Source organism: Sciurus carolinensis, chromosome 14 (assembly GCF_902686445.1).
Source record: "Sciurus carolinensis chromosome 14, mSciCar1.2, whole genome shotgun sequence".
In the NCBI taxonomy this organism is placed as follows: domain Eukaryota; kingdom Metazoa; phylum Chordata; class Mammalia; order Rodentia; family Sciuridae; genus Sciurus; species Sciurus carolinensis.
This window is the reverse complement of record NC_062226.1, coordinates 3,100,647-3,169,680: the sequence shown is the minus strand read 5'-3', so window position 1 is coordinate 3,169,680 and position 69,034 is coordinate 3,100,647. Positions and strand designations below refer to the sequence as shown.

At 58.8% G+C, this 69,034-nt stretch overlaps 1 protein-coding gene across 2 annotated transcripts; it reads right to left on the bottom strand.

The window, feature by feature from the left end:
* Positions 1–19,169: 19,169 nt before the first annotated feature.
* On the bottom strand, positions 19,170–55,990 carry Olfm1 (olfactomedin 1). Of its 2 annotated transcripts, none has more exons than XM_047525350.1 (6): positions 55,575–55,990; positions 42,386–42,535; positions 37,842–37,997; positions 35,765–35,984; positions 29,281–29,387; positions 19,170–20,828 (listed from the first exon to the last, which is right to left on the bottom strand). In XM_047525350.1, the coding sequence occupies exons 1-6, from the start codon at positions 55,638–55,640 to the stop codon at positions 20,154–20,156; spliced, it is 1,374 nt and encodes a 457-aa protein (XP_047381306.1). In that variant the 5' UTR covers positions 55,641–55,990; the 3' UTR covers positions 19,170–20,153. The 2 variants fall into 2 exon arrangements, with proteins under 2 accessions (XP_047381306.1, XP_047381305.1); XM_047525349.1 differs by lacking the exon at positions 55,575–55,990 and adding an exon at positions 44,402–44,890.
* Between the last annotated feature and the right edge of the window lie 13,044 nt (positions 55,991–69,034).

Here is a 69,034-nt window from a genome sequence, read left to right as displayed (position 1 = left end):
GGGCCCGGTGGCCCCGAGGGCCTGCGCTCTGCTGCCGGCCAGCCCATCCTAGAGCTCTGGGAGAGTCAGGGCTGGGCCTGGGACCTGGCAGTCCCAGAGATGGCGACTGCAGCCAGGAAAACAAACTCCCCGGGACCGGCTGAGCGAGGAGAGGCAGCTGGCAGAGCCCCGGGGACAGCAGCACTGAGGGACGGGCAGCGAGGGACCTCAAAGCCGGTCCTGGACCAGAAACCTGGCTCGCGCCAGGCCCTGGGTTCAACTCCAAGCACTGAAATCGGAAAGCAGAAGTGGGTCCCACCTTCCCAAGGTGGACGCCCCAGTGTCCCCAGAGGTTTAGCGGGGACTGGCCACTCAGCCCTGGCATTCACCCGTGGCACAGTGCAGGCAGCCCTGGGGGCTGGCTCTCCTGGGAGCAGCCCAGGCCCTGCTGTTCTCCCGACGTCTGCTCGGGGCGCCCTGGCCAGCTCCCCAAGCAGCCCGGCCCCTCCCAGTGAGACCCCAAGGACTCGATGCAGGCCGGCAAAGACCTGGCACTGCGCGACCCGAGAGCCTCGTCCTCCCGCTCCCCTCCTCCCTCCTCCCCCTTCTCCCCCTCCTCCCCCTCCCCCTCCTCCCCTCCCCCCTCCTCCTTGTCCCCTCCCCCTCCTCCCCTCCCCCCTCCTCCTTGTCCCCTCCCCCTCCTCCCCCTCCCTCCTCCCCCTCCTCCCTCCCCCCTCCTCCCTCCTCCTTGTCCCCTCCCCTCCTCCCCCTCCCTTCTCCCCCTCCTCCCCCTCCCCCCTCCCCCCTCCTCCTCCTCTGTCCCCTCCCCCTCCCTCCTCCCAGGTGCCTCAGAGTGCTTGATATGCCAGGACCACCAGGGCCACGCCCACCCTGGAGCCACCACCAGCCTGGTCCCTGGCCTTGAGCTTCACTGTCCCCCTCTTGGAGAAGCCCCCCAGAGTCCCCACTGTCCTCTCTTTGGTGCCTGCCTGCCTCGGTGTTCATTCGCCAGCCTGTGGCATGCACCCACGAGTGTCCCGGCTGGACACTCTGCTCCAGGAGCAGGAGGAGTCGGCTGCATCTCCAGCACTGCCTGTAGGTCCGGCTGGGGCTCAGCTGCTGCTTCTCACCTGTGGCGAACAGCGCACGACCCCACAGGGCGTGTCCTGGCCCTGGAGCCGTGTGGACTTGCTGGGTCGTATGACAGTGGCTGCAGTCGGAACTCGGGCAGCTCCCCGGTTGGCCTTGCAGAGAGGCCAGTGCGGGTCATCTGCTGGGGCAGTGAGGCCGCGCTGAGGAGCAGGGCAGCTGGAGGGCGTGACCCTGGCAGGTGCAGTCTCTGGCTTCCAGGACGGAGCAAGCCCAGGGCCAAGGAGCGCCTGGGTCCCTGGCTGCCGGGACCTGCCCAGACCTGGAGTTTGTCCTGTGAGGCCCACTGCGTGGGACTTCTGTCAGATGAGAAGGGGGTGCTGTTTTGAGCCACTACCTTTGTGGCCACTTGTTACAGCAGCTGCAGAGACTCAGGCACCCCCTTCCTCTCTGGTCACTGAAGGATGGGTTCAGTGCTTGGGTGCAGGCCTGGGCCCCGTCTGCCCTCTATCTGGGCTTGGCCTCTCAGTGGAGGGTCCCCTCCCAGGTGACTTCTCCCCCCTCCCCCGCCCCCGTCAGAGGCTGCTCCACTCAGACAGAGGCTCAGGGCCGCCATCCCTGCATTGTGAGAGACAGGAAGTCCAGTGGTCCCTTTCGGAATACGGTGTTAGCCTTCCGTGCAAGGTTGGGAAGTAAGAAAGGTGTCCCGAGGGTTCGAGGAGCAGAGTGGAAAGGTGCCGGCAGTGGAGGCTCCCAGGCACACGGGGCAGATCTGAGTCCCTGCGCCGAACAGCCCTGGCCACGCAGGAGCGGGAAGGGGTGGCCGGAGCCACCGAGGTGGAGACCTCTGCTGAGAAACAGCAACTCAGGAGTCAGGGCTGCAAAGGCACTTGATCCAAGGGCAGCGCCCGCTACAGGACAAAGGGAGGCGGCCAGCCGCAGGCCCATTTCTTTAGATACCCAACGGCAGACAGACCCTGGCTGCACCCACGGGACCCAGCCAGGGAGCACAGGGCAGGCTGCGCTCTGGGGACAAAATGCCAGCGAGACCTCTGTACGCCTGCCCCGGACACCCCACCTTGCAGCGCAGTCAGCGGAGCCGGCTTCTTGCTGTGTCATGAGTCCATTCCTGGGGTGGGGACAGGTGAGTGTGCTGTTCAGACATCCCGCCCTCCGTGGTCAAAGCCCACCCCCTGGTGCCCCTCCAGTCCTCCCAGTTCCTGGGGCAACCCTGCTGTGCAAGACCAGCCGGCTGGGATCCCCCGTGGCCGGAGCCCAGCCGCTGCCCCTCCTCCCTCACAGCCTCCCCAGGGCCCACACTGCCTGAGTCCACTACTGCCGCAGCCACCTCACCACGGGCCTGTCCGCCCCGGGATCCGTGTGACCCTAGAAGTCTCAGGTCAGGCCACGGCTGCCTCGCCCTCTCCAAGCCCTGGCCCTTTCCTGGCTGCTCTCCTCCCCTGCCCCTCTGCCCCTGCCCCACCCTGGCCTTCCTGCTCGCCCCTGCCTTTGGTGTGCACTGGACCCAGCCCTCTCTCCCTGCAGGTCAGGCTTCACTGCCGCCCTCCAGGACCCTGCCGTGGAGGTGGCTCCTGTCTTCCCCACCTCCTCCTGGTCCTAGGACTCCCGCACAAGAGCCACAAGAGCCACAAGAGCCGTGAACCCAACCACCAGGGTGAGCCGCCTCTGCTGACTGACCCTGGGAAAACTGGTGACCATGCTCCCGTGAGCGAGCTGGGATCCCAACGCCTGTCCTGTGGCATCTCGGGCAAAGAGCCACACCCAGAGTGGGTGAGGCGGCTGGGGCAGAGTGGCTTTCCTCCCTCCTAGGCTCCTGTCTGTGCAGCTGAGGCAGCTGAGCCGGGACAGCCCCTCGGATCCACAGCCAGCCCACTGGGGCTCTGTGCTTCTTCCCACCTGGCCACACCAGACCACAGCCACCTGGCCAGAGGGCCTTTGGCCCTGGACCTCGGGAGCCCGAGGAACTCAGGCCCCGCCTGTCACCCAGCCTCCTCAGGTGGCTGGCGCACCTGGCAGGGAGGGCGGTGTGGACAGGTGCGCCCTCCCTGCCTGCAGAGGCCAGTGCCCGTCCCGCTGACCGTCGTGGGAGGCGCCCAGGGCTGCCGTGACTGAGCCCGCCTCCGGTTGCCAAGGCGTTCCTGCAGCACGCTGCCCACCAGCCTGCAGAAGTGGGTCGCGCGTTCGCCGCCTCCTCATTTGGGAACGTCTGTGAGATAATGATGAATCAGATCCAAGGGCAGGCCGGGCCCGCCGCTGTCAGCTGGCCCCCTTGACCACTGAGCAGCCTGTTGCCGTAACGAGCCACTAGAGGAAGAGATGGCTCGTCACCTCTGGGTGCCAATTACCTCTGTGCTCCAAGGCCAGCTGGCAGCTTCTGCGGTCGGAGGTGGGCCTCTGCACAGGCACGGGAAGTCTTCCCTTAAGTCTGACCCTTTGCTTCCCTTTGTTGTCTGGTGGGGACCAAGCTGTGTCACAGGATGAGTGACATCTCTGGACCGCACCTCAGGGAGGTCCCGCCAGTCCATAAACATCCCCCTGCATGTCTGGGGCTGCGGGCCAGTGTGGACTCCTGTCCACCCACACCCTGCCTGGAGGGCATGGAGTGGACTGAGTCTGTTTACTGAGTATCTGCCTGCACCGGGCACAGGGACACTGAGGAACAGATTCGGGGGTGCTGCCTCGTGAGAGAGGTGGGTGGGGTGACTGGGGCTCCGGAGAGGCTGGAGAGTGGGAAGACGAATGGGGACACGGTGGTGGACTGAATGGAGCCCCAGCAGACACCCACCCACGGTCCCAATGTGCTCCTACTTGGAAATCGTCTTGGCAGAGGTCGTTGAGTTAAGGACCTAGAGAGGAGATGGTCCTCCATCACCGACAAGCGCCCTTGAAGAGAGGGGAGGAGAGGTGGAGACCCGGTGCTGGGGCCTCAGCTGAGGAGCTGGAAGAGGCAGGAAGGACCCTCCCCCAGGGCCTGCCAGGGAGCCCTGCCCGGCAACACCTGGAGTGTGGCCTCTGGCCTCCGGGACCCTGAGAACCGCGCCTGGACGTTAGCCCACAGGTTGGTGGCCCCTGGCCTTGGAAGCCCGGAAATTAACACTTACGTGCCCAAGACTCGAGCGCCTCACAGGGGCTCGCCTGAGTCCCGCAGGTCGCTGGCAGTGGCAAGGGGCAGGGGGCAGCCAGAGTGAAGGAGAGCCTGGGGTTCACCTTGGAGTTCTGTGCACTTCCCAGAACCTGCAGCTCTTAGGTTGAAATTACTGGGCAGAGAGTAACAAGAAAGAATCAGAGCTCAGGAGGACTCCGGGAAGCAGGGGAAAGAGGCTCCGGAGGACAGGAGGGCCGGGGCCCACGGCCCTGCCGTCTCCCGGCTGCACCGTCTTGGTGACACTAGGGACAGCATCGTTCTGCATCAGCCTAGGGCAGCACCAGCAGAATCCCCACCTGATGCTCGCTGTGCAATGGGGTCGGGCAGGACGATGGGCAGCACGTGGGGAGGCCAGGTCGGTTCTGCCGTGCTCCCTGACGGGAGGTCAACTAAGAGCCGCCAGCAGGAAGGCGCTCTGGTGGGCAGCAAGCCTGGCGCAGGGGCCGGGTGTGCTGGGGAAGGCGGCTGGGCCACAGGCCTTGAGGGGCGTCCAGGGAAGCAGGAAAGGGCAGCACGCAGCATCTGGTAGGGGGCTGCAGGGAGGAGTGCAGGGCAGGAGGCTGGGGCCACGTGGGGCACTGGCTCTGTCCAGGTGGGTGAAGGCAGGAGTGGAGTTCTCGCTGGCCATGCTGGGGCTGGAGGCACCGAGGGAGAGGGAGTTGGCAGCGTCCCCTGGAACCTGTAGCTGGACGTGGCAGCGTGCAGTGTGAGGCCTCGGGGCTCCTGCCCAGGCACGCCGAGGGGACGTTCCTGAGATGTCCATGTGCAGACCACGGGAGGGCAGCGGAGGTGTGAGGAGGAAGGGCTGGGGTGGGTGGGCTCGGCACCCAGAAGGGTCCAGCCCAGGCAGCCTCCAGTGGAGGCGGGCCAGAGGGCTGGAGGCGGGCACAGGGATGGCTCAGCAGGACTGTCCCCAGGTGAGACCTCACACAGCAGCCGTGGCTTGGAGACAAGCCAGCAGGTCACAGGAAGGGAGGCCCAGGATGAGGCACTGGTGGCCTCCCCAGGGTGACACCTGCTCTGCTCTTGGAGGCTGGGGGCTGGACATGGTTTTTCCATCCAGGCAGCAGGCAACATGGGCCTTGGCCACCCTCCGCCCTCAGGGGACCGCCGCGGCCCAGCCAGCGCCTTCCGCCTGTGATTCTGGAACCAGGGCCTTGAGTGCCCCGTCTCCTGCAGGTGTGCTTTGGCCCCCATCGTGCCTCAGTCCTTGAGAGCCAGAAGCCAGCCTCTGGAAATGAGAGACTGCGGGCTTTAAATACAGCCAGCACAAGGGCCCAACGGCTCTTCTCCCTCTCCAGCACCGGGTTCTGGCAGGGCCACCAGCATCAAGAGGACGGCTCCCAGCTTCCCTTGCAGTCATGGGGGGTACTGACCAAGAGGACAAGCAGAAGAGTCACATGGCAGCATTGGGATCCATGCCTAAAAGGCAGCTGGTGTGTACCCTGTGCCCCCTTTCTTCTTTGCCCCATCCCCTGCCCTGCTTCTTGGAATAAGCATATGATGGCTGGAGCTCCAGCCACCATGCTGAGCCATAGAGGATGGGGGAGTGGAAGCTAAAGAGCTCTGGGTCCTAATGGCTGAGCTGCCAGATCACGCTGGGCTGCCCACACCAGGTCTGCTCCTCCTGGAGTCTGCCTGAGGATGACATTGCTTCTGAGACTCGAGGACAGGAGGTGGGCAGTGGAGGAGGCTGCCCAGTGGAGGGAATGGCCTGAGAGAAGGCAGCACTCAGAGCAGGCCCGGGGCACAGGAGGGGAGTGTGGAAGGCGTGGGGCCTGTCACTCTTGTCCTTGGAACCCACTGGCCTCTGCCTTGCATACCGTCCTCAGGACAGCGTCCCACGCCGGCCTCTGCCAACGTGCTTTGCCAGCGTGGGTCCCGGAACGGCCCCCCACCCCAGTCCCATGAGTTCTGTGCCTTGGGAGACAGGCCAAGGGGAAGTTTGAGAGGCGGGTCTTCCTGCCCCACCCCACACCTGCCCAGGACCTGGGGTTCTGGGCTCCAGGCCCAGCTGGGCCCCTCAAGGGCTCTCAGAGTTGGCCAGGCCCTACGCCCCTGCGCCGGGACGTGGAGATGCCCCAGGGAGAAAGTCAGACGCCACCACCTGCCCAGGGGGCTGTGGAGGGTCAGCTTCGCGGACTCCCTCCCTCTTCCAAACACCACTCCAGTACCCTGGACCTGGCTCCTGGGGAGCCCAGACCACCCGCTGCCAACGAAGGCAGTATGCTGGGCTACGTGCTCAAGGTCAGACGCCTGGCCCTGCTCAGATCCGGCTCTGCCCATCCTGCCGGCCGCCCTGGCCACCTCGGGCTCACCCACCGCTCCAGCCCTGCCTCGGTGCCTGCGTGACAGCCCAGCCCGGCCCCAGGGCGCCCATCCCGAAGGGCGGGTGGTGGCCTCTTCCCCTTCCTCCCCGGGTGGCCCACCCTCATCGTGGCGGGCGGGAGGCGGGAGAGGTGGACGCGGGGGCAGGGTCACCCTGGGCGGCACCGCGGGCTTGTCCCTCCCGGAGCTCGCGAGGGTTTTCCACCGACTCCATCTCCGCCGCGGCCTCGGCCTCCCCGCAGCAATTAGCTCTCTGTTTTGCAAACAGGCAAAGCGTGACTCAGCACCTTGCCACTCAGGCTAAATCTGTCGCTAACCCCAGGTATCTTTTAGTCCGCGCCTGGGGAGATGAGATCACGGCGGAGGGAGGCTCGGGCCAGCTCCCTGCCTGCGCCCTGCAGGGTGGGGCGGGCCGCCGCGGTCTCGCATGGCCTGAGGCCCCGTCCTTGTCCCTCCAGGCCTCCCGCCGGGAAGTTAAAGGAGGCCATCAGCAGGCTGTCCATCCCTGAGGAGCTGCGCTGGGCTGCCGGGGTCTCAAGGGCAATGTCCCCCGTCCTTGCTGGGGCTTCACCAAGGACCGCGCCTCCTGGGCTGGTCTGTGGGTGGCAGAGGCCTTGGCGGGGTCAGAGCCTGCTCCTGTCCGCCCTCCTCCTCCCGCCCTCCCCTGGCTCCCCCTTCCTCCTCCCTCCTCTGCAGGGCTGGGGCTGGGGCTGGGGCACTCAGCGCCCCCACATGGACCTTAGCAGGACGCCAGGCACCGATGAGATGACTCCAAGACCCGAGGCGAGGGGCTTAGGGTGCGCTGCTCAGGGTGACTGGCACCAGGGATTTAGGAGAGTGAGGGGTCCAAACGGGGCGGCTCCCCAGCACAACCCTTGCTCTGCGCCCTGGAAGCCCCTGGCAGACGGGTGTGGCTCCAGGTGGGACAGCCAGGCTTCCTGCTTTGAGGAGGTGCCCACAGCAGGTGTGTGAGCTGGAGGAGGGGTCCTGCCTCCCGCCCCACAGTGCGCCCAGGCAGCCTCTTGGGCTGTCTACCCACCTAGGCAGCCCGTGGGCCAGCGCGGCCCTGCGTTCTGCAGGCGGAGGCTCTGGAGGCAGGCTGGCTCCTGTAGGCCTGGATGGCCGCCGGTTCCCCTCCTCCCTCCTCAAGGCCCTGGCCCCAGTCTCCTGCTCTCTGACCTCTGCTTCTGCCCCACTTCTTCTGTCTGATCCGTCTCCAACTCCTCTTAGCAGGACCCTTGATTGCAGGGGCCCACCTCCATAATCCAGGATAATCACCCCACTCCCAATCTTTAATTTAATCACATCTGCAAAGCCCCCTTGGCACGGAAGGTAAGCGTCCGCAGATGGGGGGTGCGGCATCACTGGGGGGCTGTCTTCTGACCGGGCTCTGACCATCCCTGCCTGTACCAGAATCCTCCTCCTCCGTCCACGATGGCCTGTGGGTTCATGCTCTTTGCTCAGCCAGCTTTGGAGCCACTGTCTGCCGGCGACTGTCAACTCTGAAGGACTGGACTCTCTGGTAGCTTTCCTGTCTGCCCCACCTCGGCCCGAGAACAGCCCGAGAGTGTGGCCCACCTGGGTGAGGCCAGGGGCTCCACAGAAAGGCTGAGTCACGAAGGTGACCTGCAGCTGCTTTGCAGAGGCAGGGCACCTGCCGTGAGTAGGCCCAGTGCAGCGCTCTCTCATCACTGGCTGCAAAATGTAATTATGGGTGTCAAATGAATTACACGCGAACATGGATGATTATTCCCTGCTTCTCCTGCTTTTATGAGGCAACTCAGCAATACGGCCAGATGTTCTGAATCAGGCCCCTGATTTCACTGTGGGCACAGCCAAAGCCGTGAGGAAGGACGTGTCCACTGGCAAGCCTGTCCTGGCTCTCCAGCGCCTTCACCAAGCTGGCTGGTCACCGGCCACAGCCCCCTGCTCACCTCAGTCGCTCCAGCCCAGAGGAAGATGGCTTCTCCATCTTAGATTTAACAAGCCACTGAATTTTGGTTTTCTGAGTAGAAATTGAGTCAGCCCTGGCCTGTCGTCTAAAGACACAAGCAGGGCCTCTGCCCCACTCAGAGCCCAGCAGATGTCCTCTGCTCTCTGGATCTTCCAGAATGCTGGCAGCCCAAGCTCCTGGGGCCAGGGACCCCCCAGCATCCACAATGCATGTGTGTGCTCAGCCCTGGAGGTGGTGGGGCTGTGGGGACAGCAGGTTGGAACACGGGTACCACGGCTCCTCTCCGGAAGAAAGTTCCTTCTCTGAACAGACGTGGTCTACCTGTTTACCACCTTGTGGCTGCTGATTGGAAATGGCTGCCCAGCTGGCGCCTCTGTTTAGGAGTTAAGACGGATGCCCAGCAAAGCTATGCTTTTTCTCCTGTTTCTGGTGCTGGGGATTGGGCCCAGGGGCACTTTACCACTGAGCTACACCCCAGTAGGGGGACTGTGGTGTGTGTTCACGCTCAGCAAAGGCACACGTTTTCTACACACGTTGTGAGCTCGGTGCTGTCTGGGTAGCCCAGCACTGCATCTTTTAATAATGGTGGCAGGGACTGATCCCCTCACTTCCACCTTCCTCCTTCCCCAGGATCCAGGAAGCCCCGTCACCCAGCCTCCCTGGTGAAATCTGGTGGAACCTTCCCTCTCCGGGAAGTCTCTGGAGGCTCCAAGATGAAGCTGCCTGGATCCCTGAGGCACTGTGTGGAAGAGAGAGATGAGGAGACCTGGGCCAGTAGCTCACTGCTGCTTATTGTAAAGTGTCAGCAAAAGTAGAGCCTGTTCATCAAACCCTTGGGTTGGGGGTACTGCCGCTAAAACAAGGCCACTAAATGGGGTGGGTGGGTGCTCTATTTTGTACTGGAGATTAACCCAGGGGTGCGCTCTCACTGAACGACATCCCATCCCTTTTTACCTTTTCTTTTGAGATGGGATCTTGCTAAGTGGCTGAGGCTGGCCTCGACCTTGGGATCCTCCTGCCTCCACCTCCCAAGTCGTTGGGATTACAGGTGTGTGCCACCACACCTGGACGTGGGGGCTGACTTCTCTCAACTTTAAAGTGAACCCTTTTACATCCAGAAAGGGAGAAGGAGGCTTCTCTGAAACTCACCGCCCTGATTTATAAAGTCAGCGATTCCGGGAAGCTTGCTGTGGCCAGTGTTTTATGTCGCCCTTTTACACGCACAATCCATTTTACGAGTTGTTTAAGGGCGAGACAGGAAAATGCATGCTTTCTCCCGTGTAGGAAATCCACGAGCCCAGCGTCTCCAATCCATAAAATCATATCTGCTGACCTGCAGGAGGAGGTGAAACGGCATCTTGGGGGTGTGCTCCTGCCGTGGGGAGCTGGGCAGGGCGGCCTGCAGAGATTTCTGGCGGTTCTGCTGATGTATTGAAAAATGATCTGGCGCTGTGCACAAGCAGATGGCCCAGGGGTGAGGCCCGATGCTGGGGAAATCACCCCAGTCTGCCTCTGCTGAGCCCAGCCGCTAATGAAAGCCTGTGGGCAGAGGCTGCTGGGGATGCAGATTTACGCCCTGCAGGGGGCGGGAGGCAGGGCGGGGGATGCGGTCCAGCCCCTCTTCTCAGCACCCTGCTGAGTGATTTCTACTCTCCTTGCACACAGCCAGCAAACGGAAGCTCACCACTGCCACAAGGCTCTTCCTTCATGGAGCAAAACCCCTTCCCGTACCTCTAGCCTGGGTTCTCACAGCTGAGGAGTAAATGAATCAGAGATGCCAGCCCGACCCCTCCAGGGAGCACCATCAGCCCCGCCCTGAGCCCTGGTCTCTTTTGTCACACCAAACGTGGACCATTCTCCAGGCCAGATTCTCACCCTCTGAGTGTGCCTGGCCCAGAGCATCCTCTGGCCTTTGTCTCCCCAGGCCCAAAGGCTGCTGAGCCCCTGAGCTTAGGGCCTGACTGAGCAGCCCTGTCCTCCAGGAAGCCCCCGGCTGGGTCTCCTCTGGGGCTGGGCTGCTCTTCTCTCTGGCTCTCATACTCCCGAGAGGCCAGGACATCTCACACTGCTTGTGATCAGGCATGTGTGTGCACAGGTGTGCAGGCGTGTGGTGTGTGTACAAGACCAAATCACATTCCTGGTCACAGGTCCAGCACAGCAAGCCTGAGTCCCTGTGGGTGCAGAAGGGAGTGAAGGATGGACAAGTGAGGTGACCGTGGCTCTGACTTGGACTCTGCCCCCCTGGGCTGGCCCATCTGTTCCGGGGCACGTGGCCATGGTCCAGGGGCCGCTGGTCTGCTCTGCCCTCACCTCCCCTGTCCGCAGACCAAGCAGGCTGCCCCGTCCGTGATGCTGGAGTTCATCTTGCTTCCCCATCCTCCTGCTCCCCCCAGGGCTCCAGGGGACTCCATCCCAAGCACACAGCTCCCCTCTCCGAACTCACTGCCCTCCCCAGCCTGCATGGAGCCCGCAACCCAGGCCAGGCTGCCCTAGACGACTCCCTCCCCAGTGCCCTCCACCCTCCTGCCCCAGGGCCAGGTGTCCAGCGGGCTGGGCCTTGCTCCCACGTTCTCTTGGGTAGGCTGAATGTCCCAGCCCTGACAGGTGGGTCTCCTCCGAGGTCACCTCCTCCCAGCACGCTGCCTGGTACCTGCTGGTCAGCTCCTTCCCTCACCTGTCAGGGCCCCATCCCACTGAGGCCTCAGCAATTCCATGCTACCTGAGCCACCTCCTGTGGGTCATGCCCTTGTCCCTGTGACCCTGGTGGCCTCTGCCCCTCCTGAGTTCTGGTTCCAGATCTGATTCTCCAGCTGCACAACTGAGCTTCCAGGCCTTTGACGAGCCGACCTCCAGCCCTGGTGGGCTCTCCCTGTGCACCCGCTTCCACTCTCCCCTGGATTCCGTGACCCCGCTGGCTCAGCACCCTCTCTCTGACCTCACGTCCTTCCTGTGGACTACCTGGACCCTATCCCCAGCTAAGATCTGCCTGGTGTTCCTGGAGAAGGCACGCAAAGGTGGGCGGGTCTCCTTTTAATGCAGCCACAGATCTCACTCGGGCACCCAGAGCTGCCCGTCAGACTGCGCTGGGGGTGGGGGCAGGTCCCCACCCTTCATATCAAGGTGCTTATGCTGCCTTCCCCCCAAATCCCCCAGTCCCCTGCTCCTGCCCCCTCACCTGATCTTGACCTGGACTCACTTCATTGAGAAAATCAGCAGATGCCAGAGCACTGTCCTCTGCCCCAGAGGGCCACCCACATCCGCTTTCCCTCTGGCTGATCCCAGCCAGGTCCCCGCTCCTGTCTGAGGCCAGCTTTCCCTTCATTCACCCCTCTGCACCCTGGGGCTTCTCTCTTCTCACCCTTGCACGGCCTCCCATGTACAGCTGTGAGAACAGGTCCCAGGGGCCTCTGCCACGGGCAAGGCTGGGTTACGGGAGGTGGGCATCATCAGCTCCTGGAAAGCCCCCAGTACAGCTCCGAGAAGCCGTTTGCCGAAAACAATTCACGTGTCTTGTTCCTGAAACAACTGGTTGTGTTGAATCCAATTGTGTTTTCTGGAACTCTCCGCTCGTTTGTTTTCAGGATCAACTTTATGAATTTTTTGCAGCTGGGATCTGTCTCCTGATTCCCGGCATCCACACACTCTGTCTCAATTCTTCACTGCCTTCCGGCTGCTCCGAACAATTCACACACCGCGTCCGTCTTGCGCCCACTGCCCAGGCCTCTGCAGGGAGCCCATACCCTGGGACCAGGTGGGGCTGGGGACCTGGTTTCCCTCCCACCTTTTCCAAGGACAGGGATTCTGGTGATTTAGAGATGAAAGCAAAAGACAAGTGGGTGGTGGGACCAGGCCCCTCTCCGGGACTCGGGCTCCATGGGCTTCCCTTCCCCCTGCCAGGGCCAGTGCTCCATTATGAGGCAGAAAGGACACACAAAGAGGGGCCAGTCTGTGCCTCGTGGAATCTCAGCTGGACACACTGAGGACCCTGGACAGCCCCATGTCATCAAGGGCTGGCCACAGGCAGCATCTGCTGGAAAGAGGCCAGCCACTTCCCCTGGTTCCCACCAGCTCAGCACTCAGCAGACACCCCCATGGGGCTCTGGGGATATTTATTAAATTGCACTGAAGAGTGGAAGGTTCTAGAAGCTAAGCATTGACGGCTGCCAGGTTCAGATCTGCGTCTGAGGACCCACTCCCAGGGTGCCCCAGTTCTCCTCTCTGCTCTTGGGGTGCGGGGCACATGCCCATGGCCCGTTCATCCAGCACGGGCTCACAGCTCCCGCCCCAAGGTCTCAGTTTTCATGGTTCCACTCACCATGGTCCAAAGTTATCAAGTGGAAGATGCCAGAAATAAGCAGTGCATACGTTCTGAATTGCTTGCCATGCTGAGAGTGATGAGAGCTCATGTCCCCCAGCCTGCCCTGCCTGGGTGGGAATCAGTCCAGTGCCCTGCTTGGCACACGCTGCTCACCCGTCAGTCACTGAGCAGCCGCCTGGGCCACAGGTCAACCTTCGGGGTATCGCGTGCTTTGTGCTGAAGTACCGCTTGTGTTACTTAACGATGGCTTCCAAGGGCAGGAGGAGTGGTGCAGAGGGGGGCCCGGGCACAGCCTGTAGGGCAGGCATGCGGGCGCCGAGGCAAGGCTGCAGGCCTTGAGAGACTCGGTGTAGACAGGGCTCCTGGCTACCCCAGGTTTCTCCATCCAGGGGCCTTGGAATGGAGACCCCGCAGAGCAGTGGAGACCGTGGGTTGTGTCCTCCATGCCAGGGGCACAGCTGGGTGCTGGGGTGAGCAGAGCCAGCGGGACTCCAGCTCTGGCTCCCAGGTCCATGTGTGACTGTCCACAGGGGCGACAGACACACATTCACACAGGAGGGTGGCGAGGGTGATGGCAGTGGGCTGCTGTGGGCGGTGTCCTGGGACCCGGGCTCCCCTGCCCGGGGAAGGGGAAGCTGGTGAGGGCCCCTGGGCCGCATGCTAGGAGAGGCAGTGGCCAGCGCCATGGACGTGGCCTGGGTTCCTTCTTTCACACCAGCCTCATGGCTCCACCCTGGCTCTGGGAGGCCGGTCGTGGGCAGACAGGCTGGGCGGTGGAGCAGCAGGGTCCACCAGCACAGCAGGGTGGTGGGAAGTCCTGTGTCCATGCCCAGGCTCAGTTTTCCAATCTGAGAAATGGGGTTGTTGCTGAAATGAGTTAGTGAAGGACACAGACAAGCAACCGGCCCTGCCCAGCTGTGTTTGCTGCCCACATGGCCCCCCACGTTCCCACTGCCCTCAGGACCCATGATTCAGGGCCCTTGCTGTCCCCACCCCACTCCCTGGGCCATGACATCTGTCCCAACCTGGGCCCAGGCCCTCCTCGGGTGGTCTACTGGGTGGGACTGATGTGGATTCCATTTACAGACTTGAGCCTGAGGTCCATGTGGGTCAGTAGTGTGTGCAGGACACGAGCAGCAGTCTCCCCAGACTCCCGCCTTCCCCAGACACTCCAGTGTCCCCACGGGGCGTCCACATGTGTCCTTTCTCTTTCCTTTGTGGCAACGCCTCCCCTGCCCTGGGCACAAGGGAAAGTGGGGCTCTTACTGGGAAATGGCCCTGTAGGTGACTTTCTGCCTGTGCTTGTGGAACCCACAGGGCCACCAGGGGCGCCGGAATCAGTCTGTTTTACAGCGTTATTCAGTGGGTGAGACGAGCCGCCGGCTTCACAGCCAAGACTCGGAGACTCCGAACGCCTCAGGAGTCGCCCGTCCCTGTGCTGGACTGGCAGCACCTGGAGCTTTGGGCTCGCTGCATGGCGCTCTGCAGGCAGGAAACACCCCTAGGGCTGGGCTGCGGGACCCCGGCTGGCCTCCCTGCCGTGGTGCAGACAGATGGCTCTGTGGGCGGGAGGGGGCCAGGGAGCTTCCTGGCTGGCAGCCACCTCTAACCCTCCGGGCAGCAGCAGGTCCGTGGGCCTGGCCGGGGGCTGCTGAGCGACAGTAGAGGGCTCCCGCCTCTCGCAGCCCTTGCTGAGTCAACGAGCCTCCTCAGAATGACCGGATGCAGCCACTGTTCGTCTTCTTTATTATGGCCTGCCACAGCCGACTTAGCAGGGACAGTGGGCGCCAGCCTAAGTGAGACCAGCAGCCCAGGAGCAGGCAGGAGAGCCCGTCTGCTGGTGGGAGGAGGCGGCAGCGGGCCAGCAGGCTGGGAGAGGGGTCTTGGTGATGCTGGGGGACAGGCAGGCACCCAGAGTCCCCAGGCATCAGGGACAGCCAGGGGTCTGTGCTGTGGCACTAGTGGCAAGAGATGCTCTGCAGGTCTGCGCAGGCCACGGTGACCTCAAGTGAGAAGCTGCTGCGGGCGGGGCGGGGCCCTTCAGGAGCAGCACAAGAATTCAATAAGCCGGAGCAGCATCTCGGCGACCTTATTTCCAGCCCGTAGCAGGAAGGGGAAGATCAATGAGGAAATTACGGCTCCTTCTCTGAGAGCCTGCGGCTGGAGCTCCTGTGTTCTGCAGCCCTGCCCCTGGGCCTGGTCGGGAGGAGGAGAGCAGCCCCGAGGGAGCACAGGGCAGCTTCCTATCCCCAGGGACTCTGGAAACTTGGCCAATTAGAAGACTGTCGTGTGCTGTTGCACCAGTTTCTCCGATAAGAGCCCAGTCTGGTGTCGGGGGACTCGGGTCCCATCTTGGTTTGCCACTAATTATCTGTGCTAACTTGGGCAGGCAATAACTGGTCTCTCTGGACCTCCATGTCTTTACCTGCTGAGCGGGGCTACCAAGGCTTCAGAGGCAGAGCAAAGTGCTACCAGGGCACCAATAAGGGGCGACATCACGGGAGGGGGTGTGAGCCCCGGAAAGGCCACTGTGCCTTGGAGCCAGGAAGGGCTCCACGTCAAAGCCTCTCTCATTAGAGCAAGTGGTCCCTCTGTCATGGATGTGGTGCCAGCTTGGGCAGAGGTGTCGCCGGGTGGCCACGAGCACAGGTTCCTTGCCGGAGCAGGGTGTGTGTGGTGGAGGAGGGTGTGCCCAGGTGACTGGGTCTGCCCAGCTCTCGCTGAGATCACAGGGCACTCAGGCCAGGCTGGGAGGCCATGGAAGCAGACTTGTGTCCTAGAAGCAGCAGGGGTGCCATCACTGGCCCCATTTTGCCAGGGAGGACCCCGTGCCCGGAGGAAGCAAAGCCGGGGCCCGAGGCTGTGTGCCTGCTCTGCTTCCGTGGGGCACCTGGCTTAGCTGGTGTGCGTGCTGGCACGTGTGTGTGCGCATGTGAGAGAGAGAGAGAGGGATGGGCAGCAGGATGAAGGGGACGCGGAGGAAAGACCTCCCCCTCCACCTGCGGGCCCCTCCCTACGAGGGAAATAGAGGCCCGGCAGGGTGGGTGCGAGGGACAAAGGCTGGCAGAGGCCCTACTCAGTGCCCGGCCACAGTGACTCACCAGCACAGGGAGCTGGAGAAGGAGCCCAGGACCTGGCCTGTCGTGGTTCTGGCTCCTTCCCCTGCCTGCTGGGTGATGAGCAGGCAGTCCTGGCTCCCCAGCCGGAGTTTGATGGACGTGAGACCCTGGGGCCAACCGAGCCCAGGTGAGAACTCAGCCCAGGCCGGGTAGCAGGGTCCTGGGCTGCTGCTTAGGTCCCTGGGGGACAGACCTGGCAAAATCTTGGGAATTCAGCCCCTGGCTCAGAGCCACAGAGACGCACCAGCTGGAAACCACTTCAGTCTTCACAGACCCAAGAAGATGGAAAGAGGCAAAACCTGCTCTGATTCCATCAAACACAGGCTCAGTAAGAGAGAGCTCCAGAAACAGTCCCAAGCTCTAGGATTCAGCAGGGCAAGGTTGGTCAACTAATAAATCCTACTGGGAGAACTGGGCAGCCTTTGGGCAAAGATAAAACGGCCCCCACCTCACTCTGCAGAAACCCAGAGCATTGACAGTCTCCACAAAGGTAGGGAGCATCCACACGCCCAGGAGGAAGCAGGAGCCAGGAGCTTGCTAGACTGTCCCAACTGTGACTCAGAAGTCAAGCATTAGGAAATCATTAAGGAATAACTGGTAATTTTGCCTACCATGACTGTGACCAAAATCAGGAGGCGAATGACCCGTCAGGTTGGCAGCCTGTATCGCATGACCACGAAGGCTCACTTCCCACACGTGCAAGCAGCTCCTGAAGTTTGAGAAGGAGTAAGAACTGAATAGAAAAAGGTGGGGGTGGAGGAAGACAATATGAGATGGAAAAGCCCAGAAAACATGGCCACCAGAGTGGCCCATTCAATCCTCCTGCTGCCCCAAACGAGGGTGTGTTCCCATCCCTGCCCGAGGGTGATGCCTGGCACCCTGTGGTCCACCTGCACCCCAAGAGGGACAGTCCCCAGTCAGTGACTCCTTCTCTGGTTGAGGGAGAGAAGCTGCACCCGGGCCTCTTGAAGTCTACGTGAGCAAGGCCCGGGACTCAGAGCCAGAGGAGATCCTGGGCACCTGTGTGACCACCTTTCCCGAGCTTCCTGCAGGGAACGAACCCTGTGGGAATTAGGGGAATTCCAGGCCCGGCTGCCAACAGCCAGGTGTCTCACGCTTCCATCTCCAGGCATCCCGAAGAACTGCTGGATTTTGATTCCAGGCCAAACTTTGAATAGATAAAATTCATCCTCAGATATTCTGCCACCAGCCCATATACCCAGGTATTGGAATCTGGGGGACTTAGTGGCAGGTGGCAGTTTGTTGCATGTTTAGTCTCCTGGTAGAATACTTTCACTAGCGGATACTCAGCGGAGACAGCAAATCCATGCTGGACCTAGCGGGCGGTGATTTTGTCTTCTGGTGACTCACAGAATAGGACTTTGCTGGTTTGGGTTTTACTGTGCCATTAAGGGGAACTCCACAGGAATCTGTGAGTAATTCCACCAGTGACGGCAAAGCCACTCCTGTCCGGCTGTGCGGGACGGGGTCTCATCACAGGGGCGATGGGGCAGTGGCCTCACATACCGGCGTTACCGATCCGTGGAAACGAGGGCTTCTGTGTCAATAACCAGCTGGCCACCTCATGGGGGTGCGCTATCCCCTCCATGACAATCTGTAGACTTGAAAGGACGAAATGTCTCCCGCTCCTGGAGTCCTGTTGGAAGCTGGCCTGCCGAGGGGCGTGAGGGCCGCCTGCTCCAGGAGCTGGCCAGCTAAGCAGGCTGTGATCAAGGATGAGCTTCACCGGCCCACTCCACTCCTTAACGTGGCCTTTCAGTGGACGCTCCCAGTTCCCTGTCTTGGGCTGGGTTTGGAAGGTCACCTGAATTAAGTCCCAGAGAGCATATTGGATGTGGAAGAACCGCAGATGCTGGGGAGGACAGGGCGGAGGAGAGGTGGGCCGTGGAGAGGGAGGGAGGGAGGGTTCTCCTTGGAGGCGGGGGAGACCAGGAGGAAGAAGGAGAGGGCCTGGGCTCTGAGTGGGGAGGACAGGGCAGCAGGCCGGAGGCAGGGCTGGCCAGGTGGAGGGCACACGCAGGACGAGAGGGGCGCTGACCCTGCAGGGAAGGTCTACGCTGTTGCAGATCAGGGGTCACCGTCCTCACCGTGAAGGGAGAGGGCCTGACTGCAGCCCCACGAGGGGCCCTGGCCACTGGGTTGTGTGCCGGGTCCTGAGGGCGGACGTGCCTGTGCGTCTCCAGCCCCTTCCTCCTGTGGTGGTCGAGCACCTTGGCCCTCTCCCCTTTCCCACGGCCAGGGAACAAGGGTGCCTACTGTGCCACCTGGGCACGGTCTCCGCTGCCTGCAGCGTCCACGCGCTGGCTCTGTGTTGGGAGCTCTGGCGCATGTGAGGACACCAGGACTGGAGTGGCCGCCTTGGGACGTCGCAGACTTGGCTGCATAGCACACGAGCCCTCTGGGCAGCAGCTTGCTCTGGCCTCAGGGCCATCCCTGCCCTGCTGTGTCCAGTCCAGCTGCCTTCCCAGGACAAACGGCAGGAACTCAGGGGGCTCCTAGGCTCACTGGTTGGGGTCCCACATCACTGTCCTGCTGGGGAGCAGCCAGCAGCAGAGGGGAGACGAGAGGGGAAAGGTTCCCACACCCCTGGGATCTGGACCTGCAGGCCCTCTGCCTGTCCCTTCTCTGGCCAGCATTCTGGAAAGTCTCTGGACATTGAGATGTGGCTTGTCCCACAGGGACCCAGAGCCTGCCTGGATGTGGGGGCATGACCATCTCCTGTGGACGCTGCCCATGTTGGCTCCTTAGGGTGACCAACCTTGGGGACCCAGGGAAGGCTGATCACTCACCTCCCAGACCTACCGCCGGGAGAACTGGCCAGAGGGCAGGTGTGACTTGGCAGGCTCTTTGGTAGGGGCTTGACTGGTAGTACCCGCCTCTTCAGGGCATCTGAAGTGGGCACCTGCTCAGGTCCCCCCATCACTGTGCTCTTGGAGGACACTGGTTGGTGGGGGGCAAGGGGTGGGGTGCCCAGCTGCAGCCCGAGTCTGAACAGCACCTCAGATTCACCGAAGGGGAGTGTAACCCCAGGCCCATGCCCAGTTCTGACTTCTGGGGCCAGAGGCCCGGCTCCATGAGGGCACGTCCCTGCCCTCTTCCCTTTCCTGAAAGGGCGAGTCCCGATCCAGCCCCACGTAGCCAGGACCTGGGTGGAGGTCTCCCTCACTTACACCCCCAGAAATGACGAGAGGCAAACAGGTCTCTAACGTCTTTATTGTTCCTTAGATAACCGGAGAGTACAAAGTTTCCCTCTTTTTTAACCTAAAAAGTGAACTTTCCACACACCGCCGCCCGGTGGATTTCCTTCCGGTTGGAAACCAGAGTTTCCAGAGACGAGACCTTTCCATCCGCCCTTACATGATTCAGATATTTAACAAGAAGAGAATAATTCCTTTGATTATTATCAACATGAACTTGACTATGTCTCTATAAGGGTGAACACTGATTTTTTTTTTTCTTTTTAGAAACAAAAACCATCCACTTATCGATCCAAACTACAGCATTGCATTTACGACATTCAAGGCACCAACTGAACGCACGGAGTAACCACCTCAAGGAAATAACAGACAGACACTGCACGATATATCTACGGGGTACGCGGGTTCGAACGACGCGGGAACAGCAACTCCACTCTGCCGGCCGCGGCTGGAGGAGGTGCTGCACACGGTCCATGAGCTACTTGCAGTCTCGGCACAGTTGACCTAAGAGACAATGACACAGTCAAGAAACGGCAGCCGTGTCGGGGCGGGAGGCCGGCCCCGCGCTGAGCGCCGCCCGGGCGGGGGCTCTCGGAGAGACAAGGGCGGCCCGTCCATCAGCGCTGACCACGACCTAAGGAGATGTCCATGCACCCTAACAGTGGTGTTCTCGGGTGAGGATGGCCAACAGTCACTGCCTTGCTTCTTGAGTATGTTATTTGACCAGAGAGGGATGGGGTGGGGGAGGCCAGGGGGCCTCAGGCTGCAGTTCCAGCTGCAAATACAGGGGCTTCTTCGGAAATCTGTCGCCCGCTGGCTTGAGGGGGGGACTCGGGGTACTGCCGTCCTTGACGTCGGGCTCGTTGCTGATGATTGTTTTGAAGTTAGTCTTGTCAGTATTCTCGGCATCGTTTTGGCAGCTGCTGCACGGAGCGCCCGCGGAGGGGAGGGCCTGGACCCTTGGCCTGCGGCGGGTGGGGGGCTACAACTCGTCCGAGCGGATGACGTGGAAGAGGGTGACGTTGTAGAGGGTCTGGTGGCCGTTGTTCCAGGCGTACAGGGCGCGGTCCTTGGGGTTGTAGTCCAACATGGAGATGTGGGAGTACTTGTTCTGGAAGGGGATGTCGATGTACTCGTAGGTGGAGGCGTTGGTCTGGTAGGCGTAGTGCACCTTGGTGCCCCCCGAGTAGCCGTTGGTGACGTAGAGGGTGCCGCAGATGATGAAGGCCTCGCCAGCGCTGCGCTTGGGGTAGCTGGTGTTCCAGGTCTGCAGGATCTGCAGGGACACGGGGTCCAGCTTGCTGATCACGATGTTGCCGGCGTTCTGGTTGGTGGCGTACACGGCCCAGAGCCCGTTCTCGTCCACCATGAGGTCGATGTCCGAGTGGCCGCCCCAGGCGTAGTGGTACATATTGTTGTAGCCGGCATAGTCCAAGCTGCGCGTCTTAAGGATGGTCTCAGTTTTCAAGTCGAACCGGATGATGATGTGGCTCTGGAACTTGTTGAAGTAGATGGAGCCGTTGTAGACCACCTGCCCCGTGCCCGACCACGGGTGGGGCAGGCGGTGGGAGGTGAAGTTGTCCGTGGTCATGAAGTCCACCATGGACTTGTACTCACGGACAAAGCGGTTGTTGTGGTAACCGTCCATGTACCAGACCTGCGGAGAGAGCAGACCTGGTGAGTGCACCCTAGGGCGCACGCAGTGGCTGGGGGACCTGCCCTCCCAGGGGAACCTGCAGGAGAGCCAGGAAGGAGTCATTAAGACGTAAGGGCGGCACGTCCCTCCTCCAAGCCCACGGGACTTTTCTGGAGGGATAGGACCAGAGCAGGACTCGTCCAGGGTGAGGAGAGGACACGGGGAAGGCAGAGGGAGAACAGGCAGCCTGGGCCACCAATCTCACTGGACAGGGCTGTAGCCGCCCTGTGCCATTCACCTCGGTGGGTGGCCCGCAGACTGAGCCCTCTGCTTTGGATGAACCTGGCTGCGGGCAGTGGCCATGCCTGTTTCTTCACTGCTGTGTCCCTGGCCGAGGGCCGGGCTGTGTCCACAGACTTGAGGGAGAAAGTACCTCCATCTGTCCAGGTGCCCCAAGGCCAGCGAGTCAGCATGGAGGAGGGCACACTGCCAGGCCCTGGGCAGGACAGATGCCCCAGCACCAGGTGGCACTGCAGCAGCAAAGTTCTCAAGGTCACTGGGAAGGGCCCCTTCTTGTAGGCCAGCGGGCCTTGCCACCCTGCAAGACTGAATCCTCCTGTCTGCCGGGCAGAACATCATTAATTTGGCCTTTGGGAGGCCGAGAGCATCACTCAGGGCCACACCTAATCCAGGCAAAGGCTGCGGCAGAAGGCTCCAGAGGTCAAAACCAACCAGATAACAAACCTGGTCGTGGCCCAAAGTTGGGGTTACAGAGGGAGAGATTCCTGATTGCTTAGATGCCATGTGACCTGGGAGCTGCCTAGAGTTTGAAAAAATGCTTTAGTCGTTTTCAACCAATATGGGAGCAAAGGAGAAGGCAGAGCGCGTAGCAGAGGGAATCTGGCAGGCCAGCCCTGCTCCCGTGCATCTGTCTGGCAGGACAGCTGCTCTATCCATCAGGAGCTCCGGCGCTGCAGAGAGATTAAGGATGCGGAGCTTTCAGACTTGGCATGACACATGCGTTAAAAATTAAAAAAAAATCGTAACCTTGTTCCTGAGACATCCATTCAGATGCTTGGAGGCAGATGTGCTTTTTGTTTTTAATGAGTTTTTTTCAGCTGGGTCTCATTGGAGGCTGTCATTATCCCTCGCCTCCTGCAGACCGGCCCTCGATGATGTGGGTCAGGGATTAGAAGTGGGAGGGGTGCAGAGGCACCAGGGCCATGCGCAGAAACCCCTGATCACACTGGCAGACAGCAGCCCACAGCTACCCCCAGCCCACTGCTGCTGCCTCCGCCTGGCTCTTGAGGGACCCAAGCCCACTGCTTCCTTCCAGCCTCCGCTCCCTGCCTCTAAAGCAAGCCCCGCTCCCTATCTCAGCAAGGAGGACACTCAGTACGTCTGTACACCAGCCCCCCTAGAGTGGGCCCTTGAGATTGGGGGCCCAGGGACTCGTCCCTGTGTGCCCAGGGTCCAGTGTCTCCTTCCCGTGGCCAGAACCAGGTGCCATCAGCATCCACTGAGTATGGATTTTCAAAGGGCCTTCTCCATGCCCTGGACACAACACTTTCTGAACATACTGTTCAGGGTGGGAGGGAAAATCAGCACCAGGGCCACCTGTCCCACCAGGGGCTCTGCCGGGGCTCAGCTCAGGCAGGCTGTCTTGGAGGTCTGCCAACATCCAAGATGTAAACGTGCCCACCTTCCATGGTTGAGCTTATGCCAGCCGGAAGCCGCTCGAGGCAGGAGAGAGCCACGTAGGCAGAACCCCACAGGGGCTCACATCAAGAAGCCCATTTTACACAGTGGGCTGTCCCGAGTCCACTCGTGACCTCCCCGTCTGAAAGGTTGTTTGCATCCACTTCTACCCAAATCCTGTCAGTGCTGCTGGCTTGGTCTCTGGCAAGGTGGCCGCAAAGACCAGGGAGATGCGGCCCTCACACTTTACAAAGGCTATCTTCTTTCCAGCAGGACCTGGGGGGGCCCAGCTGAGGACGGCTGGCAGGACGGGGTGTCAGGTGCCGGGCACCGTGTGTCTCCATTCCGGGCTGTTGCTGTGCCAGCCTCATCTCCTGCCTTCAAACCTTACACAAGCCCACGCACCCATACAGCTGTGTGCGCCCATATTTGGACTGGATGATCAAGGCCAGGAGGTCTCCAGACCTCCTCCAGAGCTTCGAGTGGGACCAAAGTCTGTGCTTGAAAGCACTGCTCTGGACAGGGCACGAGGCCAGGTCTGGAGAGAGTCTGGAGTGTCCCAATTTGGTGGGGGTGTGTGCTGGCATCAGGTGGGCAGAGGCCAGGCAAGGCATCCTCCAGTGCACAGGACACCCCCACAACACAAAATTGCGGTATCCTGAATATCAGGGGTAAGGCTAGAAAGTCCAGTCCTGCTGTCCCCGCAACGAGTGCCATAGATCCACTAGGGCTCCTCTGCTCCCTGGTCCACCAGAGGGCAAAGCCCAGGTCCACTTGCCACACCCAGAGTCTGGCCTGTGCATGGGGTCGGCCCTGCCCAATAACAGGCAAGTCACCACATCTCAGCATCTGGGGGAACAAGGCCTGGTCGGGAGGCTTCACTCGAATGTCACTTCCTCCTAAAAGGCCTTGGGTCCAACCAGGACAGGGTGGGCTGGATGGTGTGGCCTCGAAGCTGCAGCCCAGTGGTGTGTCGATGGGCAGGAGAAGCTCTGGGCTTCCACTGGAGACCCGAGCAGGAGCACAGACCCTGTCCAGGCAGGATGGACTAGGGAGCAGGGGACCCTTGACCTGTGGCCCTCGAGGCCTTCAGGAAGGAGCCTGCATGTGCTCAGATGGTCCCAGGGGAAGTGGCCCATTTACAGGAAGACCCCCTGCTCCTGTGTGGCCTTGACTTTCCCCTCACTGACAGGGGCTCAGACGCCACCCTGATTCCACACCTGCTTCCCGCGTCAGAGGTCTGGAGGAGCAGAGGGGCCAGGCCACACCACACGCTTCCAGAGGCCCTTCCCTAGCAGAGGAAGACCAGACTGCGGGGGGCCTGATGTGAGCTGCCCCGCCCTGGGGTTATGCCCTCGGCCCCCAAACTGTCTCCCTCAACCAGTGAGAATCTTCTAGAATTCCAGGTCAGCCTGCCACTCTCCCTCAACCAGTGAGAATCTTCTAGAATTCCAGGTCAGCCTGCCACTCTCCTACATAAGCTCTTCCCAATTCTGCAGCTCCAAACTCCCCTGTCGGGCTGGCGTGTCGGGCTGGCATGTCCCTGCCAGCCTCCACACACCTCAGCCCCTGCTGGGCCAGCACTGTGCTCCCAGGCTCTGTGCCCAGCCAGGGGCTACTCCCACCACTGGGCACCCTCCGGACACCCCAGTCCAGACACATCTCCTTGGGAGGCACTTTGAAGCCCCTGTGGACTGGACAGTGGCCCCCCAAAGAGGTATCCACACCCTTGAACCTGTCGATCACCTTGTTTGGAAAAAGGGTCTGTAAGTTAATGGTCTCCAGATAAGGAGCTGGTCCTGGATCAGGGTGGGCCCTAAGCCCAGTGATGAGGGTCCTCAAAAGAGAGGAGACACAAAGGGAGAGGGCCACGGGGGGCTTCTTGTCTGTCAACCCCACTGGCCCCCAGCCTGGAGGGGAGGGAAGACCTCTCAGGGGTCTCTGGGGCCCTGTGCCCACCTGGCACGGCTCAGTGAGTGACAGTGGTCTGCCAAGGAAGGTCCTGTGGAGGGTCTTTGTGTGGCTGGGTGCTGGCACCCGGGCACCTGAACAGGCCCAACCATGGCAGCAGAGCCCAGCACCACCTCCTCCCTGCCTCGGATCCCAAGGCTGCAGAACAGGCCTGTAGGGCCTGCCACCTCCACTTGTCCAGTAAAACCCAGCTCTGGCTCCTCGCCCTGGACTGAAGGAACGGCCTGGATGGTTCTGAGCGGGCTAGAGGGGGACCGGGGCCACACACAGCCAGAAGGAAGAGGCTTCAAGACACCGGTGAGCGTGTGGCAGGGCCCAGCTCGTCTGCAAATCGAGGCCAACTGAACTCAACCTCGAGCTCAGCCCAGGACGCCAGCCACAGATGGGTCAGGGCGCCTCTACAGAGTGGCACCACGGGGAGGCCGCCGATTCCAGACTCCTAATTCACAGAGGCCCAGAGAGAAGGAGCGTCTCTCTGTGGCCATCTGCTCTGCTCCCTGGAGAGCGTGCCCAGCCCAGCATCTGGCACGCAGCCCGCCCACTGCCTCCCTCATTCCTACCAGTTCCCGAGGCCACCTCGCCCGCCTTGCCCCACACAGCAGGTGCCGTCCGTGGGGGACAAGGACTCTCCAGTCTCTCCTCCAGACCTCATCTGCCCTCAGATGGCAGCCTCTCTCGGGGCCTTGCCTCACGCCCTCTTCTCCCCAGGGAGCTGAGGATCCCAAAGGGCACAGCATGGCTGAGGACAGCAGGGAGACCTGTGGCCACTCTGCCCACCAGCACCTGTGCCCCCGGACACCCTCTGACATCATTGGTCCTCAGGTTCAGGCAGCGGAAGAGCAGGACTGGTCCCGTTCCAGAGTCTGGAAGCAGGATGGAGCCAGGGCTGCAAGCCAGGCCTCCCGCTGGACCAGCACAGGGCCTGGGAATCAGCCACCCCTCTCGGTCAGTGGCAGTGGACGTCAGCCCCACCCCCCAAGGCCCCTGGACAGCCCGGTCCCGAACACAGTTCCTTGGATCTGCAGTAGCTGACGGGCCCGAGAACTGCTCCTTAGAAATGATTTTTCTTTTAAAAAGTTTAGCTGTTACCTTCTGTCTTTTGTCCCTGCCTGCCTGGGGAATGGGGACAGCTAGACCGGAGCCCCTGCCCAATTCCCTCTCCCCCCAAGATATCCTTTGCCAGCAAAAACTCCAACGCTGGCCAGTGCACGTGAGCTCTGGAGCATCTGCGACCGTCCCGCTTCCACAGCGAGGCTTCTCAGAAACAGGCTCCGCCACTGCTGCCCACAGGAGAAAAACTGGGTCTCCCCACGTCTCCACTGCTTCCAGGCCCATATGGTCAAGCTCGCTGAGAACACGGGCTTCCCTAACTGTCCCGACTATTTTCAGCTGCTTTCAGTAGGAAGGGCGCCCAGGGCAGAGCTGGTGAGGCGCCCCCGCCCTGCGGCGCATCCACACCTCCTTAACGGCAGGCCAGGCCGTGCGCGATGCTATTTAAAGGGCCTCTCTTAGGAACCTGGGCCCCAGTGTGCTCTTCCTGTTGGCTTGGCAAGCATCTGTCACATGTCCTCCTCTAGGATGGCTAAAAGCAAGGAGCCCGGGGGTAGGAAAGAGGCTCTGAGGAGAGCTGTTAGCTGCGGAGGTGCAGAGAAGGGTGGGAGCAGAGGGACCAGCAGCCCAAGAGCCCCCCACTCCTGCTGAGAAAAGATTAGGCGGGACCCCACATGATAGAGCTGCAGCATCACGCTGTCCCCATGCATCTGCACAACGTGGTGTGTTCTGGATAATTCCACCTCTTGTTCCCAGAACCCTTACCAAGTATTTGTATGGCTTTGGCACTGAAGCTAAACTCGCTACTTGTAAAATGACAGTGGATGGCAATTGTACCACCTGCTTCTGGGGGTGGTGAGAGGGTCATGCTGGTCCCCTCTGATGCTGGAACTTCTTTGGAAAAAGCAGGCCAGGAAGAGGGAGGCTGGTGAGGTGGCCCAGTCAAGAGTGGGCCGTGAGCCTCAGAGTCAGGAACCGGGCCCCTGGAGCTCTTGTGGTCTCCTGGGGATGGGGGCACAGCCTGGCAGGGGTTCCGCCAGCTCCGGCGAAGCCCTCCCTCCTACAATGCTGGCAAAGTGGGTCAGGCCTGTGCTGGGCCTTGGGAAGCACGGGATGCTCACCACCAGAAGTGGGAGAGCCCAGCTACTCGGCACAGAGTTGGCACACAGCTGGTGCTTAATAAATGGACCCAGGGAGGACTGATGCGAAGGCCTACTAAGCCAACCTTACTCTCCCAGCTCAGCAGTGGCTCAGGGCCCCTCCTACCCTGGCCACACCCCTCACCATGCCCCCATGGCAGCCGCACAGCAGCAACATCAATGGCTTTTTTGTTTGAGGCGAGTTATTTACTGGTCTCCTGTGTGTGTGATCAAATCGGATGAGAGACTGAAAAAAATCAAAACAAAGCAAAACATCGCTGGCCCAGATCAATGGCAGGACAGACCAGGAGACTGTCACTTAGCTGTCTGGAAGCACTGGCTCAGCAAGGTTGGAGCCCAAAGCGCCAGAGCAGCACCCGTGCCAGGGTCCACTGCTAGCCCCAGCTCCCACCTCCTCCCTTTCTGTGCTGTCAGCTCCCCGCAAAGTCCTCCCCTCCTCCTGCAGTTCCTTCCTGGCACTACATCTGCCACCAGAGGCTCCTCTCCTGGAGGGCGATGGAGTCAAGAAGCGGAAAATAGATATGTAATTATCTGAAGCACCCATGGGCACCTCGGCCACTTTGGGAACTGACACCCTTGCTGCACTGTGCAAAGCAAACAGCCAAGTTTCCAGAGGCCCTGGGTCCCTGGCATCTGGGGAGAGGCCCACATGACTGGTGTGGGGCTCGGAGGTCACGAGGCCTGAGCTAGGGTCAGATGCTCCACATGTGGGCTCCTGCTCTGCAGCAGTGAGGGGCGGCTCCTGCTTTGTGGCCCACCTTGGCCTGTGTGGGTTTGTGGGTGGGTTTCCTGCTCTGTGTGGGTGGGAAGAGGGTAAAGGGGAGGTGGGGGAGGGCCCCTGGGGGCATATCAGTGTGGAACATCAGTGCCTGCCAGGGACATGTCCAGGGAAGCCCAGGACGGTCACTCCAAAACTTCTGGAAGGGTGCATGACCTCCGCACGGGGCCAGGGCAGGGGTAAGGACGCCATTTCTCATCAACACAGGGAGAATCATACCCAGATGCAGGGGTAGGTGGGGGCTGGGGAGGGTGCACAGTGTGGCTGCAGTGCCCACTGTCCCCTCCGCTCATCATGGAGAGCCTAGGACAGCCCCTGGTACACAGGACCTGCTTTCTAAGCATCTGCCACATGGTCTTGTTTCCATTCCTGGATTATCATCACCCACAACTGCGGCGGGAGAAGGTGGAGCATCTGGGGCCCCCTGGCCTCTGCCAGTGCAGTTTCTTTTTTTCAGAGGGCTCGAGTCGCATGGTCCCTCCCCTGATGCTCCCAGGGTTCCGGGAAGCCGCGGCTTTTTGCTGTGCACAGGGCAGCAAAGGAGTCCATTCACCAAACTCTGGGTGGAGGCATGTGCTCCAGGAAGGACGTGGACTCAAAGAACAGTCCTGGGAACAGCTGATTCAGATTGTTAGGACCTCCAAGTCTTGGCCATCTGAGTTCATAAAATAGGATGAAAGCGACCTTCCCCTACAAATGCTGGGCCCCAGCTGAGCCCAGGCGTGAGCCTTGCCAGCCCTCCAGACCTGTCTATGGCAGATGGGGGGGGGCGTCCAGGCCATGCTGTGCTGCTGTGGCCGCCAGGGCATGGGGGTGCAACGCTGGGGGCCCCTCCTGGGCAGGCTGCGAGGCAAGAAGGGGGAGGACCTGTCCACCCTGGTCCCCAGCCACTTCCCACCTCCGGCACAGGAGGCCTGGTCTTGTTCTGCCTTCCAGCTGGTGGACAGCTGAGGTCAGCAATGGCTTCCAGAGCGAGTGTGCTCTCGGGTTTCTAAGCCCTGTCCCAAATGGCCTGGAGCAGAAGCCGAGTGCTTTCAAGAGCGTATTGTCTAAATGTCCTGTGCGCCTCAAGGAGAGGGAAGAAGCCAGATCCCCGCAAGGCTCCCTCTGCCTTCGGCAACCAGGGCCCAGCAGGATGGTGAGTGGGGCCCAGAAAGCTGCCCCTCCTCCAGAGGAGAGGCCCGGAGGCCGGGAGGCTTCGACGGGCTGCAAGGGAGGGGCTGGTGGGCAGGCCTCCCATCCCCAGTCCAGTCCCCGAGGGCTCAGCCAGCGACCCAGGCCCTGGGGCAAGCTGAATGGCCCTGATCCCCTCTCCTTTTCTGAGGCTTGCCTGCGGGGAGACACCCAGGAAAAAAGAACCGGGGCCTCTTCCCAAAATCAAAAAGGAAGAGGCGCTTCTGTCAGCCATGAAAGGAATGGCAAATGAAATACAAATGAGGCGTCATTAAAACAAGAAGGTCCTAATGAGCTCTCCCCTGAAGCAGAGGCAGCCAGGGGAAGAGCCCGGCAGTTAGCGAGAGAGGGACTCCGCGGCCAGCTGGGCCTGGCCCGCCAGCAGAGCAGCACAGAGGGCACTGAAGGGTCCATGGCTGGCTCCAGCATGCCACAGGGCATCACATGCCCTCCCTGCCCCTGGGCTCTGTGCCTCTGGGTTATCACAGGGACTCCAGCAAAGGACCTGGGCCCCTGCAGGAAGAAGCTCCCAGGGACCCTGAGCTCCAGGTGGCCTAGGAGGTGGGCGGGGCTAGGTGAGGGACGAAGACCAGGTCCTGCCAGGTAACAAGTGACCCCCGGAACAAAGTAAGGAGACACTTACCCTGTTATCGCCTTCTGGGGCCAGGGGGTCTGTCATCCACGATCCAAACCTCGAGCCAGAGGTCTTCACCGTTACGGGGTCACTTATGCCCGTCAGTTTGCCGCAGGCTGGAATAGAGCGCACACAGATCAGGACGCGGTGACCGAGGGCCTGGCCCGCGGCAGCCCTGCCCCAGACTGCCCAGAAGGACTGATGGCTGCCTCCACTCCCCTCCAGGTCTAGAGGCCACCTCCTCCCAGCAAGAGAGGCCAGAACAGGCAGGGAGGAGCCAGGAGGAGCCACTCTCCTGGGCCTTACCCCTCCTGGCCACCCAGCCAGACTGAGGATGGGAGGTCAGAGCAGCAGCCCCAGGAGGGGTTCAGCCTTCACAAGACTCTATCCTCCTCCAGGAAATGGGTACAGAGGCAGCTCGACCTCCTGCACCTAGTGAGGCTCCACTCGGGGCCCAGGCAGGAGCAGCCAGACCACCCCCGCAGCCCAGGTCCTGTCACTGCAGAAGTGTCCACTCCCCCGTGACCCTGCAGTCCCTGAGAACTGCCTAGGAGGGCTGGGTTTTGAGCACTAGGTTGCTGAGACAGTGCAGGTGACCTGCAGCCCTCCCACCTCACAGGTGGTGTCTGGAGATCATGAGGGACTTGCTCGGGCCTCAAGGCCATTCGGGCAAGGCTAAGGCCAGGGCCTGCCTTCCTGACAACCTGCTGCCCTCCCACAGTCCCTGGGCTTCAGCTCGTGCCTGACCACCAGGTGGTGACCCCTCTGTTCAGAAATGCCAAACTCCCTCCTGGAAGCCAGCCAATCTGCAGCCAGGTTGCCCCCGCACACTCAGATCTCAGCCCACCTCGGAAGGGCAAAATACTCCTGAGGTCCAAGGTGGGCCCCCGCCCGGGGACATGCAACAGGGTCCTCTCTGGACCCTCCCTTGCCTTCCAGGCCAGGCCTGCCCGTGACCTCAGAAGTCTACACAGTCCCCTCCAGGGCCGTCGCACCAGCATGTGTACACAGCAGTCTGCAAAGTTCAGAGGAGATCCAGGCGCTTACAGAAGATTGTCAGAGACTTAGCCGAGGACCACAGGGAGCCAGGACAATCTCCTAAGGTGAGGCAGGTGGGAGGGCTGCACTCAGGCTCAGCGTGGTCTCGGTGCCTCCCACCCTCTCTCCAAACTTAAACAGAACGAGTGTGTCCCTAGCAGTTGTACGGGACTGGAAGGATGAGACCACCCAACCCCAGCCCAGAGAGTTGCAGGTGGGCACATCCGGGGCAGCAGGAGGTTTGGAGGGGCCAGAGTCTGCTGACCAAGCACCTCCAGCCCCAGCACTGGTGCCTCTGCCCAGAATGGAGGAAGAGATCCTCCCTGGCCCTGCTCCCTACCCCTCCAGAGGCCTCTCCACTCCCACTGGGAGGAATCCCGTCTTCCACATCGACACCAGCCCCACGGCTGCAGGCTGCCCAGGTGCCAGGTGTGGCAGAGCCATTGCTGAGCCCAGGCACGCTTGCCTGGCTCGCACACAGACCCTGCTCTGACCAAGCCTGCTCTGGGGAAGGGGACAGCGGCTGAGGCCAAGGTTGGCCAGCAGCCACAGGGACAGGGAGTGAAAAACGTGGAAACCTCATGGGAGCTTCCTGTTCCATGAGCCTGGCTTGCTTCTTACCTCAAGTGCTCCTGGGGAGGTGGGATGGGGTTCGAGTGGAGGGTGAGGCCTCAGAGGAGGCCCAGCTGGACGCCACCCTAGCCCTCCAGCTCCTTCTTCCTTTGTTCCTCTTGATCTAGGGGTCGGGTCCTGGGCTCTAGCAACCTCTGAACGGGGTGGGAACCTGGACAAGACTACAAGGACCAACCCCTCCCACAGGTCACCCTCCTCCCAGCCCCTCCCTACACGTGTCCAGCGTCCCTAAGAGCACGTGGCCCTCTGCTCATCTCCTGTGGCAGGTCTGTGTGGAACGAGGTGCTGCTAGTTGTTGGAAGGAGCAGCCCCGCAGGTGCCATGGCAGGGCCGCCGGTGGAAGGCCTGCTGGAGTTCCCCCCGGGCACTTTAGGGCTGGCCACATCTCTGTCACAGCGGGGTCTCCTGAGATACTGACACATGCTAAAGCTCTGTCCCAAACCGGATGGGTCCCTCCCAGGCTGGACCGCCTTCCGAGGAGACCAGACATCACCTGTCCTGGCTCAGTCCCTTCCCACATCTATGCTCTTGGTGCCCTGAGTGCCAGCCCATCCAGCTGCCAGGGCTGAACCCAGACTGAGGCCTTGTCCCTAGAGATGTCCCCCATCCAAGTTCCATCCCACCCGGGCAACTGCACACATCCCAGGGCTGTGGACAGGGTGTCAGGTCCTACCACTCACTCCCCGACTCGCCCCCTTCCCGAGTGAGCCTACTGCATCACTGCCTCGCGCACGGAGGGGCGAGTGCTGCTCCTAGGGTGTTCCTCGGCAGGAGCGGGGACAGCAGCAGAGGGCCCCTGTGGGAATCAGAGCAGTGACCGGTACTCAGCAAGGCCCCACTACGCCACTGCCACCGCAGACTGAGAACACCAGAGGAGCGGCTGCGTGCTCAGCCAAGTCCCGTCAGGGCAGCCTTGGACAGTCTGCCCACGGCCTGCCCACTGGGACCTCCTGGCCACCAGGGCAGGCTGGCAGCAGTCCCAGGGGAAGGCCTGCTGCTAGCAGGGCGAGGGCTCCCTTCTCCGGCACCCAGCCCTCTTCCGCATGCTCCCGGGGCCCCGTGAAGCCAGCCTTCAAATCTCGATGGAGGCGGGCAGGGAGGCCAGCCGGCCCGTGTGCCCTGCTCTCCAAGCTGGTGCGGGCACAGCTCCCGGGGCCCACGGGGCTGGAGGCTGCCCGCCCTCCTTGAGTCAGGGAGCTATTTTTGGTTCTCTGTCCAGACTGGTTCTGCCAAGACCTCGGGAACTGACAGGATCTAAAAAAGCTCACGGCAGAGCCTCGGCGAATCTTGGCACATTCAGTTCGGGAAAGTGTCCCTCTTCAGTCACGCGCGCCCAGGACGCAGGCAGGGGGACAGGAGTGGGGGGAGGAGAGGGTGGCCTGCGTAGCTTCTGGCATTGGTGGCTCAGGACATGGCCTGCAGGTTCCACCCCAGAGCAAGCAGAGCAGGGAGGGCCAGCGCGGGGCTGGGAGGGTCTCAGGAAGGGGGTGACTTGCCGAGGGGAGCACGGAGGAGCCATGGTCCTGCAAGGAGACCACGAGCCTCCTGCTATTCTGGGGAGGAGGCCACGCTGAAAGCAGCCTGCTCGTCTCAGGCCACAGGCCCAGAGCAAAGTGCTACCAAGGTGTTCAGGCCAGGACAGAGGCATCTCTGGGCAGCCACAGACACCAGGCGAAGAGGACCCAGGGCCCCACAGAGGTCAGCACCTGGCCTCTGTTCCCAGCTCCTGTTCCCCAAGGCCTGGGAAGTTAAGCCACAAGTTTGCAGAGCTGAGGGCTCAGACAAACTGACGTCCAAGATGCAGAAGAAACAAGCCCACCCAGGCCCCGTGCTCAGACGGAGCCCAGAGTGGGCATGCAGGGGGCACCGTGGACTCTGCTTTCACCTCCTGACCCGGCAGGGAAGTCTGGCCTCCAGGAGACCCCCAGCACATGCCCCCTGAGGGCTTCCTGGAAGAAACCGGAAGGGAAGGCCTGGCGCTGGCCAGGTCCCACCTGAGGCAAGCCGCAGGGGGCACTTCAGGCAGGCGCCTTCCCTCCCTGTCCTAGGCTTCCCCTCCTGCCCAGGCAGCCTTTGCTCTGCCCATCCCTGCCTCAAGGCACAGGCGACCTTCACCAAGACCCTGCTGGCAGTTTATGGTCCACCCCCTTCAAGCCCAGGCAGGAGGCGAGGACACCCCCACACCCCCACTGTCTGGTGGTCTTTCCTGACGCCTCAAGGGTGCAGAGCAAGCAGGAGCTCCAACCGGTCCCCCAGCAGGGCGAGCACAGCGCCGTGCGCTGGCCTTGGCCCTTGGGCCCACTCCTCAGACTCAGCAGAGGCAGGCGGCCCCGATCCTGGCAGCAGTGGGTGTCTGAAGCTGGGGCCGCAGGCTTTGCCAAGATGGGCTAAGACGCCTTGTGGGGAGAAGAGGTTGCCCAGTTGGCCCGGAGAGCCTGGCTTTCTCCGCATCCCAACAGAAAGAATCCGCGAAACCGCATAAGCCCTCGGCATCAGCGCCCGGTGCAGCTGGGGCAGCCCGAGGTCAGCTCGCCCCTCACAGGGAGAGGCCGTGGCTCACCTTGCAGCACACGGCAGGCCCAGGCCAGTGACCACGTCTGAGGAGCATCATGGCTCGCTGAGGCTGCTGGCTTATCTCGGTTTGGCTGCTGGGCTGTGGCTCTGCAGCAGCCCAGGAGGACATCACAGGCCTGGCTCAGGGACCAGCTGCATCTCTGGGCAGCACTGCCTCTCTCCTGTCTGGGGACGAGACTTGCTCTAGAACAACACTCCAGAGGAGGCCTGCAAGATGCTGAGCTCAGCCTCCAGGCCCAGGAATGAGTTTCAGATTCAAGTTTCTGGCTGGGCCCCGAGGACAAGCATGCACTCCAGTGAGGGACAGCCACTGGCCACTGGGGCCTCCGTCCTTGTTTTGATTTTCTGTGTGTGTCTGGGGCCAGGAACCATTAGCAACTTCGGCTTGATGAAAAGGAGGCAGCAAGGACAGGTCTCACTAACAGGAGGACTTCTAAGATCCAGGAGTCCTTGCCTTCCCCGGGAACCAGGGAAGGGTCATTTGCAGAGGCAGTAGGCACACAAGTAGCCAGGGGCCGATGGGGATGAGGAGGGACACTGTCCGCCACTGAGCTGCAACCCACCCAGGAGCACCAGCAGTCGGGGCCGACTCTACCACGCAGAGACGGTGGCCCTAGCAACCAGCAGGCAAGGGTGGTCCTGAGGCAGCTGCCTGGTGAGATTAGGATGGGCTGGCTCACGTGGCCACAGGGTAGCAGTAGGGTCCTGAGCAGGATGAAGGCTGGGAAGGGGGAGGAGCAGCTGCTCACCTTCTCCACAAGTCAATCAGCCAATCACTATCACCCACCTCTACCTCTCCATCAATCACTCTATCACCCACCCCTATCCATCAGCCATCTATCCCTCTGTCCGCCCATCCCTCTGTCCATCCACCATCCATCTCTATCACTAACCTACCTGCCAACCTGCCTTCTTACCATCCTGTTCCTCCTCTGAACTGGTGGCATGAATGACATCTGGATTCTCACAGTGACTGACCCCAGGGCCCAGGGACTCCCTGGACCTTCCTGCTACAGACGAGGAGGCAGCTGAGGCTCAAGATGGCCAGTGCCAAGGAGGGTCCCACAGCTGTCGAGTGGCAGGGACTGCCTCCCTGCGCTGCCCTGCACCCAGACCCGGTGTTCACAGTTGGCCAGAAGGTCCCTGCACCCAGCCATGCGCCGGGTGGGTCTCTACCTGCACAGCCCTTCAGGCCAAGGGCAGTCATCGGAAGGGCCTGAGAGCCTCAGACACAGGGTGCTCTTGCCCAGCTACTGAGAGCCGGCTGCGGGCGGATGGGAAGTCTGGCGGGACAGGGTGGGGACGCGCTCCCTCGAGGCCCTGGTCTTCTCGCACCTGTGACTCCTCACTTGAACCACTTCCCTGTGCTGCCCAGATTCCTGGACTGGGGAAGGTGGAGGTTTTCTCTTGGTCTCCCAGGCCTACCCGCCTGTGTATCAGGGAAGAAAGCTGCTTGTGGGGAAATAACTTTAAAAAAAAAAAAAACCATAAAACACCTACATCTGAACTCTTCAGTGGGCTGTTGGGAATGAGGGAGAGGCACAGTGGCAAACTCAGGGCCAGGTGGGGGTGGGCTGGGACCCTAAGACACACCGGCTGAGCCATTTCAGACATGCAGTCTCCCAGAGTGCCCCTGGGAAGCTGTCGGGGAGATGGTCCCCACACCTCCTGATGGCTTCAGGCCACCAGCGCCTGCCTCACCGGGGCTTGGGCTCCACACTAAGATGCTATTCCAAGGGACCTGACCCTGAGAGGCTCCTCCCTGGCACTCCTCCCAGGCTGCAAGAGGGACCCCACCTGCTGCCACTGGCCCGGCCTCCGTGGTGTGGGTGGACCCTCTTTTTCATTGCAACTTTGTAGGACTGACCACATCCACGGGTTTCATCAACCCTCCCCTCACTGGAGGAAGGGGAGATGTTCCCAGCCCTGCTCAGCCTGCGTCTTCAAAGCACACGCGTGCACAACACACACACACACACACACCCCCGTCAGGTGGCATGTGGCATCGAATACCAGCCTATGGTCTTTCAGATGTGTTAGTGAGTGGGGTCTGGAACTGGCCTTTGCCTGGTATGGACATGGTCAGTGCCCTCAGGCAGGTGCTCCTACCCTCCCTGGCTGCTGTCTCTCCAGGACACAGCCACGCCTTGCTGTGGCCAGGTGGGCCGCCCTTCAGCACCACTCCCTAAGCCTGTTCGTGTGCGGAGGTGGGCGGTGCAGCGCCACGCCCCGAGGGTGCCGGGCCTACCTAGTTTTTGCATGCATGCACGGAGCCTTTCTTCAAGATTGGACACTCTGCTCTGAAGTTCATCGTAGTCATAGGCGCCAATTTCCTCTTGCAGCTCGTTAAGCACTGACGTCAGATTCTGGACCTCCTCCTTAAACTGCAATACCAATTTGGCATCGGCCTTGTACTCTTCCAACACAGGTATCAAAGGCCTAAGTTCATCCATTTTCGCTTTTATCGCCTGCAAGGTTAAAATAAGCTGGGTTCAGTGCGATGCATGCAAGAACTGTAACACCCTGCCTTGGCCCAGCTTCTCCCTGAGCGCAGAGCACGTGCACACGCCCACTTTAGTTATGTGCTTATTTATCCTGGCCCCGATGAGTTAGGAGAGCATATTAAACAGTCCTCAGCACACCGACACATTTGGGAAAGGTCTTTATTTTCAGTTTAGAATGCAACATCTTAAGGTTACATGCTTTAAGTCACATACACAAAGTTCTTTTTTTTTTTCTTTCCTTTTCAAAAAATGCATTGACAAGGGTTCAAACTATCCATGAAATGCATCTAGAGTCGCATGCAAAGGAGGATCCTGGTTGGATTCAAGGTTCCTTAGGGATATGGTGCTAAGATTGGAAAGAAACAGTAAAAATGCAGGGTGCCAGGTGCTCTCTGGCTCTTTCATGGTTACATGGGAGTGGACTGCTTCTTCAGTCACTGCGGCATTGAAAAAACTCTTTTAAGTTAGCCCTGCAAGCAAGAAAATGAAACACTGTTGAAAAGCTAGCTCGCTGGCCTGCCTTAAACAGATAGCCATTAAGAGACAAATACTTGCCTGGTCACTTAAAAAACCACACTTGAATGCTGGAACATGAACTGTCTTAATAATGATTTAGATTCCCTCATGACAATTTCTGCTGGGATTCCTCTGTGCAGTGCAAGCGGCGTGAAAGGCAAGGGCTTGCTTTCCTCCCCCAGAGCTACAGTGCCCCTGATTTTAGAACCCGGAGAGGTGTCTCGGGATTTTAGAATCCGCAAAGGTGGGCCACCTCGTGGTGGCTGAAGACACCCCCATCTTTAGAGGACTCTGCCGAGCAGAGATGGACCATGCTGGCCCTTTGAGGAAAAACAAAAACTCTTTTTTGGTCAGAAAGGTCAAATCTCTCCAAGATAGCGCACGAGGACACAGCAGGAAATAAGGACAAAATGTGCGCCAGGGTGGGACCCATCTCCCCTCGACGGGATCAGGCCTGCTGTTATTTTATTTATAATATAGACTCATCACTTCATTAGCTTGCCATCTCGTCTCTCTAATGTACCGCTTTTAAAGGAGAATTAGCTCTTGTTTCATGCAGGGAGCACATCAAAGAAAACATTAGCATAAAGGACAGGAAGACAGAGCCGGGCACATCAGCAATTTCCAGCCGAGTGGGGCTGGGTAATTTGACCTGTTCATTACATCTGGGCTCGAATCCTAATTGACACGCATGTATACCTTAATTAGAGTGGCATACGATTTCTCGATCTCATCGGTGTGTATATATACATACTTGTAGGTATGTATATATAATTTGGGGTCAAAGGAACTGCAGTTTCAGTGTCCAGTTACCTGGAGAGGCGGACCACTTACCACAAGCTGAGAAAGACGTTGGTCTGTTTTCCCTGTGTCTAGAGTGTGCCTTGTCATAGCTAAATTAGGTCAGATATGAAAACGTGCCCTGAGTGATCCTCGCTCAGGAACGGCTCCAATCAATTAAGCTAATCCTTGGCTAATGTGATTTACCTGCAACAGCTGTGGAGTGACAAGGGCCAATAATGACATTCTTTCCCAGCTAATATACCACTTGGCCTTAAGAGCACAGGGTCTAGGACCCCAGCTTCCAAACCAGATTGACAGGTTCAGGAGTCCATCTGTGCTCAGGTGGAGGCTCAAGCCCGCCCCTTCCAGCTGCCGTGCCAAACCAGGGCCAGGTGGGTTCCTTGCTCCCACTGGCTGCAGCGGGCAAGGCCTGCCACACTCCTCCAGGCCATGTCAAACTTCCATGGGGACAGGGGCAAGTGAGCCCAGCTGAAGAGGGACAGAGGAGGAGGACACACGTACCTTGAACTGCCTAGCCAGGTGCTGCTTGTGACTCTCCTCCACCTGCTTGAACTTGGACTCCAGGCCTTTCATTTGGTTCTCCATCTTCTCCACGTACTGCAAGTCTCTCTGAGTCCTCCTGTCCAAGACCTCGATGGATTGAGACATGTTCTGCACCTGTCAAGAGGACAACAGGTTCAAGCAGGAGCTGCGGCAGGTACCGCTCGATCTCCTTTGCCTGCTCACCCGCCACGCTGACCTTTCCCATGCAGCAACCACCCTGGGGGCCAGAGTGGCCCATGCATGATTTACTAGCTAATCACCAGCATCAGGACTGTTAGGCCCAGGAGCTCTCCAAACACGGCAAGTCAGCCGCATCCCAGCCCGGCTCTTGCAACCAGGGACGCAGGTCAGGGCGGGAGCTGGCTGCTCACCGGTCCGAGCTCCAGGCACCAGCGGTGCGGCATTCATCTTTCCGGGGGTGGGGGTTGTTGCCATTCTCTTTAGGTGGCAGGATGATATCCGTCAGGCACACATAAACAGCAACAGAGATGAACAGCCTCGTTGGGCTGCCCCGCCCCCAGGCATAAATCCCCTTCCTCTGAAATCTTTCAGAGCGCCTGGCTGAGGCTGCTGGCTAAGTGCAGGGGGAAGGAACAAGGGAGCCGCCACTCTCCCCAACTCGGCACCGAGCCTTCCCCCATCCCACCCACCATCCATCACACCCCACAATATCATAGGTAGATGACTGCTCGGCAAACACGCACGTTCAGAACATAGAGTCAGGAATCAATCACCCAGCAAATGAAGAATCGCTGTTTTACACCTCTACAGGCAGATCTGAATTGAGTCTAGCCTCGAGATGGGACTTTAATATTCAACAGGATTCCAGAGAGCTTAAAAGAAAAACAGTTTTAGTACAGCCACCTGCCAGCGCATCTCATCTCCAGGAAGCAGGCCTGTGTGCAGATGCGGCCGGGGCGCTGGGGAGGCGGGATGAGCCGAGGACCCCAGTGGTGTCGGGTCTTTTTCTCAGAATCTGTTCCAATCACCAATTATGACGGAGGAAGCGGCCTCCGTAACAGCAACTCTTCATTTCTGTGTTTTTGCTGAATTTGAAAATACTTTCCCTTCTAGGAACAAAACCATTTGGGTATGAGGCTGAGCTTTGCCTGGTCGGGATCAGAATGGAGGACGGTGGGGTTCCCCCCTCTGACTGTAAATCCTCCATACCAGCAAATAAAGCAGAATTAAAAGAGCAAGGAAGCTGCTGCCTCAGTGGGAGGAAGACGGATGTTGCCCTCTCCCCGCCTGAAAACGCATGGGATGCCCTGGCCCCTCATTTGAGAGTAACAGGCCCAAATTTGCTTTAACATTTCAAGTGGGCAACACGCCATGTGGGGCTGACCTTGGCTCCCTCTTTGGGGGGCTGAAATACATTTGCTCTGACGTCTCCTCTCCCTGCCTCTCCTGTCCTGCTCTGTCACTTTGAATAACTGCAGTTGTGGTCTGGTTTTGTTCCCCCTCGGAGATCCAGCCCAAGGGTCCGCCTCCAGGGAGACTTCCCTGAAGGCTAAGTTCAAGCAGACTGGCCCCGCTGTACCTCCCGGGGCAGGCCGCATGGAAACAGTGCCTGCTGGTGGCAAGTCACACAGCTGCCTGGTTTACCTGTAAGAAATCCATGGTAAGAAACCCACCGAGGGCGGGGACTAGCCTCGTCCACCCCTGCAGCCCCAGCATAAGACCACTATCCCCAGGGCAAGGAGCCTGCAGCCAGCGGTGGGATGGGAGGCGGGGCGCGCTTCCCACAGCCAGGGCCAAGGGCACACTGTGCGCAGGGGAGGCTGCCCTGCTCGCACTACCCAGTGGCCTGGGCAGGAGGTCACAACGTGCAGAGGGCTTTCTGTCTCCCAGAGGAGGAATGTGCTGGACAGATTTTAAAATTTAAAGATTAGACTTGAAACTTAAAATACGAAATAAAAAGATGCCAAGCTACTCAGCCGCCTTAAAACAAACTAAGCTCTTGAGCGCCGAATGCATGCTCTTGGGCCAAGGGACCCGCCCGTCTTCCCTCACTCAGAGCCTGTGTCCAGCTCCTCCTCCAGGAGGTGACCCTGAGAAGACCCCTGCAGGCTCAAGGTCAGGAAGCCATCCTAAGCCCTAGCCAGGGTGGCAGCAGGTGCTAAGAAGTGGGGGAGGGGCTGTCTCGGGATGCCAGGTACACCTGGCCTCCTGAGCATGACTAATCGCTGGTGTTTACTGAACATCGTCCATGTTCCAGGACTGGACTGAGCCTATTCATTATTCATCTCATTTGAGCTTTCCAAAACCCCAGGAGGTGACGTATTCCAAATCCCATTTTACATACACAGAGACCAAGGCTCAGAGAAGTGCAGCACCTCACTACTGCCACATAGGGAGTTAAGACTGAAGGACTGGACTCCAAAGCCTCTGCTCCCAAACTCAGAGCAACGTGCTCTACAAAGAGAACAGTCCCCGCCCCTGGCCTGGCTGCCCAGGACCGTGGTAAGGCTCTCCAGGCATCCTGATGCCCACCCCACACACGTACTCCAGGCCAGAGGAAAGCAGACTGTCCAAGTGTAGGGCCCAGGACGCTGCACCTGGGTCATTTCGGGTGAGTCTTAACACAAAGCCCAGCTGCAGGGTCTTGGAACTAGCTGGAAAGTGCTCAGCTGTGCCCCAGCCCATGGGCAGAGCACAGGACCTGGGGATTCTGGAGCCTGCTCCCCTGTTCTCCAAGGGGGGCTCTGCCTGAGCCTTGCCCTGCCCTTCCCCCTGGGCCAGAGAGGAAAAGAGAACGGGAGACCTGCACAGGTCAGGGGGCAGCGGGAGCCCGGGAAGGCGCAGGCTGGCTGCCTCTGAATGAAGCGTGCCCTCATGAGCTGGGCCTCTTCCACCAGTGGCTCACAGCTGCCCGAAATAGAGTGCCCGCACGCACGGAATGGGGCTTTAAATTTTTAAGCAGTAACGTTGTGGCCTGCGCGGAAGAAAGGAAGGCTCTGCGGCCTCACTCCCAGGGGCTCACAGAGCTTTCTGGAACCCATTTCCCAGCTATCTGCTCTGCCAGCAGGCATCTCCTCCCAGGGGCTCCCTGCCCTGCCCCACAGTCCCAGGCCCCCACGCCCCGCCTCCCTCCTCAACAGCCTGAATAATTAAAGGCACAGCTGGGCTCCAGTCTAGTTTGGTGTTAATAAATGTTTGTGGAATCTGTTCAGCGCATTTTACTTTAACTCTTCTCAAGTGACTTACGAAGGTGGGTAAAAGTGGCAGAAAAATGTGCTCTACTTCTTCAAGGTGAGGGTGCACTGGCACGGAGATGTTTCCACAGCACACGGTGCCCTGTCCCTTCCAGAGGGCACTAGGGCCAGGGACAGGTAGTGACTCGAGTCCTCAGAGCCCACAGAGCTAGGAAACCCTGTGAGTCGCCACCGCCCTCCCTTGGAGAAAGGAGGCTCACTGTTGGCTGTGGAGGGAGGGGCCCGGGTGAGTGGTAGGGCCTGGTCCCAGTGGGGTGAGGCTGGCATCCCTCCCCAGTGTGGAGGTGGCAAAGGCGGTGGCTGTTCTCAGAGCTCAGGGCCTGGGCCCCTGACTCAGAGGACCACGCTCCACAGACCTGTTCTCTATCCCGGGCTGATGCCTGTTCTGGAAAGTCCAAGACTCTTCTGCGTGGAAACCCGTGTGTGTGTGGTTCTACTCTGGAAGCAGGGGAAGGACACCTGATCTGCAGGTGTCACATAGAAACACCTGCTCTTCCTGGGGAGGGAGGGCCTGGGCACAGAGGACCTTCTGCTTCTCTTGCTTCCCTTAGGAGCTCTGGGGAGGCCCAGGACTTGGTCCTTGTCTGCAAGGAGTCTGCAGAAGAAGGCGCACACTGAGAAGGGAGCTGGGCCGGGTGACAGGTGGCTCCCCTGCTAACTAGCTGTGTGGCCTGGGGCAAGTCAGTCCTCATGGGACCTGAGTTTTCCCTTCTGGAAATGGTGTGAAAGATTCCACTAGCTCCATGTGGCTCTTTGAAGATAGAGTGAAATAATGGAGTCAAAACACGTAAGCAGACCACGCATTGCCGTTTCCCTATGGTACGAGGGTGACAATGAGCCTGGACCAGCCAGGTCGGATCACTCAAAGGCAAAGACCCTGTCCTGTAAAACTCAAATGACCGTGAATTCCTAGGCCCAAGAGAGCTGCCTGCTCCGTGGCAGCTGTAAGCCTTCTGCACTGTGGATAATGAGCATCACTCAGAGAGAGGCTGTGAGGCGGGGGCCTTCGTGCCCTCACTAAGCCCCCAGGCCATAGCGCCTTCCTGCCAGCAGCCTGGGAACGCGCTGGGTTCCCAATCCATGGGACCAGGAAGCTGAGTACTCATCTCCTCCCAGGCCACCCTTGGAGTCTCCATCCACCTGCTTATCCATCCATCCATTCACAAATACTTTGAGCAGGGACATGCTAGGAAGTGTCTGGGTGGACCCCGCGGGCTGGCCAGGCCTTGGCACCCGGGGCACCCTGCGCCCACACAAGCGCCCACACACTCCCAAGGCAGGACTCACCTTCTCCAGGAGCTGCCTCAGTTGTTTCGTGCGGGCGTCCCGTGAACACATGGTCTGCTGGGGGGCGACCACTGTGCAGATACATCTGCCCTCGCTGTCCTGGGCAGAGCTGTACACCTGCCAGCTCTCCTCAGGGTTGGTGGGCAACACCTGGGGTGCAGGCGAGGCAAGAGGGCAGGGAGGAGAGAAAGGGAGAACAGTCAGGCATGGGAGGTCACACCCAAGGAGACTGTCCACAGCCAACCCCAGGGAAGAGGCGCGAGGGCCCCGTGGAGAGAAAGGGGTGCTTAGGAACAAAGAGACATGGGCTTCCCACCAGGCTGCCCAGGGCTGAAGGAAGCCAAAGAAACATGACTCTTCAAAGTTTTAAAATATAAGTTCAACCAGAGGGATGCTTGGAGTTTTGACATCTGACCACACTGAGGCTCAGGTAAATGGGAGGGGCGATCGAATGCAAGGAACTGCATGAGGGCAAGGTGGGGAAACAGGGCACTGGATGACTCACAGAAGTCAGACGCCCTCCCCTCCCTGCAAGGAAGCGGAGTGGCTGGCACAGCCGGGCCCTGCTCTGCAGCTCCTGACACCTGCAGACAAGTACCCTGAGCCACAGCCCCAGATCCAGGTGTGGACTAACCCAGAGCCACCACAGCCCTGAGCCACAGCACCTTCCTGCCCGCAGCCTGGCAAATACTGGGCTCCCAACTCCACACCGCTCCCACCCACAAGCCATGTGGTGGATGTCACCAAACTGATATGTCCTGCAACAGTCACCCCACTTCAGTCCTGAGGTTTGCCCAGAGACCACCAAAACACCAGATCTGTGCATGGCTGGTCTCACCTTGCAGTTCAGCTCAGGTGATCCTGACCTCCAGGTACACAGGGTGGACAGCAGGCCCCAGACACCCTGAATGTTCCCTCACCCTTTGTCCTGCTGCTGGACCCTGAAGCCTACCCACTGTCTCCAAGCAGATCCCCAGCACCCCAGTCACCTCCCTGCTATTTTTAGATGATGGCGGGAGGGGAGCTGGGAGGGGAGGATCCATGGTAGTGATATATTACACTTCATTCATGTCCAGCCCCAGGGCGGGGAACCGTCAGTGTGGAGGAAAACACTGCAATTTTCAAACAGCAGGTGCAAGGGTCTCAGGTGGAGGTCACACCACAGAGACCTTCGGGAAGACTGGGCCTCTGAAAGCAAAGCAGGAGGGGAGAGAGCCTCGCGTCCTTCACCTCTCCTTTCCACTTAGAGGGCACGGGCCAGGGCTGGCCCTGGGCCTTGAGGGCCCCTGTCTGGTGGGTGGTTCCAGCTCAGCTTGCTCTAGCCACCATGGAAGTCGGCCGGGACCAGAAGGGCCAGGCCACTGCCCTCCCTCCTTGCTCCAGATGAGGAGCTATTTCAGAGGCCAGGAGGGGGGGTGAGCGAGGTCTGGGGGCACACTCACACAGCAGGCTCTCACGGCCCACCGGCCCCACTGCACCCTCCTCCCAGAGGACCCCATGAGCCTTCCTAAGGGGATGAGGAGAGAAGGGTGCCCTGGGACTTTGGAGAGGGCACGAGTAGCTCCCGACCTGGGGCCCACTCCCGACTGCTCCATTCCAGCTTTTACAAAGTAGGGCGGGCTGTGTCCTGGCCGGACCAAGCCCGGACTGGGGTCTGGCGTCCTCTCCACCCTTTACTTGCTGAGTGACCTTGGACAAGTCCCCAAGTCCCCAGTCCCAGTTTCCTAAGCTTTTTGATGAGGGGTTTTTCATCAGCGAGGGAGGACTCCAGCCTGGAAACCCTTGAGCAGGGTCCCCATCTCCTCCAGGGAAGGCAGGGTCGCCCTGGGTGTCAGAGCGCATGGGAGCCCCAGCGCAGAGGGGCGGGTTCCGGACCCTGTCCTTGCCCCTGCGCGCGGTCCCCCGCTGCCTCCGCAGACGACCCTGTCCCGCGGGGCGCCCGCCCAGTCCGGGGCTCGGACGCAGGAGGTGGCTGGGGAAGGAGGGGGCCGCGAAGGCGGGCGCGGGCGCACTTACGCCGGTGCTGCGGTCGAGCGTCCCGCCGCTGGCCGCCGAGAGCTTGGTGGTGTTGAGGCCCACCAGCGAGGGCAGCGTCTGGGACATCCAGTTGGTGATCATGGCCATGGTGCTCAGCACAACCCCGATCTTGAGCAGCGGCACCGACATCGCGCCTCAAGTCGCCTCCTGCGCCCGCGCCGCGCTGGCGCCGGCTCCGGCTCCCGCGCCCGGGCAGCTTCAGGCGGCGGGCACCGCGGCGGGCAGGGGCGCCCGGCCGCGTCCCTGCGCCCCCTCCGCCCGCCGCCGCCCGCCCGCCGCCGCCGCCGCCGCCCCGCGCGCCCCGGCCATCGCCGCGCCGCCCCCGGCGCTGGGAGGGTGGCCAACGCCTGACTGCCGCGCGCTGCCCGCCCGCTGCCCGCTGCCCGCTGCCGGCGCGTCTCTCCGCGCTCCGCCGCCGAGAAGGGCCACCGGGCTCTGAGCGCCGCGCGGGCTGCGCGCGGGGGCCGCGGCCGGGAGGCGGGGACACGGCCGGGCGGCGGCCGACGCAATCTGCCCAGGAAATGGGTGGATTTTTCCTCTGCGCTCCGGCTCCCCGCCGCCCCCTGGCTGCTGGCAGCGAGGTTTACAAACCCCAGTCGGCCAAAGAGTTGGGGTGACTCGGGAGGACAGACGAAACTCCGCCCCCGAATCATAAAAAATCCGGAGAGGCGGCCAACCGCTGTCCACCGGGCCCCGCACTCTCGCGCACCCTCTCGGCCAGCCCAGCTGTGGCGACCGCTCCAACCTCCTCCCCAGAGGCAAGGTTGGAGTGTGCCGCCCCTGCTGCAGGGGCTCCTTGGCAAGTGGGTGGAGAGTCTGGGCCGCCAGAACCCCAGCTGAAGGGGGAGCTCCCTGACCTGGGGGGGCTCTCCAGCAACAGGGAGGGAGCAGAGGTGCACAGGGAAAGACGCTCCTCAGGCAGCCGTGGAGCCCAGGGGTCTTGGGAGGAAAGGACTTAAGTGGCAATCCCTAGCAGTGACCACCACCATGGGTTTCTGGTAGGGTCGAGGCTGGGAGTGGGCGTGTGTGCCCTGCTGCGCGCAGGAGTGGGGGGGGGGAGGCAAGTGTGCCCACCTCGGGAGCTGCTATAGATTTGGGGCTGAGGAGTCCGAGGCGTTAAAAACACACCCATGAGTGCGTGTAGGTGTGGAAGGGACCTGTGCTGCCGCTGTGGGGCGTGGGTGCCCCTCCCAGGAGCCTGCACGCCCTGGCGCCTGGGCTGGGGCAGAGCAGGCTGGCACAAGCTACCTTCTCTTCCCAGCCCTCTGCAGTGCCCAGGACACGTGTAAGTCTCATCGGAAGCGGTCTGACTGGGTCAAACACCTTAATAGGGCTTTTGAATTTGCAGCAGGCTTCTAATCTGAGATGAAAGCCGCTTCCTTCAGGCCCTCCATTAAGCTTTCCTGGCCGTTCGGGAAGGAAAGAATCCCCCAGATCACTTGCTACACTCTTTTCTGCCTGGGTGAGAGTTAATCTCCCTTCCAGGATGGGGATTTGAAGGAGGGCGGCAGGGACAGAAGGAGCCACCTCCCTGGTGACTGCCTAAAAGGGACACAGCACCTTCTTGGGACTTGTCTCTCTATCTGCTCGGTGCCGATTTGAAGAGAGGACTTCAGTGACAGCCAAAGCGATTCTGGCCTGAGCACTGGGTGTGCAGCCTGCTGGTCAAAGAAGTCCCTCTGATTTGTTTTTCTGGTTAATGCATGGCACTGGTGGCAGCAGGCTGGGTTGGGTGCCAGCAAGTTCTAACTGTTGGAGAGGGGCGCCATCTCCCAGTGCAAGCTGGTACTGCAGGCTCTGCTCAGAACCAGGAGAGTCCAAGTCACACACTCAGTCACACCGGACTGATCTGCTGGAGTGTACTGATGCTCCACCCCCTTCTCTTGCCATGCATATTTGACACAGATTCAGAGCCACAAGCCGCATCTGCGCAAATCACTCACGTGGCTTTCCACTACAGAAGGACAAGGGCCACTTACTGTGTTGGAACAGCTCCTAACAGTCCAGTCCAATCCAGGAAACTCAGGTCACTTCAGAAGCCACAGACATTTATACCAACCAAGAGCAAGCTACAAGGACAGCATGTCGTAAGCCCCAGACAGAAGCAACACAAAGCCAACCATGGTGGTCCTGGGCACTTTCCACATCAGGCACCGCGGAACACCTTCTCTGCCACCTAACGTGCAGATGTTCCTGCTGCAAGAGGCCTCTTAGATTGTTCACTCTGTGTGCAGACTCTGGACCCAGATGATCTGGGCTTTCATGAGCCTGGCTCTGCCAGTGACTGGCTGTGAGACAGTGGCCTGCATCTGTAAAATGGGTTTAATCGTAGCAACTTTCCTCTGAGAGGCATTATTAGGGCAGGAAGAAGCCTGGGAGCCAATGAAGGTGATAGTCATCATCACCCACCCAAAACAGGGTCGGAGAGGACCTCTGTCCAGCGACTTGTGCTTAAGCAGAGAGCAGAGCTGGGATTAGAAGTGATGGGTGATGCCCCATGCGCCTGTCAAATCTCTCAAGAGCTGCTATCAGCTAAAGACTGAGCAGAGGTGCTGCTGGAACACAGGTACTACTGACTATGAAAATAACCCCCACACCCGCGAGCTCCATGCCTAGACTCGTGGGTACAGATAATCATCATGGTCATCACCGTTTCCTGATTTTGAAGAACCCTGACTTGGTTTTATGTCAGCTATGTCCTGCTAGGATTTACCGTTGGAACTTGGAAGAACACTTAACCTGGCAGGCTGCTGCACCAAGGAGTCCAGATAGTGACCCCCCAGGAATGACGGGCAGCCCTCGGCGCCATGGTGCAGGGGCTTTCTCTGACCCTCTCGGGGCAGGCATTTGGGGTGTGGCCTGGAGATTCGAGCCCCGATCATTTTTCTGCCCTCACTGTCATGTTGGGGAGCCAAAGGGCACAGGGCTCCCCAAAGCATGGCTGAGCGTTCTTCTGAAATGCAACTCAGGTGGCTCAACCTGAGCTTGCCACTAGGATCCAGGCCTTGGAATTCCCAAGAACTAAGCTGATCCAGGAGGTGGAGGGATTTGAGAGCTGTGGGAAGCAAAGCTGACCCTCGTCCTCTCTGATGGCTTTCAACCCCGGCGTCCGCTCTGCACCATTTGTCTGTTTACAGAGAACTCAGCAGACACCTGCTTCTCATCCCCATGGAAAGGTGGATAGGACAGTGTGCAGGGGACACAGCACTGGCCTTCCCCCTGCACCTGCCCCTGACCCACGCTCACCTGCACCCTACCTGCCCTGGCCTGCATCCCACCTGCTCTGGCCTGCACCCCACCTGCTCTGGCCTGCACCTCACCTGCAGTCACCTGCACCCCACTGGCTCTAATGACCTAGGAGTTTCACACAAGTCACTCCTAACTCTTCCAATTCCAAACCAAAGTCCTGTCCAGCACCTTTATCTGTGATTTCCGCAGGGGTGACCACTGCTTTATGAGAGTCTCCAGGGAAACCTGGAGTGAAGGTAACAGATTCAGATGGCTAGGCAGCATTTGCAAAGGTGAGCCCAAGGCTGTTGAGGAGCAGAGGCATTGGCACCAAAGGGACCAGGGTGTCGCCAAGGCTGAATGCTCCTACGGGGATCAAACCCGTTTTCCACACAGCTGCCCTTGAAGCAAGGGCCTGCTTACGCTGCAACTGAACAGTCACGATAGTGATGAAGCAGGGCTGTGCCCAGACCACACTGGGGATTTGCCATGCATGACGCCATCTGACCCTTGCAGCCGCCCCCAGGGCTCTGCACTGCACAGAGGAGGAGTTTGAGCTTAGAAAAACAGGACCCATCCAAGGCCATGTGCAGGGCAGAGCACATGAACAGGGCAGTAGCTCTACCTCTCAGATGTCTCGGCCGTGAATCTAAGTTTCAGGGGTGGCATGACCGGCACGGGCATAGAAGCCCCACCCACCTGCACAATTCCAGGCTCCTAGGGATCCCCCCAAAGACACTTCGGCCAGAGCATTCCTTGGCCCTTGCCCACTATGGTAGTGCCTCGCAGGCCTTGACCTTGGCATGAATCCATCAGCACACTTGAAAACTAGAATGCCGTTTCTTCCCACAGCCCTGGGATTCACAGCTCTGAGGGTGAGGACGGAAGCGAAGCTGGGCACGGCTGCCCTGCTGGGCAGGAACACCTGGCCCGTTAGAGCCAGCTTGTGAGGCCCTCACAGTCAGAAAACTGAGGCCCACAGACGAGAACCTGCACAGGTCCCAGAGTCAGGAGCAGCGGCTTTGAGAGGAGCAGGCGTGTGGCCACTCCCTCCTGGCAGAGGGACACCCCCAGGGAACTAAAGCTGGATGCCCCTTCCCATTTAAAATCTGCTTCTTCCTCTCAGGCGACGTGTGCCGTTTGAGGGAGCCAGGAGAGAGGAAAGCGCCAGAGAGAGAGGGAGTGGGGGCGAGGGGCAGCCGCTGGAGACGGCTCCCCGTCGATGCCCACTCTGCAGTGTATCTGGGCCGGTCATCAGTTCTCTGTCCCGGTGGAGCTGCCTGCCACACCCTGCCTTCCCTCCCCGGCACGTTCCACGCTGCTTTCATAAACGTTGCCTCAGACAGGCCAAGTGCAGATGGTGGGAAGCCACACTCTGCTCCCCCAGCTGCCCAAGAGAAATGGGTCGAATCCTGGGAGTGGCTTTGAAGAGCACCGGGCGGTGTTTCAGTAGGCACGTCACCCTCTGGGCTGCACTGTGATCTCTGGGGCTCCATGAACATTACTGTTTCCTACTTCCCAGGGGACAGAACTCACCGTCACTAATTGAGAAGTAATGATCCAGGCCTGAATCAAAAGCTGATATCATCATGAAGCTGCCCGAGAGCCTGGGTGTGGTCCAGCTGAATGGTAGAAACACCCCGGCGTGCCACTCTCACTTGGAGCAGAGGACTCCAGGGCTGCTAGGCCTGGAGACGAGGCCTCTGCTCCCAGATGATACCTGCCTTCCAAGGCTGGTCTCCCAGGGAGCACACACTCCACCCTCTGCTGTTCAGGGCCCTTCTGTTGCTGGGCCTGAACTTGGCCTCAGCGACGTTCTTAGCAACCTCTACCAACGATGGATGCTGTCCCTGGGGAAACCTGGTTCTCTGATTCCCAGCATTGCTTATAGAAAATGGGACCCCTGACCCAATACAGGACCTTTCCCTGATGGCCTGAAATAACAGGAGCAGCTGCAGAGGCCAGGTGGCCCCAGGAACGGGAGGAAGGAGGGGCATGGGCACTTAGAATCTGAAAGCAGAATCAGTGCCGAGGGTTGTTCCCCCATTTCTTTGAGTCCTGCTGTGCTGCCTAAATGGAGCAGCACCTGGGAGCCAGTGAGTGAATCCTTTATGAAACACCTCGTTTCTTTATTCCAACTCTGACACCCAAAGCATCGTGGAAACTTGAGCAGGAGTCACCTTCCTTTCAGACCCAGCTGTGCACTGGGCACCTCTCTGTCCTCGAGGGCAGCATGCACCCACCCTCAAAAGTGCTGGCTGGGACAGCCAGCCAAACTGCTGCAGGTGGCCATCTGCACGGTGGTCACCTGCCCTGTCACCTGCCATCTCAACGTGAACAGAGCCAGGCACTCACCCTTTTCTGTCTCCTGCCTCAGATGCTTCAGCCTCAACTCTTCGCAGATCTTAAGTGGCATTGAACTGTACACAAGGAGCATTCAGGCCAAATCAGGGGTCAGAGTACACGAACTTATCTGTAGAACATGCAGGTAACTAAGCCCACATCCGCACACACCACTTAAGACCAGAGACGTCACTGTTACCAGCTACCAGCAGGACAGTGGTCATGAGCTTTCATGAGTGCAGAAGACCCCCAGATGTGAAGCCACAGCCGGGCTCAGGCCACAGGCAAACCGCGTGACACCTCTTCACTGCAGCGGGGCTGTCTTCCCTGGTGTGTGGGAAGATGCAGCAAATGGTGTGACCAGAACACCAGAGCATCGGCCGGCTGAGAGACTGGAAGAGGCTGCGTGCGCTCAGTGCATCTGTGCCCTACTCGTGACCTCCTGGATCTCAAGTCACCCAGCAAATGCTGGGACATTCAAGGCACAGGGCTTCTTCATGTGACCCTCTGCTTTTCACCTGAGAGCTGGTGGTGAGGACCTGAGTGTTCCCCCAGAGGTCTCTCCTCTTCCAGGGGTGACTTGGTCCTAGGTGGGGACGAGGAGACCATGACCTAGGGACTCCGATCACCACTGAATGAACCTTCTTCCCTGCCCTGCCCTGCCCTGTTTGGAAGCCAGTTCTGGGGGCAGCAGCAGGCAGAGCATCAGCCACACAGTCAGAAACTCAGCTGCACACGGCACCCAACAGGTCGACGTGACCCGGTGAGGCTGCAGGCACCCCTCTACCTGGCGCTTGGTGGTACTGAGCTGCTTTCTCTGTGGTTTATTCTTCTCTGTCTTATCAGGCCTAGACCCAGGTGTCTGAGGCGTCAGACAGGGCGGTGGCCGCAGGGCTGTCAGGGGGCAGGCTGCTCCCCTCCCCGCCTCGGCACCCTCACTTCCCAGATGAGGACAACCGGGTCTCTGGGGCTGTGGTTGTGTGGGATGACAGGCCTGTGGCGCAGCCTCCGGCATGGTGACACTCAGTGTCAGCGCCCGCAGGGCTGAGCTCTCAGAGCCTTATGCTCCCGGGGAGCTTCCTGTATGTGAAACAATCTGGAAGAAGTAGAGATGCCTTTTCACCTTTTGTTTTCCCTGCTGCATCGGGTTCCCTGCAAGGCTGTCAGGACTGCCCTGGTCACAGAGGCCACCTGCTGCTCTAGTGACCCCCTGGCAGCTGGTTTGGGTGGGAGCAGCGCCCAAAGCACATCTTTCAGAGTCGAAAATTGGCTCCTTTTCCCATCCACCCAGCTTGCAGTCGCCATGTATCTAATTCAGTTTAGCTAGTAATTAGTTTTGTATTACTTTACACGGTGATGTTAATACTGATTACAGGGCCTGATAACTTTAGTAATAAATACAACCCAAGGCAGAAAATTACCTTGCTTTTGATTGGGGAAGGCTGAAGTCAGGGAAATGAGAGGCAAATTGCTTTAGGAGATGAAGCGGCTGCCTTGTGTGCAGGATTTACAGTCAACGACCCCCTAGTGTCCCGGACCTCCTCACCACGGAGGCAGGCCTATGATATGAGCCTCCTGCCCCCTGGACCGTGCCTTGCCAGACAGAGGCCAACTCCAGGACAGAAAATGGATATGTTCAAAGGATCCTAAAATAACAGGGGTAGGAAAAGGTCCCAATTCTGCCCTAATTCCTCCTGGCACCCCTTGCAGCAGGCCCCACCCCCGCACGATCAGGGCAGAGGAAGGTCCAGAAGCGGCAGTGAGAGGGGTCTGGGTTTGCCACAGGACCACCAGCAGAGGCTTGGGCTCAGTCACAGCATGGGGCTGCTTTTCCTGCTCTTTTTGTGCAGGGGCGGGGTTGAGAGGTCCCCTGCTCAGGAACCGGCCACATGTGGGGATGAGAGGAGGTTCAGAGCAATGGGCCTCACGGGATCCGAGAGGCGAAGTCAGCATCACCTCCTGTCTCCTGCCCCGTCTACAGTCCTCTCTGAGTGCAGGCCAGGACTGGCCCATAGCTCCACAGAGGGCCCTAAGTGGCAAACAGCTCACTAAGCTCCAGGACCACTCAATAAAGCCTGAAGGCAAACAAGAGCCACAGCGACAGTTGCACTCAGAGACGTTCAACATGCACCACCAGCCTGGACCCCACCTGGTCATTGGCACGGGATGGTTATGGAAGGCCATGCTCGGCTGGGGTCCACTCCATGTTAAGACAACCCGACCCTCAACACACAGTGAGCGGCCAAGTGCTGGGGCACCAGTCGAGGTTCCCAGGCCCTTCCTTCCTCAGCAGAGACTTTTCCAGGGCCTGCCCTCCTCCTCCTCTTCCCCATCTTCCTGCCTGGGGCTCGTGCATGAACCCAGATGCAATGTAGGGACCCAGCTTGGACATACCCTTCTCCAGCTACCATGACAGCTTGCTCCCCACTCCCAGCCAGCACAGCGGTGCCAACGGCTCTTGGGTCACTTAATCGAATGATACAGCAGGGCCTTGGTCTTCCCACAAAATGTGTCGCCCCAGATGCCAGATGGCACGGGTTCGGAGCCACTCAGCATTGTAAGCCCAGATCTGACAGGGTTAAATCCAACCAGCTGGCAGTCACAGGAGGCTTGTTACAGGAAAGGGTGAGTGAGCAGATGCAAGAATGGGCTTGGGGCTTGCAGTCAGGAGGCACTTCGGAGACTCCTCCAGCTTGATCCTCCTTGTTTTGAAGAGTTGGGAGTTCAGGCTCAGAGGGGTTAAGAGCCCATGGCAAGATCACCCACAGCCCTGGTGGGTCTGGGGCAAGAACAAGAGGCCTGGGCTCAAGGTCATTGCCACTTCCCAGCCCCTCCCACAGCAGTACTCATAGGGGCCCTGTCTTCCCCTCAAGGGGAATCTGGGCGGGCTGCAGGGGGCCTGGAGGTTAGGGAGCCCAGCCCTACCTCACCTCCCCAGGACTGAGAGATCAGCTCCTCAGCACCCACTGGGAGGCTCGCGATGATGTCACTTCAGACGGCTTCCCAAGGAGCATGAAACGCCAGCCATTTATTGAAAATCATAGAACAAGACCACGTCAAATGTCTTTATGTCTGAGGACAAAGTTCACATGGACCTATGGTTTCACATGCAGTAGCTGTCAATCAATAGCTGGCATTTGATTGAGTGGCTCATCGCAAGTGAGCTGTCGGGAGAACAGCAGATGGCCCGGCCACGTGCTCCACTCCACACCTGTCTGCCTAAATCCTGCAGGCAACCCTCATTAGGTGCAGGTAGGATCTATACATTCCTGACGCGTTCCCATCCTAATGTGTGCTAGTCCATCAACTCGGCTGCCCTGGAATTGTGTGTCCACGTCTCCTGGAGGAACTGAAAAGCAGGGTGAGCTATGGGGACACTGCTTCTGCAGGGGGTAGGAGACACACGCCCTTCCCAGAGCCCAGAGGGATGGTTCACTCACAGATGTGCAGGCACTGCTTGAACACATTGGGACCCCAGAAGGCAAGATTCCTGGGTAGACAGATTCCATGCAGCCCAGACCGACACCACACCCATTCCCCGTCCAGTCTCCACCTTAGAGGTCACTGCTAAAGGAGAGGCCCACCTGTCCCACCACTGATGGGTCCCTGGGAGGCCCAACTGCTGCCCAGCCAGCCACTTGCCCCTTCATAGACTCTACAAGCTTCGAGGGGTGTGGCGAGTGGGCTTTGCTCTAAAATCCCACCACAACAAGAGATTGGATAGAGATAAGATTTCCATTGCAAGATTCTGAAAGCAGGACTTCAGAGAAGGGAGGGAGGTCAGGGCTTCAGCTCCAGGCAGGGAGGTGCCTCCGGGCAGAGCTGAGGGACACATTCCCCAGAGAGATCCGGCTCAGCCTCAGAGAGGAACTTTCCCGGCAGGCAAAAAAAAAAAAAAAAATTCTTTACAGCTGCAGGGGCTGCCGGCCCGGGGAGCTGACCTTGGTCCTGAAGGTAGTCAGCGGGCATCTGACCTGGAGAGCTGGGGAGGTGGGTGCTATGTATGCCCGGCTGGCTGAGGATGGGCACCCAGCACCAGCACTGTCCATGTGGACAGGCAAACACTTCACCACCAAGATAAAGCTTCTAACTGAAGTTAAACCAAAACTTTCTTCCCAGAACACAGGATCTTTTAAAAGAAGACTAGAACTCAGGAGCACTTGTGGTCTGGAATGGAGAGGCAGAGGTGCCTGGAAGTAAGCAGGTGATGAAGGCTCGGAGGGGGCCTGAGGGCAGCCGCTTCGAGGCCACCCAGGATCTGCAGCTTCTTTGCCAAGACGTGCCAATAAGGCCCAGGTACAGCCCTCTGCGAGGCAGTCTGCTGCTACTCGGAACCTGCGTGGCTCTTTTCTGCACGTGTGCTCTACGTGTGCGTGTCTGGGGTGTGCGTGCATACATGCATGGGTCCGACACCCCCCCAGGCCTTCTATAGCAGCTGAGAAAACTTCTCGCCCAGAGCCATGCAGAACCTCTCCAGGGGGACTGACTGACTGCCTGGGCAGCACCGGAGCAGGGGGCACAGAGGGCAAATGGGACCACAAAACCCCACTCTTGGTTGGGGTTGGACTGTGCTTCCTGGGCACAGCCAGGGAGCCAGCAAGGGCTTCCAGGCAAACAAGGAGAGCCTGTTCCAGAGTCTTCTCTCTGAGGTCTTCCTCCAGCTCGCCTGCCCTCCCTTTCTCCTTTGTTTGCTCTTTTATCCTAAGACAAGGAAAGGCAGGGAGGGTCTGGCTGGGGTCGGGGTCAAGGGGCCAGCTTCCGTCCACTGGGACTTGTGTCTCTTGCCCACAGAGCGGTACAGTGGCACCACAGAAAGGGCATTTTAATGTCACTCCCCAGAAGCCCCGAAGCCGGTAGGCTCTTGGAGCACTCTGGTGCCAAAGCAGCCCTCCCAGCACAGAGCTCACAGTCAGCGCTTCTCCTCACAGACCTGCCGCTCAGAGATGCATTTTTAAAATGGAGAATACCAAGCCCGGACACGCTCTGCTGGTACATTGTTCAGGGGCTGCCGAGCCTGGCTGGCAAAACCAGCATCCCCTCTCGCAGCCAGTTGTCACTCTGCACCTCTTGCCCAGCCCTCGCCGCTGTGGCCACAGCCCCCCAAGCCCTGCACACAAAGCCGACAATGCACCCCAGCGCTGGCTGCCCTCCCCAGGTTCCAGGGTGCCGGTTTGGGGGTGTTGGCAGGCTTATGCCCAAAGGGAGGGAGGGGTGTGTGTTGGGGGGTAGGAGTTAGGTCCCTGTGCTTCTGAGAAAGCCTGGGGTCTTAGCTATTGGGCTCACCCCCCCATGGCAGCAGCAAACGACCCCCAGGCCGCCCTTTGAACTTCTCAGCGGGAGTGGGGGCGGGGAGTCCTGGGAGAGGGGACAGCTGTGCTCCCCGCTGGGCAGCTGGGGAACAGTCTCCTTGGCGTGTACCCCTCCCTCGGCCCCAGGTCCACCGGCCCCCGGGCCCCCTCCCTGGCCCCGGGGCTCAGTGCCGGGCAGAGGGCAAGGGGCGGGCGGAGCGGTTCCCGACTTTGCGGGGCTCCGCGGGCCGCGCCGGGCGCTGGCGGGGGAAGATGGCGTTGGCTGCACGTACTTGGGTGAGTTCGGTGCCCATCAGGATGAGGAAGAGGAGCCCGAGGAGCTTCCGGGCCGGTTGCATGTCTCGCGGCCACCTCCGACGTCCTGGCGTGCGGGCCTGGGTGCTGCCGGCCGGCGGCTGCGTGGACGCGGACGCGCTCCCGGCTCGGGCCGAGGCGGGCTCGGCGGCGCCTGCTCAACACCCGGGGCGGGCGGCGCGCGGGCTGTGCTGCGCGGAGCCTCCGCTCTGCATATTTATGGTCCCGGTTCCGGCGCGGCTGCGGGGCAGGGCTGGGCGGCTGGGCGGGGGCTGCGCCCTCCTCTCCCGCGGCTGACGGCTCGGCGCCGGCCCGGCGGGGAGGCGCCCTGCGCAGCTCGGAGGCGCGCTCGAGCGGCGGGTGCCAAAAGTTTGCTCGGGGAGGGCGGGGGCGGGGGCGGCGCAGGGGGACCCGAGCGCCCGGCTCGCGCCAGAGGAGGGAGGGCGGCGGCCGGCGGCCGGCGGGGAAGCAGGCTGGGACAGGATGTGACATCAAAAAGGCGGGGGAAATTGAACTGGGGCAGAAAATTCATCCCAGCGGGCCTGAGCCAAGGGGGCTCCAGGACCCCGGGGCCGGGTCGCAGGGTGCCCAGACTGGGGACTGCGCCCCAGGACGCAGCGAGTGGAGCCGCGGGTGGGGAGGGGAATCTCAGCGGCGAGGGAGCAGGTGTTTCTGGGGCGAGGACCTGGGGTGGAAAGGATTGACAGCTCCTGGAGCCGAATAGAAGCTGAACAGGTCTTCGGAGGTGACACTGAAAGAGGTAAACTGAGGCTGAGTCAGGAAGGATGTTGCCAGGAGCCGGGGCTAGAAGGGCCCTCCCTTTAGCTAGAGTCAGGTCCTCTGGCCCCTGCAGCCCTTTTCCCTGTCCCTGTGGAGTGGGCAGCAAGGAGCCAGGTGGGAGCCGGGTTAGGTGCTGGGGCTCCACCTGGGAGGGGCTGTTCGTGTGTGATGGTGCGCAGGGTGCCAGTGGACAGAATATGCCTGTGAGGGCCCTGCACTTGTCCTGGGTTGTGATGCAGTTGGGCCTCCCCCAGATGCCTTGCCCGAGCCCAGGAGAGCTCTCCCCAGGGCTGGGGGACCCCCCTGGGCCCAGCCTGTCTTTGTATCCCTGGCCCCGAGAACCTCTCCAGCCATGGTGGAGATGTCCTCCCCCTCCTCCAATTCACTGCCCCCCTCCACGCTCCTGTTCCTTGTACTCAGAGCCCTAGACCATGGGAGCATGTCTTGAGGCTACATTTTCTATTCAAATTCTCCATTTTGGAGAGGAGACCCCAAGTGCCTCTGTTTCCTGAGAAACTAAGGTTATAATAGGCATTTAGGAACACACACCTCCAGTCTTTTAAATGTTCAGTCTTTGGAATGCAAACTGTACAAAGAAAACCTCTCACAGCAAGACATCCCAGGCTCAATCACCGTGAAGGCAGAGGGGCAGAGGTTGGGGTCCAACCCTCTCCTGTCACAGCTGGGAACCCATGGGTGCTTATATAGGTTCCTGAGGAGTTCCAAAGCAAGGTCTAGGTGCCAGTTCCTGCTCTGGGCACCTGCAGAGGTGTCCACTGGGCACTGGGCATGCATAGCTTGATGGTGCGGTTCCCTCTGAGAGGCTGTACCACACGAACTCTGTCTTCTGAGCCCTGGAAGGCATACCACAGCCAGCAGAGGAAGCAAGGGAGACTGGGCCTTTTGGTCAGGAGGGAGTGAGCTCTTGGGGACATGTCATCAGGCAGATGGCCCCTGGATTTCTGAGATGAGGTGGTGCTGGAGCAAAAGGAGAGGAGCCGTGGGGAGTTCTGTGCTCTCTGCCCTCCTCTTTTTTAGTTAACCAGAGCGTTTTGTTTTCCTCTAATGGAGCCCCTTGGCCTCTGGGCTTCCCTGTGAGTGTTAGAGGGCATCCAGTGGCTGGAGAGAGTTCTCCATTTGGACTGGAGGCTGGTGTCTTGTCCTGACTCTTCCAGGTCTTGGTCCTCTTGAGTCTGTTCGCACACCTGGAAAAGGGGAATGAAAGATGTGGGTACTGCGTGTCTCACCTGCTGTGGAAATGATCAAATGAAGAGATAGTAAACATTTTGCACCTTCAAAAGAACTCTAAAGAAGCATCCGAGTACGTTGGGAGCCCCCAGAACACATAGTGTTCCCATAAATGCTCCTGAGTAGCTGTCAATGTTCACCCAATGGCAAAAGAGGAGACAGAGGCCCAAAGGGATACACAGGATGCCAGTCAAGAAGCTGGGATGCGAACCTTGGTCTTGTTTCTGTGGGCCAGGGAGAGGGCTGTGTTGATTTCCTCAGGTGGAGAGGTACATTTTATCATACAACCATATGACCCAGAAGTTTCACCTCTGGGTGTAAAAGCAAGGGAACTGAAAGCAGGGACAGGAACAGGTATTTATGCACCTTGTTCATAGCAGTTCACAACAGCCAAGGAGTGGAAATACCCAAGTGTCCCAGAACAAACGAGTGGACAAAGAAATGCGGTCTGTCCACATATCCATGTCCAGTGGAATATCATTCAGCCATGAACAGGAAGGCCACTGTGGCACCTGCTGCAGCAGGGTGAACCTGGGGTCACAGTGCTGAGTGCCTGAGTGCAGTAAGCCACTGAGGACCAGTATTGCCTGCCCCAACTCACAGATCCGAGGTAGAGTAGAGGCCCCGGGGTGGGGACGGGAGAACAGAGTGACCTCCCAGTGGCTACAGGTGTGCATCTGGGGTGAGGAGCAGCTGGGTGGTCACACAGCGGGGCATGCACTTGCAACCACTGCGTGCTACATTTAAAAACCGTGTGCTTAAAATTTTATGCATCACAGATATCTTACCACAATTTATAAAATATGGTCAAGTAATACAGCCCAATCCATTGCATTGTACACGCTAAGGGGGTGAATTGTATGGCATGCCAATTGTAACTTAATAAGGCTGCTTTTTAAAAGTCACACACTGATCAGTGCCTTCCTTTCAAAACAAAATATGACAGAAGCCCCTCCCGGAGTGACCCTTGTTGGCATTGGGTGGTCCCCACGGGCTCATTCTTCTGTGCTGGTGATCAGAGGAGGGAAGATGGTCAAAGCTGGTGTCCTCTACGGCCTGCGTTCCAATCTGCAGGAGCTGTCATGATCTGGTGGGTGGACCCCCAGCGTCCACTGATTGGAGTGAGGGGGCCGCAGCCAGGTCAGGTTCCCAGTCTGGGGCCCAGTGCATAGCCATGGCTGGCAGCACCCAAGAGATGAACTGGCACTCGTGAAAGAGCACAGCCCTCCCACGTGCTGCCTTGCAGCTTGGACACGCAGGCACCCCTCCACTGCTGGGGGCACTGGCTGGAGGACCCCAGGGACGCCGGAGTCCTGAGTGCTCAGGTCCTGTATGCAGTGGCTGGTTTCACCCGTGACTCCCCCGCACCGTGTACTGTGTCTATTGACTTGATAAACTAGTTAATCTTGTCGATTCTTTTTTCATTTTTTAATTGACTTAATATTTGTACTTATTTCCTCCCGTGTACTTAAAATCATCTCTTGATTACTTTTAATCCCTAATATGATGTGAATGCTAAACAAACAATTGTCACAGTGTATCATTTAGGGACTAGTGACACCAAAGTGTGTGTGTTCGGTACAGATGCGGTTTTCCCCTAATATTCTCCATCTGCCTTTGGGTGCGTCAGAGAACGTGGAGCCTGAAGCAGTGGAGGCTGAGGGGTGCTTGACTTTGAGGAGGAAGGGAGCCAAGGCAAGACAGCAGGAGCTGCTCACTCCCGGGCGTTCACCTCCACGCAAGAGAGCGTTTCCTAGAGGACTCAGTGGAGGAAGGAGGTCTGTTAGACAGAGCAGACCTACTCTGTCCCATGTCCCCATTTGACTGTATTGGCCGCTTCCGGATGAAAGGCTGGCGACTTTCAGCAAGGTCCCTTCTCAGCACCATTTGTTGGAGTTCGTGGTGTGTATGTTCACGCCTGCCCCCTGTCCTGGACTGTCCTGGCTGTGGTACCCGCTCCTGTCCACACTCTACCCGCTGCTTCTCCTGAGCCCCTGACCAGGTCCACCCCTTCTGCAGGGCTGAAGTCCAGGCCAGGGTGGCCACAGCCCTCTGGTGCCATGCCCACTGCCCACTGGTGGAGATACTGGTCTTTCTTCTCATCCCACTGGTTTCCCATCTGGAATATTGTGAGGCACCTTGGGCTGTAGCTCTGGTCAGAGGCGGGCAAGGGGTCTGGTCCCAGGGCTTCTACCTTCCAGGCTGCCTCTGCTCCTGCGTGCCAGTCCCGAGACCATGAGCTGCCCTGCAGTTTGTCCCCGGGGATGCTGGCCATCAGGGCTCCTGGCACCCCGCCTGGCCCTCTCCTGCTGTCTTCCTGGTGGAATGGGGTAGTGAGCTCCAGGAAGCAGCCTCTTTCCTGCTGAGGCTCCTCCAGACAGCAGCAAAATCGATATGCTTCCTGCTCCTTTAAGACAGGCCCCCTCCTAGGCTGAGCCTCACTATAATGTGACAGAGCGTTGCTAAGGCAACAGCACTAACTCTCCGTCTTCTCTGAGAATTTCATAGGAAATGGGGCCTGAAACCTACGGAGCTGTCCCTGGCTTGTGCTCAGAGCCTTCAGGCAGCCCAGGTTACCCTCTCTCTTTAATTCATTAATTGTGTGTGTGTGTGGCCCTGGGGACTGAACGGTGCTCTGTCTACTATGTGGCTACATCCCCAGCCCTTTCCATTCATTCATTTATTTTTAATTTTGAGACAGGGTCTCACTAAGTTGCCAAGGCTACTCTCAAACTTGGGGTCCTCCTGCTTCAGCCTCTCAAGTCACTAGAACTACAGGTGTGTGCCACCATACCAGGTCACTGTCACCCTGTTGGCATCCAGTTCAGCTGAGCACTCCACCCAGCCTCCCCAGTCCCGGGGCCTCTGCTCTACATTCTCAGGTCTCCCGATTGTCCTTGTTGAGCTGGATGGCAAGTCCTTACTGAGGATTTACTGCTTGACAGTCCAGAGACAGAGGCCCCCCTCTGGCTGGGGACACTGGCCCTGGGTGACAGTGAACTGGCTTATGCCAAGGACCATGTGCAGTTCCCTGTTGGAAGCAGTCACGGACGGGACAGGGATGGGCTGTGCTCCTGGCGCAGTGCTCTCACTGTGGAGTGGGTGGCTTGGCAGGGAAGACAGCCCCTCCAGACCACCTGGCTGGACTGGAACTCAGTCCTGAGTGCAGGGCTGGCACTGGGAGTTTCCGTGTCACTTTACTTGGAGTCTCTGGAGGGCAGGTGACATTCACCAGAGTCACTGGTGCGTTTCCAGGTATTCCTGGGGGGCCAGTAGCTTCCGGTGCTGGGCATGAGGAGACAGCCCTGGACCTCTGCTGGCCTTCCCCACCCTTCCCTGTCCTTCTGAACACTCCAGCCAAGGCAAACCCAGCTCCCGTCGTCCCTGCTCCCAGACAGCAGAGCCGAACGGGGATGCCGCAGGACTGAGCACAGTGACCCCACGGTGCCCCAGCCCCACCTCTCCTCCACACTTGATGGCCATACTGCCCCTTCTCCAGGACACCCTTCCCTGCTTCCTCCCCAGCGGGCAGGCACACTCCTGTCCCCCTCTGCTGGCCCATTCCCACCAGCACAACAGGCTCAGCAGAGAAGCCCTGGCCCCCTTCACCCCGCGGCCTCGCCACCTTTGCTCCCGGCAGAGCTGAGCGTCTCCTCTGCCTGCATCTACATCCTCTCCAGAGCCTGCTCCTCAGAACCGCTCCAGACACGCCGGCCAGTGACTCCACCTTACCAGACGAGCAGACACGGTGTCCTCACCTTAGCGCAGGCAAACCTGCGTGTCTGGCGAAGGTTGCCTCCTGCGTCCTGGAGAGCTTGCTGCCCCTGCGCCCGGCATGGCCTCCCTTCCAGAGCCCTCAAGCCTTCCCAGGTCCTCCTCAGGCTCCTGTCGACCTCACCAACTGCCCACTTTCTAAACCTTGGGGTGATGTGGCACTCAGTCCTCGCTGACCTCTGCCAGGTGCTTCCTCCGGCCTGTGACGTCAACAGTCCTGTCCATGCTGCCCCATTTCGGTGTTGCCACCGCTGGTCCCTGAGTTCTGGCTTGTACTGGCCCTGTAGCCTGATGGCTCTCCTGGCCTGCACACCCCCTGGTGCTGGTGTCCCATACGCCAGCGGGCCATGTTCTGCTCCTCCTGTTGCTTGGGCTCAAGCTCCAGGGCCTCTTCTGCCTCCCATGTTCTTTCAAACCTGACACCAACCCCTCAGCCAGTCCCTCAGGAGACCTTCCAGCTGCCCAGCCCTGGGGGCCCCTTACCGCCTGCTCTGTCACCACTTTTCCTCCAGGGCTGCCATCCCAGGGAAAGTGGCACCAAGATCTCATCCTGCACCACAGAGCACAGGTGTGCTCGTCCCGGCCGGCAGGGCCCCAGATCACAGGCCCCCACCTCTAGAAGCAGCCGTTCCCACTGCTCCTCGCCCTGGCCAGTCCTGACCAGTCCTTGCTGTCCTCGGCAGGGCCTGCCTGCTTGCCCCACTGGAACCTCTGGTCCAGAACGAAGCTGGCTCCGCTCAGGCCTCCGCTCAGAGGCTGCCTTGCGGGAAGTCCTGCCTCGCTGCCGTCCAAGGCATGCGGGTGCTCCTCTCTCTCCGACCCTGGCTCTGCCTTTCTCCTGACCGTCTGGTAGAACGTGTGTCTGTTTGTTCTCTAGCTTCTCCAAAGAGCCGCCTGGACACAGCAAAACGAACAAGGTCTGTGTCCCAGACTGTGTTGGTGCTCTGTTCTGCTGGGACGAGACGCCGCGAGCTGGGTGAGCTCCCAGATGCACGCCCTCCTGGGAGGAGGCAGGGGGCTGCCTGGAGCCTGCAGAGGGACACCGAGCTGCCCCCGTGCCAAGTCCCCCTCTGCCTCTCTCATAAGGATGCTTGAGAATGAACTCATAGCCCACTTAGAAAGCCAGGATGATCTCAGGACCCTTAACTTGGTCACATCTGCAAAGACACGTTCACGGGCCAGGCCATGTCCAGGGATCGGGATGCAGGTCCCTGCCGGAGGGCTGTCTTTCGCGTACCACAGGCACCGACAGGTAGCTACTGACGGGGGAGGGGGCAGGGTGGGAGAGAAACCGAGGCCCCAGTGTGGCAGGTCAGTGAGAGGGCGTGGGGTGGGTGCTGTGCAGGAGAGCAGGCAGGGTCTCGCCAGCCAGGAAGACCTGCCGATTCTGTTCTGGTGAAAACGTGGCCTTTGGGGTTCAAGTAGGAAGTGAAGCAGTCTGTTTTGCGTTTGGGAAACTGCCTGTCTGTGGAGAACTGGGAGTTGCAGTGGAACCATGGGAGGGGACCACTGACCTGAAGCCGCTGAGGGTCACGTGAGTGCCGCCAACACCTGGCCCCCGGCGGTAGGGCCAGTGGGGCCCCTGAAGGGTGTGGAGCAGTTTCCTCCAAGGGAGAGCAGGACAGGGTGCTGACAGTGAGGGGCAGGGCAGGTGGGGCCCAGGGGCGCCCATGCACTTGGCTTGGGGCTCTGGGTGGGCAACAGGCTTCCACGGCCCAAGGAGAGATGGTGGCGAAGCAGGCGGGGCAGAGGTCAGGAGTCAGGGTGGGCCTTGTGGGTGTGATGGGCCCTGGATGGGGTGCTGCAGCCCAGAGGCAAAGCCCTGGAGGAGATGGGTGACCGGAGCGCTCAGCGCCCAGGGAACCCACGGGGCTTCCCTAGTCAGGACGTCCATGGAGACAAGAATGCCCACAGAACAGGCGAGGTGGCCTTGGCCGGGAGCTGTCACCTGCCTGAGGGTGGGCAGAATGTGGAGACGGAGCTTCAGGGCAGAGGGATGCTCCAGGGAGACCAGCCCCAAGTCCAGGGCATGGGGCAGCTCGGGGCAGAGGAAGCGGCCCTGGGAACAATTGCTTCTCACGGGGAGGCCCTGACTCTTGGGCTCTGCGGGCAGCTGGGAGGAGGCCTCCGGGTTCCAGAGCCAGTGTGAGCAGCAGCACAAGCCCACCCCTGCACCCCAGCTGCCGCTGTTGGATGGGGCCCCAAGGCAGCCTCCCAATTCTGCCCTGGGAACCCAGAGCCTTCCCTGAAGGTGTGGCGGTCTTGGGCGGGGTTCCTCCTTCACTGGGCTGCTCCACGCCAGGTTTCCTCCCGGAGCGCGGGACAGAAAAAGACTCGCATTTGTTGATCTGTTAAGGTCACAGTGCAGGGGACTGGGGGTGCTGGTGTGCGTGACGTGTGTCCTCGCTGGGTCTATATTTAAGCTGCTCTCCTGTACCTTCCTGACGTGAGGAAGCCCCGGCCCTAGGCTGTAGCGAGCCCAGATCCATTGCTTTCCAGAGCGCCTGGTCCTGCGACACTGTGTTGCCTCACAAGGATTAGGCTCTGCTTTGGTCTTGCCAACCCTCCCTGGAGGCACACCTGCTTTTGAACTCCAACCTTGCAGCCATGGGTCACCAGGGGACACAAGCTACCACTCACTGAGTGACGCTCATGCCAGGCTCTGAGCTAAGCTCTTTGCAGCCTGCTTCTCTGCTTGCTCACCATCCAAGGTGGCACGGCCATTGGCTCATTTCACGGGTGTGGAGACTGGGGCAGAGATGAAGGGACTCGCTGGCTCAAGGGTACAGGGTGGGGAGGTGGCCGAGGCTGCCTCAAGCCCAGGCATGGGATCCAGCCGCCCAGTCTCCTCTGCAGCTCCACTGCCCACAGCTGCCCTGTCCTCCTCTCACCAGCTCAGCCCCATACACACTTCTTCAAGGACAGCAGCTCAGGCGGGTCTGAAGCTTCACCTGCTTTGTTCCCCAGGGTGCAATTTGAGAACAAAAACCTAAAGAAAACCAAAGGCTATTAAATGCACAAGTGAAGGTGGCTGGTTTAGAAATAAAGGCAGACCGAGATAAGAGGCGTCAATCCCTACATTCTTTCTAGCTACCGTTCTGTCAGCAGCCACCACAGGGAGTTAACAGAGAAAGGAAAGGAAAAGACATAGAGATGCCTGATAACTCTGTACCAAACCTGCCGCTTAGGAAGTCACTCCTTGGTGACGCCAATGCTTGGGAACAAAGCAGGTAATTGCTTGACCTCCACATCCTTTTCTAATTCTTGGTTTCGATTAAGATAAGTTGCCACGGCTCTGGGTTGAGTGGCAGGATCTTAGGCTGAAAACAGAAATTTTGGGCTCAAGAAGTGCTGTCCCCATGGAAGGACTGAGCAGAAAACATCTCCCAAATGATGATTTGTCCTGTAGCCAGCACCAGCATCACTTTTCCTTCTGACGTTTGCTCAGAAGGCACAGGGTCATGGGAAGTGGGGCGGGCGGACACATGGAGGAGGGGGAGGGGCAGCAGTGAGGCCCTGTGGTCGCTGGTCCCTAAGTATGCGGCAGTACGGGGCCTACTGGGCTGTGCACATCTCAGACACTCACACCAGCTGCACACGGGCCCCTGCAGGGTGAAGGATGGAACAGTTTTGCCAGGAGCTAGGGATATTTAGCTGCCACGGGTCATTTGCCTCTCTGTCTCCTTTCACCACATCTTTCCTGGGTGTCCACCCTGCAGGGGGTACTGGACCAGCAGAGAGAAAACAAGACCTGGAATCTGGGGAGCAGTCTGCCGTGGCCCACTTGGGAATTCCATGGGCATCCTCTTCTCCTTGGAACACCCTTTCCTGGGATCTCCTCGCACGGGTTTGCTTTCTATGTGAGTGGGTTAGCTGTTCTTCCTGTGGGGCTAAGACCTTTCCAGGACTCTAGGAGTGGCACCAGGACAATTGCACCTGCAGCTTTAGTTTGGGCCATGGAGTGCCTCAAACTGGCCTCACCCTGCAGGCTCCCTGCAGGGCTGGTGCTAATGAGCAACTCTTCATGTGCTTGTTGGACAGGTGCACATGGCTTTTCTGATGTCTCCAAATATCTTGCCCATTTTTATGGAAATTTTGTGTTCTTATTGAGTTGTAGAAGTCCCTAATACATTGTGAATACAAGTCTTTGATCAGATATAGGTATTTTGAATATTTTCTTCCATTTTGTACCTGGATCTTTTTGTTTCTTTAGTGGTATCTTTCAAAAAGCAAAAGTTTTAAACTTTGATAAAGCCCAGTTTATTGATTTGTATAATATGTACATATACATGTGTATATATATATGTATGTTTGTGATTTAGGCTTTTTGCATTCAATCTAAGATATATCTGCTCCAAAGTTGGAAGGATTTTTCTCCTGCTTTTTTTCTAGAATTTTTGTGGTTTCAGCCTTTGCACTTTGGCTATGATTATTTTGAGTTCACTTTTGCATGTGGTGTGAGGTAGGGGTTGATGTTCGTTCTCCCTGTGGGAACATATCAACAACTTCTGTTGAAAGGACTTTCCTTTCCCCTTGAATAACTGTTGTACCATCACAGAAAATGGCTTAACACCCATGTGCAGAATATTCCTGGACTCGCAGTTTGGCATCATTGATTTATGTGAGTATTCTTTTGCCAAAACGCTGTCTTGATGACTCATTCTTAGTGAATTTTGAAATCAGGTAGTGTAATTTCTTCAACTTTGTTTTTTTAAAAAATGCTTTTGCTGTTCTAAGTCATTTGCATTTCTGCCTGAATTTTAAAATCAGCCAATCAATTTCTCCAAAAGTCTGCTGGATACTTGCTTGGGTGGTGCCGAATACAGAGGGCAGTGGAGAAGAGCCAGTCTCTAGAGAACACGGGAGTCTCTGATACATAAATACAAGCTTGTCTTTAGTTTTTTTCAGCTGTGTGCCCAGGTTTCTGGTGAGGTCATTATACATTTTTTTGTTGTTGTTAAATTCATTCCTTTTATGGGTTTTGCAGCTATTATAAGAGAAAAATTTAAAGTTTCATCTAATTGTTTGCTAATATATAAAACTGTAGCTGATTTCTGATCTTTGTGTATTGCACCCTGCCGCATTCACTTATCAGTTCTGGTAGCTGCTTTACAGACCTCTTAGCAATTGTTGCACTAGCAATTATTTTATCCACAGTAGAGACTGGCTTACTTCTCAGGTCTGCTTGCCCTTACTTATTTGTTTCCCTTTGGCAGCAACTAGAACCCCCAGTAATGTTGAACAGCAGGGGAGAGAGCTGGCATCCTCATCCTGCCCACTCCCAGGACGGCACCCAACACCTCAGAGTGCGATGTTAGGTGTTTGAGTAGCTGTTCTTCATACTTCCCTTGGTTCTCTAGCATTCTTTAGGTTGGATTCTATCGCATTTAGTCGTCTCAGCTGCTTTTCCTGAGCTGCACGGCACTGGCCTGCATGACCCCTCTCCTTTATTCTGTTAATGAAGCGGATAGGTTCTTGAATGTTGAACTATCCCTGCATTCCAGGACAAATGCTCCTTGGCCACAGTGCATGGTCCTTTCAGTGTGTGGTAGATTTCCTGAGCCGCTCATATTTTGTTAAAGACTTTGGCGTCTCTGTTCATGAGAGCTGGTGGTTTGAGAACATTTGTTCTTGGGGATTCTGTGTCTTTTGGGGGGTTAGGGTTATGTTGGCCTCCAACAAGGGTAGGGAAGTTTCCTCTCCTTTGTTCTCTGAGTTTGTATATATTTGGGGTTTCTTTGTGAAATATTTGCTTGTGTTCCCCAGTTAAAGCATCTGGGGCTGGAATTTTCTTCTTTGCTTCTTCCTTCCAGTTCCTCTTCTGCCTTTGCTGGGATAATTTGGCAAGTTTTAGAACTCGACTGTAAGCTAGCTCTTGGTGGCTCTTCTAGCAACTGTGGCTAGGTTACACTGGCTGACTTCAGTCTGCTCAAGGCTAGACATGATCCACCTTGCAGCCTAGGGGTCTCCTCGCACCCTTGCCCTGGGTGTCCTAGTTGTTCCGCTCGGGGACGTCACCAGTCACTCTTTGCTTTAGGCAATTACATGGGCTCTGAAGATGTTGAGGGAAAGTGATCCTCTATGTAACTCTCCGCTGACCTCGGCTCTGCTCGCTATTCATTCCGGAAGACCTGGATTTCTGCTTGCATCCTGTCTCTTCTAACCTGCAGCACCTCTGGAGCAGGACTTGCTAAAGCTAAGCGTGCCCTGTAACTGGAAATGACATTGCTCTTCATCGTTGAAGAATATTTTAATGGGCGGTGGAGTTTGGGGTTGCCAGGGTCCCCCTCCACCCCGTCTCTCTCCTGCTGCTGTTCTGCTCTCCATGATTTCTGGTGAGACGTCTCTGATCATTCACATTGTTCTCTTGCTATCTTCTCTCTCTTACTGCTTTCCATGTTTCCCCTTTGTCTTTGGTTTTAACCATTGGGCTACCACATGCCTGGGAATGGATCTTATTTGCAGTTCCCTGAAATTCATGAATCCATAAATTCATGTCTTTCACCAAATTTGGTGAGTTTGGGGAACTGTTTCCTTGACTTTTTTCTCTGAAACATTTTCTCTCCTCTCCTTTTGAGACTCTGATATCTGCCTATTTTAAAAAATTGCCGTCCGTCTCTGAAACGCTGTCCATCTCCGTCCTTTCCTACTTCATAGTGGGTGGTTTCTGTATTTCCACATTCTAGTTCACCTGTCCTTTTCTCTGTCACTCTCATACTGCTATTAACTCCAGCAGGAAAGTTTTTTTAATGCTCTTTTATTTTTTGATGCTAGAATTTCCCTTTGGATATTCTTTACATCCTTTATTTCTTTGCTCTATGATTTTTTTTCCCTCTTTCCATTGAACATAGTTAAAAATAGTTGTCCTTCTCTAGTAATCCCAACATGTGGTTCATCTCAGGGTTGGTTCCTCTTGGAACCTTTCCTTGTAAATGAATCACATTTTTCTGACTCTTCAAATGTCAGATAATCTTGTGGACTATTATCATTATGTTGCAAGACTCTGAATTCTGTTATATTACTCCAAAGAGGGTTGATATTTTTATTATAATGGCCAATTTACTTGGTTAGATTCAAACTGAAGAGAGAGAACAAAAGAGACTTATTATAAGGGCTCGTGTCACATGGCTATGGAGGTTGAGAAGTCCCATGGTCTGCCACCTGCCAGATGGAGACTTGGGAAAGATGCTGGTATCAATTCCATTTCAAGCTTGAAGACCTGAGAACCAGGAGCCATGCTGTGAATCCCAGTCCAGGCGCAGAAGTCTGATGCCCCAGCTCAGACAGGCAGGCCGGAAGTGGGGCCTCTCCTTTCCTCCACCTTTTATTCCATCCAGACCTTCAGTGGATTGGACAAGGTCCCCCACACTGGGGAGGGTGATGGGGTTTTTTTAAATACCTTTGTTTTATTTATTTATTTATTTTTAAATTCTAAAATCTGTTCTAATTAGTGATGCATGACAGTAGAATGCATTTATGCATTTTGATAAACCGTACATAAATGGAGTATAATTTCTCATTTTTCCGATTATACATTTTGCAGGATCACATGGGTCATGCAGTCACATATGTACAGAGGTAATAATGTCTGTTTCCGCTGCCATTCTTCCCTCTCCCCCTTCCCTTCTCTTCACCC

Bases quoted from the DNA above. Each gene is read 5' to 3' on its own strand.
- Olfm1 (XM_047525349.1), bottom strand. From the start codon at position 44,551: ATGTCGGTGCCGCTGCTCAAGATCGGGGTTGTGCTGAGCACCATGGCC. The intron at 42,536-44,401 runs GTAAGTGCGCCC...CCTGCACCCCAG, and splicing joins CGCTCGACCGCAGCACCGGC to GTGTTGCCCACCAACCCTGA. The intron at 20,829-29,280 runs GTAAGTGTCTCC...CTCTCTCCGCAG, and splicing joins CCCCAGAAGGCGATAACAGG to GTCTGGTACATGGACGGTTA.